This window comes from Paralichthys olivaceus, chromosome 12, assembly GCF_024713975.1.
Source record: "Paralichthys olivaceus isolate ysfri-2021 chromosome 12, ASM2471397v2, whole genome shotgun sequence".
NCBI classification, from domain to species: domain Eukaryota; kingdom Metazoa; phylum Chordata; class Actinopteri; order Pleuronectiformes; family Paralichthyidae; genus Paralichthys; species Paralichthys olivaceus.
This window is the reverse complement of record NC_091104.1, coordinates 12,876,713-12,948,801: the sequence shown is the minus strand read 5'-3', so window position 1 is coordinate 12,948,801 and position 72,089 is coordinate 12,876,713. Positions and strand designations below refer to the sequence as shown.

The 72,089-nt window shown below is 39.6% G+C and overlaps 1 long non-coding RNA gene across 5 annotated transcripts; it reads left to right on the top strand.

Annotated features, from left to right (window-relative positions):
* Nucleotides 1–15,906: 15,906 nt before the first annotated feature.
* On the top strand, nt 15,907–31,639 carry LOC109628028 (uncharacterized). Of its 5 annotated transcripts, none has more exons than XR_011244747.1 (4): nt 15,907–16,130; nt 16,222–16,384; nt 31,307–31,351; nt 31,465–31,639. It is a non-coding gene; the product is annotated as an uncharacterized lncRNA (long non-coding RNA). The 5 variants fall into 5 exon arrangements; XR_011244746.1 differs by having other exon boundaries at nt 31,236–31,351; XR_011244743.1 differs by lacking the exons at nt 31,307–31,351; nt 31,465–31,639 and adding exons at nt 17,552–17,605; nt 17,718–17,937.
* Nucleotides 31,640–72,089: the final 40,450 nt, after the last annotated feature.

The following is a 72,089-nucleotide window of genomic DNA, read 5'->3' as shown; positions in this document are numbered from 1 at the left end:
TTATGCGTGTGTGGGCATTGTATCAATGTCATATGGCATTTCTCATTTTAACTGAGTCAGACTAAGGCGAATCATGGCTTATCTTCCTGATTAAGGCGTAAAGAAAAACTGCCAAGACACCCCATACTTTCTGTGTTGGTCTCATCCCCCTCTCTCTGTGCTTGAGACTCAAATGCCCCCCCCCCCCTTAAAAGCAGAGCCCACTAAAGATCAGGCAGGAGGCCAATGCGACGCCTGTCTCCCTGTGTTAAGGGCGGATGTCGTTACTCCAGCAAACAGATGGAGAAATCACTGTGACGGCTCCAAAAATGACATTTTTGGAAATGCTGTTGCAGTAGCTCGCCCTCTAATCACAGCATCTGAGACAGATTGAAAAAGACCATGAGTGTCTGAAACTGCTCTTGCAGGCCCAGCCTTTTATGGGCTCCAGCAATTATAGAAAACCTCCTCCTCCTCCTCTTCTTCCTAAAACTGGCTGGTGTTTTAGTGTTTGGCTCCAGATTGGGAGTGCTCATCTATGTGGGAGCCATAAAGTGGTCTCCTACAAATGGAAGAGATTTTAAGTCGAATAGAAATTTGAAATCTCCAAACTTTTTGAGTCGGGAAGTATAAAATATTTTAATGCTACTGTAACTGTTGTGCATACTTTTCCATTTTAAACAGGTGGATGAAATAGTTTAGACACATTAGTGGGAGGTGTTGCTAGGTGACACGCTGCCAAAGTCGGTGGTCTAGGAATGAAGATTTTCTTCCCCTTTGCAGAGGCACTGTTTTTATATGTGTTTGATTAGTGATCATACTCTTGGCTGGCTGCAGTTTAGGTCATAGACCCCGCCTCCTCCATTTTAGTGGATGGGACACAGATCAAACTAAAAAGTACATGCTGAATACATTTAAGGCTGTTCTTATGAAACAGATGAATATTGAAGTTAGTTGTTATTAGTTTTTTGACATATAAAAATGGACTGAAACGTCATGATAGACAGCTGAGACACCGTGTCCAGGATATTTTGGCTTCATTCTTGTAAAGTAAGAGGACGTGCATTTGTGCACACTTTCAAAGTCACTGGCTGTATAATGTGTTAAATGTATACACATTAAGAGTACAATCACATGCAATCTACCATCTCACTACTGTTTACTTTATTTGTACAGCGTGCAACGCCCTCCATTAATAAGGAACACAAACTGATTCACCAGGCACCACTAAGGTTAATGAATGGAGAGCTAATTTGGTGGAAAAAGGAGAATTGATTACTCCAATCAAAACTGTACAACAGGAACGAAAAACCCAAACCGCTAATGTATGGGCAGAAATTGCAATTTAAACTTGTGTGTGTTTTTGTTTTAGTCAATACAACAAACAGTATCTCAAAACTAATGCAAAGACACTGATGAAACCACAAACATCTCATATAGGTGATGTTTTAATCCAGTTTTAATACAGAATGCGTTTGACTAATGAGAATGAGCTGATGAATATTGAAGCAGAGAGCTTTATAATCAGACTAGCAAAGCACATGAAGGTGCACAGTTTGAATATGATTTCTAATTTATTCCTGATAAAAAAAGGCTTTGGTCTGTGAGTCGAGGCAGAAGTGCCACAGATGAGCTGAATCCCTTTGAACAGTTAGTGTGGAGTTTCTCCAGTCCCTGTTGATGTCACCCTTGAATAGGAACAAATGTATTCCAAGTCTCAAAAGGCTGGCTTTGAAAAGCATAAGAAAAAGATAAAGAGCGGGAGAAAAGGATAGAGTTGGAGTTTGGTCAGCCATGAGATCTAAGAGAAAAATCAGAAACCTGTGGACTTGACTGTGAAGCAAAGGGCAGGCATCCATAAATCAATAGCTTTTATACAACAACTGCCACAATAATTGAATGTAAGTTATTACTTGTCCACACAGACTGGCCTCTACACTTGGATTAATAGTTTTCATTCTTCTCCTCAGAATTGCATTCTGAAAATCTATACAACTTATTTGTGCTTTTGATGCACAGTGCATGTCCCGTTGTTCTTCCCACACAGAGCGAGACTCAGAGTCGTCATCATGGGTCAATGAGCCGAGGAGCTCTTTGTCATTTTGAAACAAAAAGCCAGATACATTGTTCCAAACCTTTTTACTAATTACACTGGCACTACCAGAACAATGTCAATGTTGGTTTGACTAAATGTATTTTAGCTAATAAGTGGCAGAATGTTTCATAGATGTCCCATCCAGTAACACGGAGGAGACAGGGTTTATGGTTTATGACTTATGGTTGAAATCATTGACAACAGCTCCTCAAAAGTGAAGCCAAAGCCTCTCAATTGCCCCCTGGTGGCTGGCTGCAGTACAGGTCATATACCTGGCCTCCTCCATGTTAGCGAAGGGGACATATACCAACATAAAAAAACAAACATTACCATTTTTACCATTTTGCATGATTGACAGTTGTGTTTTTTTTCCCCGTCATGTCATTTGCCCTAGAAGTTATAGCAGAGTCAAGTGGATATAACATTGTTGGACACATTTCAGATAATATAAGTCAACAAAATGCATAACGTAGGCCAAATTATTTAAGCATTGTTGCAAAATATTTAACTTTTCTGCTCCCTCACTTACAAACAAAATTTGAATCCAAATCTTTCAAACCTAAAATGTTTGCTTTCTGATTCCTAGTGCAGAAGAAAATCCAGAATATGTATATAACTGGGGTGCAGCTCTTCTATAATGTATTATGATCTATACACTTACCTATGCAAATGAAAATACAGGCCTACTTACAACTTAACACTCCAAAAATACACAATCACACCAACACTGTTCAACAAAGGTGCTCTCCATTAGTCACAAGTGCCTTTCATAAAAACCTTTTTACATGATGTATGCTCTCTGTGTGGAGCCCTGTGACACATTTATATTTACATGAGCTGACGCGCAGACATGTCCAGGCCTTTATATCCAGTGACCTCTAAGTGTAATTGAAAAGATTTAGAATGACAGTAGAACAACTCCATTCATTCAGTCAAGCTGAAGTCATTATATCTATTTATGGACAAGAGCAGCAGCAAAATTCTGACAAGAGATGCTGCAGCGGTAAGAGACTGCTGTTGGTCTCGCAGAGTCACAAATTGAATTCAGAAATTGAGATCTGGGAAGAGAGAACGACCAATCGCAGAAACCTTTATCGACTTCACTGTAATGAGACCCCTCTGACATAAACACACACGGTACACACACGTTCACTTATGCTCACTAAACAAAGTCAAATGAGTATTTTGTGAGACGTTGCATTTTCCTCCATCGTGGCAGCGAATGTACGTCCACGCTATAGTGTCCTTGAGCAAAATAAAACCCTGCAGTTGCTGCAGATGGTCGAGCCAGCACTTGTTCTCCCTGGTGAGACAGACGTGCGCAAGGGGCTCATGGGAAAGCATGAAGAAAGCGAATCCCTCATTACACAGTGCGTAACACAGTGTGACTAACAAGCAGCTTTTCTTTTTTCTAATATAAAACAACTCTACAGTCTTGTGGCTGTGATGTATCACCCGTGCATATCTGTAACAACTAGTCAATAACATGCTAAACTGAGCATGTGGCCTATTGCATGGGAGCGAATTACTGTATGCGTGTGTGTGTGTGTGTGTGTGTGTGTGTGTGTGTGTCGGTGAAGCAAATGTGATTAGATGTACCACTGTCAGCAGACTCGCACTGTTGAGGCCATGTGGTTTTAAATATTGCTCACTTGCAATGTTTCACTCATGTTTCACCAGGGACAGGGAACCTCCAGCCTCTTGACCGTATGCAGCCCACGAACAATACATAGATACAGATAAAAATGCATTGGAAAGAATAAAGATGAATGGTACTCTAACACGTCCATCAGGATGGTCCCCTCTGGCAGTTTGATTCTCTGGTCACGGTCAGGGCAAAATCATGAGAAGGATCATGGTTACTGTCAGGAAAAGAGAAGTAGATTCAGAATGTTGAGCTTTCCAGGACAATAAAACAAACGATGAAGACGAGACCGTCTAGTTTGCAGGGATGTGCTGTGATGAAAAGGTCCAATCACGAGCTTCACTACAGCAGAAACATGTAGCTAAACTGTATAAGATAAGATTAAAGAATCCTTTATTAGTCCCCCAATGGGGAAATGTGCAATATTACATTACGTCAGTGACCACTCCACTCTTTGGTGGAGTTTTGTGTCTAACAGTTCTGTCAGACACAAGTTTTTCGTTAAATGAGCTAATGGCTAGAAATCATAGGTACGTAAAGTGATTTTTATGCCTCTGCATGGCGACAGCCATGAGACGTATTCATTACGTGTTCACTTTGTCGTCTCTCTCGTGAACACAATATCTCAAGAACACCTGGAAGGAATTTCTTTAAATTTGGTACAAATGTTCAGTTGGACTCAAGGATTTTGGTCGTCAAGGTCATAGTGACCTCACAAAACATGTTTCTGGCCTCTTAAACATGATATTTAAATTTTCACCAGTTGTCACCTGTCACCTTAGATTTAAGTTGTCAAAGGTCACAGTGACCTGATATTATTGTGAATATAATTTATGTCAGGAACATGTTGAGGCATATAACCATAGGATGATACTTCTAGTTGTATCACACTTTTCACAGATAAAAAATTGCTTTTAATCGACACAAAATACATTATTAAAAGAAGCAGAAGTTACAAAGTCCTAGAAGCAGTTCTGTGTTCAATAACCTTGTCTGGCTCGTAAAGGAATAGGGTGAACCATGGGCTCGGAGGACTTACTTTTGGATCAAACACTTGATATATTATGTATTATTATGTACGTAAATCTTGGACTGTCTGTGTAAAATGTCAATATCTCAAGGTCTTTGACAAAGGGAAATACCTTGCACTGTTTGATTATTGACTCACCATCCTGTTATAGTCGTGTAGTATAGTGCAGTGTCAATAACGTGTCCTGTAAAATAGCCACATATGTTTGAGCACTGGAGGGATCTGTGCCTCTCATTCCTCCACCAGCCTGAAGGCACCCTCCTCTTCTTTTGAATGTAAACCCATTATGACGGTAGCAGAGGGGGAATTCACTCTAAGTCCTCACAGTATATTACTTTTTCCAGTTGCTCAGGGCTGCAGGTTTTTGCTGCTTTCTCCGGGTTGTGGGAGTGTTTGCCTCACTCCAATAAGAAGCAGTTTAGTGAATTTCTAAATGTGCAGTTCTTTTTGTGGAGATCCTCACAGAGATATCGATTCAATTCTCTGATAATCTGTCAGGTCTTCAGTGCTCTTTAATTTAGATTATCTGTGAGTTTTGTCTTGAGCCGAGTCATTCTAACCACTTAAATTCCTTTTTAAGGCGGTTTTGCAGTTTTTTGAGAATTCCACCTTTAACCGGGGCTGTGGATTATACGGCTGCTCTGAAAGTATCGATCTGTTGCTGTCTGTTACTGACAGTCTGTAACTGGATTAATGGTTTTTGTAAACACAACTTTTTTTTTGGTAGTAAAAAAGTTTTTCAATGTTTTCTAAGGATGAATATTTTATTTTCAGCTATACTTTGTATTTTTAGAAAACATCTTAACAGGTCAAGTTTGGATTTAATAATTGAACAGCATATGAATTTCATGAGAGGTGGAGCTAGGAAACGCTTACGTGACAAACAGATGTCGCTTTTCTTGCAGTCTGGACCAAAGATTTGACCTTTGAGGAACATGATTAATAATGCAACACTTTATCTTTCTCAGTAGATCTTTCCTTTAACCTTATATTCATAGTCAATGGGGGTTATACTGCAGGAAGGAATATAGACCCCACGATTCCACATGGGCTCAACCTTCTCGATCATGATTTCAAACGCTCCAACAATAGAGCAAAGTGACCGATTGAAAAGCAGCTGGGAATTAATCATCTTCTTTAGAAGGAAAAACACTGAAATGACTTATCCAGTTAAAACAACACTGTGTAACTTTAACTGAGAAACACCGCCCTCTGCAGCCACACATGGTGATTACCTCTGCCAAGCAGGTTACGTTTTCATTTCGTTAGTTTGACTTCCAGCAGGACTATGCAGACATTACAGAACCAATCTCAAACCTGGAGCTATTAGCTTGCGAGATAGGGCGTGTGCGCTCTCTGAGCTCCTATATTCCTCATGATCCCTGGCTTCCTGAATTAGAGGAGTCGCTGCTGTAACAAATACACCAAACTTTGTTTAGAATTCAGATTTTTGGAAAAGTTTCTTCACTGAATATCAGCGATAAATACGGTTTTTGAATGAATTCAAAGTCTTTATAACAAACCTCTTACATTACTCGTGAAATTGCGACTACAGGATTGCTCTTGAAATTGCTCGGCCAGATTTTGAAAGTTGAAGCTGCGACAGTCAGTTCCACACTTTTAACAGGAGATTGTACCTGTGCACCAAAGTTACTTGGAACAAGAACAGGGGTTCAGAGTGAACAGTGGGAATGAAAGCACCATTCTCCGTATTCCTGGTCAGTGGACCATCAAACAAATATTGAAGCTGATGTTTTAAGGTAAGACATTTGCATAGTGTCGCTTTAATCTAGTGACCGGTTCAGTTTCTGCCAGAATTGGATTATATGAAACAACTTGGTCAACCTGCTTTTCATTCCCACGCACCAACTGACCGTCACACACACACACACACACACACACACACAGGCAAGAACAAAGACAAAACTCTGAGAAGTTCAGCTTGAATTTTGGATCATGAAAGCGAGGAGCAAAGAGGACGAGGAGAGACATTACACGATCATTACAAGAAGAGAATAAATAAGAAAACATAATAGCACAAAGAATTCCTTTTGTCAGTTCAGGAATATCGTTTCTGAAAAAAGTCCTAAATTGTTTCTGCATTCTTCCCTCATATGCGTCATTGATTTTTCTGTGTGTGCGAGGTGCTCTGCAGCTCCATTGATTATGCAGCTGGACTTTGCACAGGAGGGTAAAGAGCAGTAACTTTGCAGGCTTATCAAAGCTGAAGGACAGAAGCTATTTTGAGTATTAGTCTCTGAGGAACATTAAATAATTGCTGTGTATTGATTCCTGTTTGTGAATTTACAGGATATCGTGTGCAACTGTTAACACTGGCAATATACAGCATGTGATGTTACATCTAAAATAACTAACACTTTTAATTGGTTTCTTAAAATGATATATCCGGGTATAGAATCTAGAATCCAACTAGAACCTTACAATTGTTCATTTTCCAATGACAAAGTATTTACTATAGAGCTTTGTGAAACCAAAGCTTCCCTGCAGCCTCTTTCAGTCTGAATGGGGCTTTAAAGCTGGGATTTGAAGTCCGTTGGTATCTATTTGTGTTACTGCACAGCAGACCACTCAGCACAGCATGGAAGCCATTAAGGCTCCAGATGCAGCCGCCCACCTACGAGCGCACACACGAACCACGCGGGAGCCGCCCCGACTGATGGAGCTCATCCAGAACAAATTCCGTCTCCACGGAATCAATCTCAACCCCGCAATGTGAAATGTAAAATAAATGAATTCTCTTTCAGTTTTGAGGAGGCCGTTTTGTGTGAAATCACCTGTGATGAGACAGATATTGAGTCTATAGACTTCAGGGACAAATTTCAAATAAATATACTATATTTGAGTTAAAGTTTATGCAGACTCACAAATGCCAGAATAAAATCCCTGCACATACAACATCTGGTGTGGTATGCAGTGTCTATGGCCCTTGTGTTAACAGTCTTGATATTTCTGGGATAAACAAACACAAATTTGCATTCATCTCCTCCTACAACTCAACATATTCACACGCTTGGGAATAAAATGCTCTGAGCAAGATATGGAACCGCTCTTAAGAAATCTGTCAATGCAGGAATCCCCTTGAGTGTGCTGGTTATCCACGGCTGCAAGAGCAAGCTGCAGCGCAGACAATCCAACTCTTTTCTTATACTCCTGCTCACTGGGGTCATAACAAACCGCAGAAAATACTTAAATATAATAACTATATTCATAACTTCAGGCCATCTGTTTGCTTTCTGAGCAGCTGATATCTGTGTCCACTGGCTGGGATGGAGGCCTCAGATGTTTCTGTGTTGTCATTCGTCCATATCGTCCGTATGCTGAGTATTAAGAGTCAGGCTTCTGGAAAGAAGCTTAATCCCCCCCCCACAAAAAAAAGCTCAACACCATGCGAAGCGTGTAATTTGCAGAACATATCAAGTGTGAGCTGGATCTCGGGAAGATTGTCGATTTGGGTTGTTGAAAAGACATCATCACAACACACCACTTTTCTCTGTCCATTGCAGCTCTTCTTTTCAGCCTCTGTTGAAAACACTTGGTTTAAACTCCTGTCTCTTTAAGGCCCTCCTCCTGATAATGTCCAGTTTGCTCTGATTGGTCAACCATTTCTAGCATGCGTAGGAAATGTTGGTCTGTGATCTCACTTTACCTGGCTTTGTTTAGGGGCGTGCCAGACTAGCCACTATGGATTCATTTTGCAAATGTAATGCTTAGTGATGTCATGTGACATCATGATACCCAGAAGTAGTGGGCGGACTACTGACGGTGCGTTTCAGTAAACTTCAGGATCAGGGTTTTCTGTGGGGGAGAGGAGCTCCCTTTACTGTGGACTCTGCTTTTTAACTCTGCAGAAATTTTACAACAGCAAAAAACCTACCTAACACACAAGAAGAAAGAAAAATTAAAAAGGTCTCCTTTAACAAATGAGCTCTTTGCCCACTTTCTCAATTATATTTATGAGCCTGTTGACTGTTTTCCAGAGGATGTGACGTTGCAGGACGCTCACTCCTGACTGGCTTGCCTCAATGCCACTCTTCTGCCTACAGCGCCAAACGTTAGTTTAGAAATGGAGTCAACAAATGTCAACAAACGATGACTCAACACACATCAGCGCACAACACAGACTCCAACATAAATTCTGTTTGAGCATGAAATATGGCCAAACAGTTCCGTTATCGATGTCATGAGAAAACACGAGGGTCTGCTGAACAATCACGTGTACGAACATGTGCACATGTTCAGAATGCTGGCTGCAGTTCACTTTACAGCCACTAGTGCCATTGAAAACAAGAGCATTCTGGACGATAGTACATTTCAACTTATTTTCAGCAGAATCCATAGCAGTCAGTGAAATACATCAGTATTCAAACACGATATATGATTTTAATTAGATCAGATACCGAGGCTCCAGAGGAGAGGAGACACATTTCATTAACAAACCAAATAAAGCAGCCAGAGCTTTTTCGCTGGACTTCTGCAGTTTAATGAGAAGAGTTTAACTGACCTCAGGCTGCAGAAAATCTGTTTTTTAATATTCTTAAATGTCTGTTCACTGGATAAAATTTGTCAAGGAATCTTAGAAGGTATACATACAGAGGCAGAGAGTGAGAAAGGAAGATGGAAGCATGCAGAAACCACAGACAGATGATCCTCTTTAATGAGGATTTCAAGCTGGTGCGTTCAAGAGCGGCAGAGCACCTGTTCAAGCTGGAGATGGTTGGAAAAGTATGCTTTCCTCGTATGTGACAAATGGGAAGATGATATTCACAAGAACAGATAGTGAAGAGTGAAGGAGCTTTACCAAAATGGTAAATTGATCGTGATAAGCAGTAATGAAACTCAGTGAGTGGTGCAGTCAGTATTGATTTCCTCTCTTGTAACATGGCGTACGGAGTCGTCTCCAGTCATATCTAAGCCTCTCCTTGACAATCATTGATGATTGTACCAGAGAATAAGAAGTGTCTCTATCGCCAGTGTAGTCACAGGGGACCCTCTGCTTTCCCCATGTTCTCACCAGCTCCATTAATCAATTCTTGGATAAGCACACGACTAGTCTTGCAACAGCGTTCGAGCTCTGCTACTTTGCCTCCACCTTACTCCCCTTATTTACGTCTGTTTTTCTCCGGTTTTATTGCATGCTTTTCTTCACTGTTACTTTTTAATGATTAAACTTTGAGAAAAAAAGGATGCTGTTTAACACTCGGGTAATTTTGCTGCACAACTTTGTGAAACCACGCAGACAGAGCCCAAATAATGGAGCTGCTCTTTTGATCATTTTCTATTAAAGCAAGGACAGCGCAGGACTTTAGACAGACCTGAGGATAAGCCACGATTATCCACAGAATTGTTGTTCTTGTTTTCAAAGCACTGGTGGGTTAACAGAAAGAGCCCAGCAGGCTGTTGTTTAATGAATGATCTTCTGGCTTGTACCTGGCATTAAAGAAAACACATCACACTGCTACTGTCCAACTAAGTGCCTGTTTTCTGAAAATATAACCTGGAGTTAATGTCTTGAAATAGAAAGAAATGTGGTACTGCTTTCAGACAAAGTGCACTTTGTTTGTATGTTGTTCTATACAGTCTATGGTTGTAACTAATGGCTTCTGATAATGCTCAACAAATGATTGACTAATGATTTAGAGATTCATTATAGCAGTTAAATGGAACAACATCTGGGTTTCCAGGCTTGGAAAAATCCTCATTTAATCCTTGTTTAACGATATGACTCCATTTAATAATGATGATTTTTGTAGTAAATTATTCAGCATATAGGTTTTTGAAATTTTAAATAAGCCATGCAGTGTGCAATTCTAAATGTAAATGAATTTGTATAAATAAATGATTTTCTTTAACCTCTGCAGCTCACATCCAATGGGAGATGTCTCACCAGTAAAATGTTCAGAAACTAATATTGTTTGACGCTAATTGAGGTTGAGCAGTCTGACAAAACCTACTTTTATTAATGCTTTATTGTAAAAGTATTGACAAATAGTTAATTAACCATAAGAAATCAGTGGGTACAGATTCAACACACTATCCTTCTTACAAGTGGTTGGCTGCCTTTAATTTAATAGTCAGAAATGCATCTTGATTGCATCATTCAGAGTTGTGGCTGGTTGTCAGGTCAGTTATTCAATATACAGATACAATATCTGAACCACTGTTGGAGGGATAGTCTTTACAGACAGGTGCAGATAGTCCTGTCTGCCCCACAGTAAATTGAAATCACTGACTTTTTATTTACACAAAAAAAAGAAAATTGTTGACTCAGCTTAAGACAGTTCATATGATTGGTAAGTTTGTTTGAATTAACAAAGTTATATTAGCAAAGGTAATACATTTAATATTAAAACAACTTAATTTTTTTAATGTAGCATATATGCCAAACATCATCGTGAACATGTATACCAACAGCTTACCTATATTAGCATTTAGCTCAAAAAATACAGTAGACTGCAGCCTCTGCTGATGTGTGGACTGTCAGTCAGTGGTGATCTTCTGCCATTGATAATGGTGTACTGTGGCTTTAATGGAGCTGAAATATTTTCTTTATTAATAAAAATCTGCTTTTAATGATCATTTTATTGTTTTCATTTGACATGATTTTTTCAAGTATTAAAAACTGTTAAATCCTGTTGCTGAAAGAAATGTCTATTCTGTGGGTGGCATTACATCTGCACTGAATACCATCAAAACTTAAATGCTCTGAAGCGAGACAATAACCCTGAACTGCCCTGCAGGAAAATCCAGAGCTCTCTGAACCAATCTGCAGTGGATGAGTGGAGGGCAATGAGTGCATTTGAAGAATGCCATTTTATACATTAAGTTGAAAGTTTGAATAGCTTTTATATTATGCCGTGCTTTGTTTTAGTGAAGCAGCATTATTTTCCTGCTTTATAAATGTGACTAAGGTATAATGTCTTCTTAATGTCTTATCTTTTATATTTGTGATTATTCTATACGTATTTAAAGCACTTTTAAATATCTTGTTTTTGTTGCCTTTTCAATGCAACGTTAATGTCTTCTTTAATGTATTTTTATGCCTGTGTGAAGCACTTTAAATTAACTTGTGTCTAGATGGTGCTATATAAATAAATCTGCCTTGCTTTGCCTTCAGAGAGGGCAATTGCATTTTTACCCCTTCATTGTACAAGGTGTTATCAGAAGATCCTCTCTTGTTCATCATGAAGAGCACATCTTCAGTTCCTTCCATTCTGGCTAAACCTGATCAATTCTGGAAATTGTCTCGCTATGAACTAAACTTGGCAAAAAAATGAATTATATCTTGTAAACCCAGGAGAAAGAGTTTTCACAATGGATTTGGCATTAAATTCAATCCAACCCTGCTAATTAATTAGTGTAGAATAGAACCGGTAAAACTATATCAATGTTACGTGATAAATTGTATTGAAGGTTCATTTTCTGGCATATGTACGGTAAAACACAAGCTGAATTATTTCCTTGAGAAGGTCCAATTATAAAACATGCAGACTGTATCACCCCTCCTCTCGTTTCTCCATGGGGACAAGACGAAACAATCACAGAGCCATGTATGAATGCTTAGCTCAGTCTGAATTTATTCATAATGCTCCCCTGGAAATGCCTGGGAATAAATCACATTCTTTCCCAGAGATCTTTCTCGTTTCACCCCCATCCCTCTCCATTTCTCTGGAGGAGCAGGAAGAGCTCACAGAGAGAGAGAGAGAGAAGTGCAGGAGAGAGAAAATGAGAGAACTCATTGTGCTGGGGGGTGGAATAAGTTATTGAACTCAAAGTACAATAAGTTTGCACAGAGATTCATTAGCAAGAAGATGGTGTATTACTTTGCTTTGAGTTAATGACATGCAATGTTTTTAATCATCACATGGAAGAGGACAGTCATTCCTGTGGAAATGGAAGAAGTATTGAAATCTGCAGAAAAGTCTTAAAAGATTGATACCACTGTCAATATTTAAAACTTGAAGCTGTGTAGCCAACACATTATATTTTGTTTATCAAAGAATTGTAAAACAACAATTTGACTTTTTGTCAGGGTGTCATGAGTCAGTTTGATTCTTAGCACCACTGCTGCTTGTCTTGGTTCCGGCCAAGAATGAATCCAACACATAAAAGTATCTTCATGACTTTGTTGTACATAGAGCCAGTGTAGCTGTTTCCTGCTGTTTCTAGTCTCTACACTGAAGCGAAGCTAACCAGCTGCCAACTGTATTTATTCACATCAGAGGGGTATTGATCTTCTTACCTAACTCACAGCAAGTAAGCCCACAGTGTTTATCTTTAAAATTGTGACTATAGCCATGACAAACATAAATTATTATTTGTCTTTATAATATATTATATTCTATATTATTCTGCAATTTCCCTGTTGCAGTTGTTTGAGATGAAGTTCATCCACCCATTATCTATATTGCTTATCCTTTGAAGATCACAGGGGGAAGCTGGAGCCAATCCCAGCTGACATTTGGCGAAAGGCAGCTTACACGACAGGTTGTTGTCTATCACCCAGCCGACATTAAGCTGTTTTCAGACAAGGGCTACCAAAATTGTCCAGAACATTTGGTTTTCTGCATATGTGAAAGGTCGCCTTTCACATATGCACAATGCATCAGAAGATTGTCAGATACTCACAAACAGCTTATTTTTTTAATTTCAGTGCATATCTGAAAGCAGCTATACAGAGACAAACAACCATTCACACTCGTATTCACACCTGCAAGCTGTTCCACCAAGCTAGTCACAAATTAACCCAATATATATGTCTCTGGACTGTGGGAGGAAGCCGGAGTGTCTGGAGAATACCCACACAGGCACAGGGTCATTAAACTATATGAGTCTTTTTCATTAGGGTATGTATAGCCGTAGGGAATTTTGGAACCTTTTTAAAGCTTTATCTCAGAATAAACCTTTTAGTAACTCTGTCTGGGGAGGCTCAGAGGTTCAGAGGTTGCCTGGTTGACTCATGCTAAGCCCCCATCTCCATGACCCATCGGTGTCCTTTGGTATATACCTCCAATAGCCAAGTAGGAGGAATCAGAAATACATCATTAAGTCTGTTGAAACCCATGTGTGTGACTGTCTCATCTGTCCGGGGTCATGTTGTGTCCAATTACCACAAAGGGACAGAGAGCAGGCTGGGAATTGAAACACAGATCGTGGGTGACAGACAGATAGAAATGGAAACTCAAAAAGAGACATTACAGGTTTTCAGTACGCCGAGAGCAGCAGATAATCAGCTACATGTCAATGTGTGACCTGTTACCTGTATGATACTTAGAATTCCCAGTGTCTTTCCCATTTACTCTCTGTCTGAAATCCACTCTCTTGTCCGTATCAAGGCCCACTCGCTGTGTGAGCAGAATCAAAATAGAATCTGAGAACAACACAGGATGTAAATCTTTAAAACCTGGGAACACCCATCGAAAAGCGAAGAGAACACAATTAAAAAGAGCATTTATTCAATTTATTCCAACACTTGTCAGTCAGATGTGAGTGATTTGTTTATCCCTCCTTTCTAATGCATCATGTCAGTATATCAGAGGGCTTCTCTTGCTGCTGCCTGTCTTTTCTAGATGGATCTCCTGTGAGACTATGATGCTCGACTCTAACAAGCACAAAGGCAGAAACAGTATACCAGCCCGAAGCTCCCTGTAGGCCAATGGCGCCTGAGGTCAGAAACAAAGAAAACAGCCTTGGAAAAGACAACGGTACAGGCGCGTCAGCTGACTGAGTCATTGAATAATATATCTGAGATCATGCAGGCAAAGATACTTTGAACACACTTGTATATGTTTTGTCTGAAACGTAAGTTTAATGTAGCTGTTGGCTAAACCCCGTCCCTGAGCAGTGATTGTTAAATCACAGATTAGTGACAGTAACTATGAACAGCGGGCCTGTGAAGCTTTCACCATATGTTCAAATGGTTTACATGGGGATGATTAACAGGCACTGTATTTTAAAAAGCACACACTATCACACAAAGTTGTACATCCTGTTATAGCCACTGTAGCCCTGGTGCTTCTATATCAGGGTTTAGACTAAAGTTGGCTGAATCTATCATGATCTTTGTTGGGTTGGAAGAAATTTACACTCTTGAGTGTTACATTTGCTTGACTAGTCTAATGTTAAAAATCCATATATGGTATAAATCAGACTGTTGCTTGTGGAGGTATCCAAACAGGATTACACCAGAATAACATAGATAGTCTATTTCCTGCTACCTGCTTATTAAAAAGAAAAAATACTGTGACCTTCCTTTATATGCCAACATCATTTTTCAAACTAAACTTCTTCATGTATTCATATAAATCTCGGGTTACTCTGTTTAACATTATCTTAGATTTGAATTGGTTATATAAATATTTATTTCATTATTGAAAACAATCAGCACATAAACTGTAAGTCACCTAAATATTATTTGATAGTTTTATATATTATAATTTATATCTAAGTTTTTTATTTACAACACTTGCTTTTAGTTCCCACCTGCCCATGGGGGGCATTATTAAGACAAGAGAAACTGTAAGTGTTACCTGCAGTCCCGAAAATAGCCTAAAATAAGGGTTACGATTTGACCAGGGTCAAAGACAACCTGGATCAGAGGTATTAGCAAAACAGAGAACCCATAAACCTAAACATTATGTTATTCTTACACACATGGTGATTATTTCTGTGCTTCTCTTTGTCTTGGCGATTTAATGTTTTTCATGTTGAGAGAAAAACAAAGCCCATGAGTGTGTTGACTGGAGCACTGACTTTGTTGAACTGAAACACAACTGAGTGGTGGATATTACTCATGATACCCAGCTTCATGACCCAGAAGAGCTGCTGCTGTAACAAGTACACCAAACTCTGTCTTTAAACTTTCCTCGCTTAATTGTTTTAAAAAATATATATTTTAAAAGATCTACAATCTGTTATTAATCATTTGTCTTGAACTTGCTGGCTCTGATTCTGGCAATTTAGGTGTCACATCCTGTCCTTTAGGTCATGTTTTTATCATTTCTATAATTCAGTCTTGGTCTCTCCCCATGTTTGATTACCTGCTTCGCCCTCATGTGTTTCACCTGTGTCTCATTATCAGCCCGCCCCTCAGAGTATTTAATCTCAATGTTTCTTTTGTCTGTTGCCAGTTCGTCTTGCTCCTCAGTGACTAGGACACCAGCACTCTACTCCTCTGGGTATGATCTGATTCTTTGTGTTTTTGGACCAGTCTTACTCTGTACTGAGCCTTGGACTGATTATCCCTCTGTCTCGAGTCGTACATTTGAATCCTTTGTTTGTGCCTTGCTGATGGATATGAAAGTTACATAGAGCAAGAACAAGTCAGTGCACCATCGATCTAATTTTAAAGCTGCCATTTTAAGGTAAAAAAGTTGCCTTAAGAAAACACATGGGGAAGCTGAACAGTGCAACAAGTGTGATTATTATCCAACTCATCTCTTTTGAATATTTCAGGATTTAACCAATGCAGCTGTGGCAGCTGAAGCAGAAACAGAGGGTCAGGAAGGGACAGCAGCTAATGAAGAGAGAGATATGGGAGAGGAGGAGGAGGAAGAGGAGGAAGAGGACAGCTGCCAACATGATGCTTTGGGAGAGCCGGCTCGGGCAGAAGTAGAAGGTAAGACTGACAGCGAACGTGGAAATAGAGCTATAGATTGGATGTTATATGGATGGTTCCGAATATTCATTGAAACCTCTCAAAGTTTGTGAATTCGAGAAAAAAAAGAAAATAGATAAGTCAAGGAAAGTGCTTGAATGTATACATTTAATGCAAAAATAATAATCTCACATCTGTGCAACCCCTTTGAGTTGGTTCAGTCCAACCACTCACTGCCACAGCATCATTTTGCCATCAATCCACTCTGCAGCCTTTTTGCAAATATCCCATTTAGCTTAAATGCAGCCATTAGCTGAAAACAAGACACTGGAAAAGTTCTGAAAAGACCAGGTGTTGCATGACCCTGCCTGGTCTACTAGCTATAAAAGACACATTATCCTCTGTCTGAAACTCTTGTTTTAACTCTTGCCTTTTTAAGGCTCTGCAGTCAGCTCTGATTGGCCGGCTGGCTCACTCTTGATTGGTCAGCCGCTTCCATTATTCTTACATCCTACATGTGTAGGATGTAAGAATAATGTATATGTGCTTTCAACCAGCTGCTAGGTGTGCATTATGCAAATGTGTGGTATAGTGGTGACATCAGAATGATGCAGAGATATTGACTTGACTGTGAGGTGCTGAGTGTTCTCTGTGGAGGAGAGGAGCTCCCTTTACTGCAGCGTTTGTGCTTTTTAACTTTGCAGACCTTTGACATACATGAAAAAAACTTTACAAAACACAAGAGGAAAACTGAAAAGCATATGTCATCTTAACTGCAAGCAGTCCACAAGAGAATAACGCAGCGACCATAACAAAGTGCTGACTAGGAAACACTAAGAATAAACTCCCACCCCTGGGAGCTCAGTTAGCAGAGAGTTACTTGTAAGTCAACAGCTCCACTCAACTTTCCCCGAACAACCCATCAGACGCGTCCCTGCCTCGAATAAAAAATCATCCTGAAACTTCTTCCTCTCTCCGTAAGGAGGAATTTTGGAGGCACACTGACTCACCACCTTTGCTTTTACTGTAACTTTGAAATGAAAGTTCCTCATCTCGCGTCGTCCGATGGAACTATTGATGTTTATCTTTTGCTTTTTCTTCACTTCGGTGTCAAAGACCCCTGAAGACATCAAATGCTGGTGAAAGAGGTAGAAGTGGGAGATAAATATTGAGACATTGTGTGTGTAGGGAGGGAGCATGGTGCTCTGGGCATCAGATGAGACTTTAATCATCAGCTGTGAGGTCAGGAATGCATGGAGGGCCTTGAATACATCTATTGTTCAGCTCTGGCGCATCTGAGTTGCAGGTAATCGCAATATCGTCTTTGGTTTTATTTCTCATTGTTTTCTCTCAGCCCTCTGAAAACCACTGACTGTACAAACATTGGAGCGCTGATGACTGACGGCTCCAAATCGCACACGCCGCTCGCTCACACACCGTTTCTGCAGAAAGAAACACATCTTTTGTTCTTTCACAGCCCTTAAACGTTCAGCCCTCAGTCGACTCTGCAAAGTGATTTCCCCCCCGATGTTCTCATCATCATCAGCTTTTGAATAAAATCCTAAACTACAATAATAAAGTGCTGCACTTGTTACTTGACAGTACTTGGTGGAGATGAGCTCCATTTACAGATGTAATCCACTGTCAGTTTAAAAGAGCAAAAATTCCTCTTGCTGAGAAAAAGAATAGATCTTTTCTTCTGTCTGATGTGAGACAACTGGAATGAGGGAAGAGGAGCAGAAAACTGATGTAGCGTTTCCAGTGTTTGGCACTGTTGAATTTACTCACATCTCTGGACTGGAGAGAAAGAAGTGAGATAAAAGTGAGTGTGTCATCACATTGTTTTGCTGAGGGTGATTGGAGCAGAACTGTTATGCAGTGGTGAGCCATGCTTCCTCCCAGCCAACAAGTTTGATCTGGGTTTGAAACTTTCTGTTTAGAGTTTGCATGTTCTCACTGTGCCGGCTCGGGAGGGACCACAGCATGTGTGCTTCTTTGTGAACTCCGCAGAAAAAGTTGAGCAAAATGTCTGGACAAGCTGATTTATTCAGCGTCCAGGAGATTTCAGGTGAATGTTTGCACTTCATGTTTATACCCTGTGATAAACTTGCCAACTGTCAAGTGTTTGGAAAACAAGCTGCAACCATTTTTATGGTGCTATTTCTTCTGCCATTGTTGGCAAAACCTAATATTTCCTTAATATTCATGGGATAAGAAGTGTGGTATTTCTCTTATTTTGAGATTGGCAATGGAGTCTTGCAATGTAACTGATTATTTATCATTGACCGTGGATGTTCATTTCACATCACATTTTGACTGACTCACGCTCAGTATTCTGTGGAAGCCCAGTTAAAATACTTTTAAATGTATCCCCTAACTTAAAGAGCTAATATGAATAAGCTTTTAATACATGGAGCTGAGGCAGAGTGAGAGTTCTTCAAGAGTTGAAATGTTTTTCATAGACGAGTGAGAAGAAATTAATTTGGCATTTGTAATTAAGTCGATATTAAAATGCATTAAGGAAGCATCTACTGTTTATTAAAAAAATCAATACTGTTAATTAAAAAAATCAATAACACATAGACCTGTCGCTACAGTCACATACAGTTATTTATTCTGTTGGTTGGACGAGCTCATGTGCTGCAATGCTCTTGTGATGAAACATATTTATTCGAGCTGTAGACAAGACGAGAGAGGAGGAAGAGAGCAGAAGATAAAAGGAGAGAATAACAAATTCAGACATTAATCATGACAGCTGATTGTGGTCTGCAGCGCCAACATCTCAAATTGCTTCTGTTTCTGACGTTCTCATTAGCAGCACTCTCCTCGTTTTTTGTGCGTCCTTCGCTCTCGCCGTCTTCCTCTGTCCCTCCCGCTTGTTTGGTATGTGACTTGATTTGGAAAGCAACAGTGACAGGGAGCTTGATTTATCACTTTCTTCCAAGAGAAAAACTACTCGCCCCAAAATACAATAAAACACTGTCAGTGACGCTGTAGTTAAAAGGCAATTACACTCGCTCCAGGTTCTCCATCGACATAGATGAAACTCGAGCACTAACGCTTTGATAGTTTTCAACCACACACACAACAAATCCTATCGCCTGACAAGACTGCAGCTAAGTGTAAGTGACATCAAGGCTTGAGCTCATGTAAAGAAAACCAAAGGTGTTTCCGTCTCATGTTAGAGAAAACATCATAGAGATTTGATGTTTGAAGAGAAAAGATTTTAGGAAATTAAAAAAAGTACACAATCATGTTGAAAGAAAAAAATTTAACTTATCGAAAGGAAATGTGTTTTCAGTTGTTGCAAGAATTGCTTAGACATTAACTGTTAAACTGAGAAACCAAGAAAAACACAAGCTGTGAGAAGACCTTAAAGCAACCCTCTGAAGGCTCGTGTCCTGAATGTGGATATAATTGTAAATGCAGCCTCGAGCGTGATTGAGCGCACATCAACGCAACCAACACAATTTTCCTACTGGTGACGAGCGGCGCGGTACAATCTGGATGCAGCACAGCACAAAAAGGAAAAACGAGGTAAATGCATCATTAGCAGGATGAGGAGAGAATCCACAGGCTGGTGACCTTGAATAAGGACAAATCACATCACCTGTAAAAGCCTCTGACACTTGGAAGAGCCAGGAGGAGAATCCAGGGACCGATTCCACAGAGACGATGTGCAAAGAATGCAAATGGTGGCAGCAAGTCTCGATAATTATTGTCCTTGGGACTGTTATATTGTCAATAAATGATTATATCAAGGTTCACTTTTTACATTCAATCCAGTTTTGGTTTCACTTTGTAATTTTGGAAGCCTGTGACATGTACGTCCTGTCATCATCACCTATAGGCGGGCTGTGTCTACCTTGACATTGATTGGTTTGTAGCACAGCGTGCCTCTGACGGAGGAAATTGATGAAACTATTTCTTTTCATGGTATTACTACTACTACTACTAAGAAATTACATGTGAAACCATGAAATACACAAGCTGTGTCTATACTATTTTTTTCCACAGATTAACTTTGTACCCAGGTTTGAGAAATGATGCAGTAGATGGCTTGTACTGTATATTGAAGCCTGACTGAGATACATGGACACCTGCTGTGAATCACTTAACTTTTACATTTACGCTCTGTGCTGCAGCTCCTCCTACAAGGAGCACGACTGCAGGAAACATACATCCTATCTGTTTAAATGATGGAGGAAGTGACAGATAGTAATTCAGCTCTCTCCATCACCACTGCCAGAGGGAAAGGTGACCATGAGGTTGAATTTAAACCACATCTATACATCACAGTCAACACATGAGCTGCTTTTAGATATGTAGGTCCAGACGTTTTCCTGGAATTTATCGGAGGGACTGTATGTGAGAATGTAAATGTCAGAGTCAGTTGCTCTCGTCATTTTCTATAACCTTTCCTGCCTGCCCCCCCCCAGTAAAATGTCCCGTGGGCTTGTTGATACATACAAGTAGAAGATGCAGACGAGGACGTCAACTTGGAAAGAGGAGATTCAAGAACTTCTTGCGAAAAGTTCAGATGGTGACTTCCCCAGCAGAATTAATCATATTTATTTTAGTCTGGAAATGGCTGTTCTTTCTACCTCAGAAATCTAATAAGTGGGAAGGTGCAAGATAAAGGCACAGTCACACACATACAAATGTAGCAGTGGAAAACCGTCTCCTGCTCACTTCCATTCTGTGTGAGAGAGTGGGCGGATTAAATGAAGCACATGTAGCGTGCACAGAGATCAACTTTGGTGAACTTTGACTGGTGGCTTTAGGGCTTCATCAGATAAAAACTAAATTTTTGTGGTTGACCCACCTCTACTGTCACATCCTGCACTGCCCACACTTCACAAGCGATGTTGCATAAATCGTGATTAATTCCTCTGCTTTTGTGTGACTCTGCCCTGAAGCAACACTTCTTCAAAAATGTCTCCGAGAAGAGTGAAAATTTTGAGCTGCAAAGTTGACTCACTATCCATCCACTGTTTTAATCAGCCTGGCAACCAGTTGCAACTTTCTTAAACTTTATTCGAGCCTTTCAAAAAAATAAAAAGAGAGGGAGAAAATGTGAGCTTGACGTGAATAAAAAATCAGCGCCTCCCTGTCTAATTAGCTTGCATGGCTGAGATTCTTCCTGTTTGCTAAGCTCCCTTACAGCCTGGAGGCTCATGAAACATCATGAAATGAGCGTGTCTCAAAAATGTAAAATCATATTCTCTGCGTGAGAAAGGTAGAGGGATGTTTCCGCAGCATGAAAGCAAGGACACAACAGGAAACAGTGTTGCAAGAAGTACATGTTCCTACATTTGCCAGAACATTTCAGAAGCTATGCATTTTAAGAATACAGCTTCGTGTGTGTGTGTGAGAACCATAATAACCTTGGTTAAATGCGTATCGTGTGAGATGGGCTCAATCAACAGGATATCATTCATTCAAATAGTCTGAGCCTTCAGGTGTTTTCACACCAGTGGGGCCGAGCTGAGTAATTGTTGGAGCGGGGGTGCCAATTAGACCTGCAGTGTGAAAGAGCCTGAGCGTGTTTGATAACCTCATATGAAATTCACATCATAGAAACACAGAGGAAGGATACAAAAACATTATCAGCATAAAGCATCTGCGATGGGATAATCCATAGGTTGGTACTGTATAATGAGCTGTTGGCGCACAGTGTCTGAATGGAATGTAATTATTGTCGCTGCTGGGAGAAAACTTACACGGGGAAAACAACCTCGTTTTAATTCCCAGTTAAACTGAGGAATCCATATTTCGGTGCCTAGTAAATGATTGAAGTTGCAGAATCATGAATTTATGACTTTTTCCAGGAAGTCCAGGATTCTTTGTTTCTCTGTCTGTGGCTCACATATCTGAAGGATAGGGCTGAAGGAAGTGCGATGTGACTTTGGTGCAATTTCTACATGTGATACTGTGAATATTAATAAACTCTAAGGAAACAGTGCCTTGCAATGTGTGCAGCAGTGGGGGACGGGGCAGCGTCTTCTTCTTCCTCCTCAGATTAACCACAGGAAACAAGGTTTTCGTGATCAGAAAAAGTTTGCAATACTAACTACTGGCATATTCCAGAAATCTCTGTCTGTTTGTGGCTTTTCAGTATCTCACGAACTGTTCATCTTGTTGGCTTCACACTTGGCATGTGTATTGTTCAAAGTTCATGGAGATGCAGTGTCAAATGTTGTGCTATTTGGGCTCGTGGTACATTCAACATTGAATAAACAGGCGACAAGTGCTCTGTGACTGGGACTCATCAACGTGAGAGATGTTTTCAATCAAAACAACAGATCGTTCAATAACGGCAATGTTGGTGAACGGCTCTTTGTGCAGAGACAATGGCTTCAGATTGCCTTTTCTTACTGTGGCAGTTTTATAGTTTTAGAAAAAAAGCTGCAACTTATTACCACAGACCCGGTGTACAGGTGTAGAACGGGCACTGCATTAAATTATACAAAATATCAAAATCCTTTTTTCTCATCTAGTACATTACAGCTCTGAAGTCATCGGACTGTAACTGATGGGGTCAAAATATCAGCATCTGGCGTCTACACGTAATTTGATGGCAGAGAAGTAAATGTTTATCTTGCTGTTAAGCTGCGTGTTGTGTTAGTTAAATGATCACAACAGCCAATTTAAATCACATTGTGCACAGCCTGCCGACAGTGCTGCTGTTTTCTTACAAATCAAATTAAATGGATCTAAATGAGTATTCACAGCATTTGCCTCTTACAATCAACATTTGCACTGGTGCTTTGGCAGAAAGCAGAAAGGGAAGAGGAGAGAGACGGACATGGATTTAATTTTAATTCAATGTACATCTTTTCAGTCCCTTAGAAAATCATTGAAGTACCCGATGAAGTGAGATTTTTTTTTTTTTTAATGAGCAAATTAAACTATTTTCACAATTTAATTATAAACACAACAAAATCTGTCATTATTTGTGATCTTTTTTGATTTAGTCTAAAAAGATAAAACTGACAGGAACTGGTCTGAACTTCACTGTATACATGCTCGCTGTTTACCAACTAGCAGCCTGTACCTGAAACAAATTAAACCATTTTCATGTTTTCACAGCTGAATTTTAATTATTTTAGAAGAACAAATTGTTCCTCGATCAGTGTATCCTAAATTATTATTTTTTCCTTGGCCCAGGCAACGGCCATGATCAGAGGTGTTGTTTTTGGCTCATTTATCTGTCCACATGATCATGCGTTCATTTGTTAGTCCCGTTTCTCCCCCAGAATTTCTTAAAATATGGCATAAACAACACTGAAGTGATGTTTTGACATTTTAATATCCAGAAGATCAAAGTTCAGCTTCACTACCACATAATGTTCTGCAAATTTAAAAAAGAAATAACTAAGGATCAGGGAGGTTGTGACTATATTTCACATTTTGGTGGATACTGACTTTGTTCCTGCCTTGAAATGTTGAACTAGAAATTCAATACATTTCTATAAAATTCCTTCAAAGTCTTCACTACATATTATTATCTGGACGGACATGGATATAAACTTCAACTTGATTACCACAAGATGGTTAACAAGGGAAAAGAATTAAGAAAACAAGTAAAATATCTCATGCATCAGAAAATATTTAGAACGAGGACTCAACTGCTGCACCTACAAAGAATAAGAGAGTGGGTACCGGTGCACAGAGGCTCCAGCAGTGTATTTTTGATGGTTTTGGTTCCATCCCTGTGGTAATTATGACCGTTTTTGGCTCTTTGAGACAAATCAGTCTTTCTTTCAATGTGAGCAAACACAACCTTTCATAGACGATGATTTTGGCAGCCCTATGAAACCCAACCCCGTCTTTATTTTGGTGTGAGGTAAAGTGAGTGGCATCCATGCAGACATCCAACACTGTTTGTTTGTGTTTTGGTGAATGTTAGCAGATGTTTGTTCCTCACATCTGTTCAGGACTTTGTTCCTTGCTTCTTGTTTTGTTGAAGTTGAGTCAGAGCCTTTATACAGACCTCAGGATGATGAAGAAGAACAGTAGCTGTTTGTTTTAGTTTCCTTCAACCTGGAACTTCATGCACACAAACATGCACAAACACATGCATACATTATTCTTCAGCTGTGTTCACACCTGCACCGCTCTCCTCTCGGTCCACGCCAAAGTAAAAAGTGATTCATTATTTTCGTTTGGCTTCAGATGGTCCAGGGCTCAGACTGTGTACAAACAAACATGGGGCAGTAAACACAGCGTCACGTACACTGAGAGATAAGTCTTAATTGGATAGTTTTGGTGACCTGTCATTCTGCGCTGCACAAACCCGCTGGGCACAGTCAAAACAAAGTCTGATTGACAGAAACTCATGATGCACTTATCTGCGCTGGAAGGATTTATTTACTGTCTGGTCTTCTGTCCTGCAGAATAAGAGCATGAGCGTCAACTGCAAATACAATATGCATCCATCATAAATAACAAAGCAGGATGGAACATGATGTGGAGAAAAGTTCAGTGAAGAGAGACGCCACATAACTTTGCTTTCATTGGATGCAACACCAAATGGCAGCAATGTGGAAAACCTCACTACTGGCCAATGTATGATGTTTTGACACTGGGGGTGGAAGTGAAGAAGCACAGACCGTAACAAGAGCAAGGAGACGAATTATGGATAAGGCAGTTTAAGGCCTTGTGTGTTCGTCTATGCGATCCTCGTTTTACAAAACATCTCCGTCCGGATGAGGTGCCACTAGGTGGCGATAAGGTGTGCATTGATGATCCTTCATATACCGGAGAAGAATATTATGAGCTTGCTCAGTGAGCTTGTTGTTTACTGGCGTGTTCTCACCACATAAAGCAATATGTGCCAAGGAAGCAGTTATATCATCATTTCCCAAACTCTGTTTTCAATCTGTACACAGAAACCAGAGTTTTAATCTTTTCAAATAGGTATTCTCTCTATATATATCTTTTCAATATATTAAAATATGACACATTTTATGAAAATCCTTCTCTACATTTGATTGCATTTTTTGTTTGATTTCCTGGCGACCCTTTGCATGATAAATCACATCAATATTCAATGTTCAAAGTGCCATTTCTTCTCCTAAAGCCCGGGACTTATGGGATAAGTCCACTCTGGTGTTTTTCACACAGAGAAATTATTATTGCAGAAGCTGCGTTTTCAAACAATAGTATTAGGCTGAATTTAAGGATCTTGATTGTACGTGTGAAGGGAGCAGAGCAGAACACTTGGGTTTCACAGATTGCATCATCCTCATGTAGGCCCTCAAAGTGTCAAGGTCTGGCTCTTAACGGCTGAAAGCTGTTCTAGGCAATCTCACTGAAATAAGGTGCATTTTAAATTTGTCTTAATTCCTCAGAAGTTTAAGAGAAGACAGAGCTTTTATCTGACAGCAGCGTTGGTGTGACAGCGGCGCCGCACAGCCAGCTTTGAGTCATCGTGATGGCCAAATAATCAGGTAAATAAGACGCGTGGGACACAGAAGCCGTCTTTGTTCACCTCTGCAGTGACCGGCTGTTACACAAGCTTCTCTTTCGCCCACTGAAAGATCTTTACATCTTTTTAAATGACTGACGGGTCTTTGAGGTTACCGGTGACCAGGTGGGTGAAGTTGGCAGTTGTCCATTAATTCATATTAAACAGCTTGTTTATGTTTGATTGAAGTTGAGAAAGATCATGTGGGAAGCCGTGATTTGTTTCCACACACGGTTCGCCACACAGCACCGGGTCTCTTTCGGGGAATTCATTCATTCGGAAGCGTCTCCCCCGGCTTGTTTATCGAGTAATTAATTAGAGCTCCGCAGGAAGTGGTGACTGGGGTTATCATTGTTTTTCTTGTTTGAGGCATCACATCCTCGCGTAACAAAATAAATGATACGCCACAGAGAATCATGCACTGTGAAAGGCCTGGAGGAAAGTGATAAAAGAAAAGCTCTCACCCCCCTCCCTCTGCAACACTGTGCAGAGTCATTCTGCATATTAAAAAAAAACTATATTTTATAAATGATATCTATTTTTCAGGCGATGTGATGTGTTTTTATCTAGCAGGTGAACAGGTGAGCATTGAAATCCCAAACATTTCAGTCTCACTCCTTGCTCTCTTTCTATAGTGCACAAGGTTAACTACAGTTCGTCCGTCTATCAAAGGCACACACTCAAGAGGTTCAGGCCAGGGGCACCTTTGAGGTTTGTGAAGGGGGGGAAGAGGAAAAGTGCAGACGCTCAATGTTCTATAGTTGGTTTAGTGCTAAAAGTCTTTTAAGAGCACTCACCTTGTCTTTCTCCGCAGTTGTGTAATAAGAAAACGTTTTTTTTTATCTTTGTAAAACCATCTTGTTTGACTACTAAAATGATTGAAGATATAAAATGTAATTAATATGTGTTTGTAGATAAAGAATAAAATTAACACAGAAATTGTATTAAAGTCAACTGTACAATACTGTACCTATTACTTCTAGGTCAGCTGCCTTTCTAAACCTGTTACGGGTTGTTTGTTTGGCCTGTGGTGATGCTGCATGAGGTGCAGCTTTTCTTTCTGAAACCGTAAAAGTGGCCTCCAGTAAGTGAACTATGGTAAGTGGAGACCGGCTTCAGGATCCTGAAACTGCAACACTGCAGCTGGACAAAGAGCTGTTCACCTGTTTATTCAAAGTTCAGTGAAGCTCGACTCTGAGCTTGAGTAACTTCTACAACACTGGTCAAGTGTTTATTCAAACCTTATTGATATTGAATGATTGATTTGTCCAAAGTGTGAATGAGATAAGATGAACAGTTCTTGAGATTTGCTGCTATATACAGACAGACAGCGATTTCTGGAGTTTGTAGACAAATTAGTAATTTGGAATGTGGAAACTAAAGCACTATTGTGAGACGTTTGTTTTTGAGCTCATCGTTGCCCCTTGTTGATATTGAGGGAAAACCACCACAAGAACATATTGATCTCTCTCTTTATGGTTTGGGTCAGGACTCAGGGGACAGTAACGACCCCATTTCTGCCTCAAGCACTTGGTTTAATGCTGAAGTGGGAACATCTCCAAACAATATGTCTATTTTTACCAGAGGAATGACTGTAAGGTTTTCCTCATGTGGCTGTAGTTCACAACATGTACTGTACACAGCTTGAGCTGCACAAAGAATCAACTCTCTGCAATAAAGTCACAACTAATTGTAGGAGAAAAGGACAGTTATTATAGATTTGCAGATCAGTGGCTGCTGCAGAGCTGCTGTCACCGAACATAAAAAGTGAGAGGGGTGGAGTTTGATCTGTGCTGCTGAGGGCAAGCCAAAACATTCAGGCAAAGAAATGCAGGAGCTGCTGATTAAAAATTCAAGCAAAAGCCAACTGTCATTTTAAATGGAGGAGCGGTGAGGTCTGTGGTTCTGATTTCTCCCTGGACAGATGATGTCATGTCACCTCCATCATCCAGGACGTAATGAAACCACAGGACCTCCCCTCAGTTTTATAATCAAACACATGTACAGAGGATAAATTGCGCAAATTGTCCAGATGTTAAAATCAAAATGTGATGATGGCAAAGACATTAACTGTTGTTTTCGGTTCATTTCAGTCTGAATCTTCTGAATCCACCACCTGCAGCATCTGACACATTTTTAATAAGACAGTCATCTCTTCCTTTCCTCAATGTCCACTGATCAGCAGCCACTTAATTTCCTGTTGGGTGAATACACACACACACACACACACACACACACACACACACACACACACACACACACACACACACGAAAAAGTCCTTTTCACATGCAGCATTGAATTCTACTGCGTATCTAGAGAATGCATAAAGATTGTTCAGTAAACATGAAACATCAGGAACCCTAATGTATTTACCTTTTAGATTCAAAGCTTATTGAAAACGCCTTCTCGTAAAGTTTGCATGTCATGTTTTGCATGTTTCAACAAATATATATTCTAACTAAAAGCATTATAAACATTATTGAAATCAAAAAGAAGACATTTAGGGACATATTACTGTTTTCAGTTGGCGGAAATATTTTATTTAAACTGACGATGCTGGCACTAACCTGATCTGAACTGACACTAAAGATGATTTGTAATATCTTTTCCAAGAATTTTGACAGACACACAAGTATTAGCCACTCAAAAAAGAACAGATAAAAAGTACGTAGTGCTTATATAATTACCAGAATCAATTGTAGTTGAAATTCACATGACATCGTTCATATCATGAGTTAAATGAAATATTCTTCAACATTGTATCTGACCAAACTGAGCATTTCCGACACGGTGAATAGAAGCACTGCAGCGTAATGTATATACAATAATATACAATAATGTTTTTTTAATTACATATAAAAAAATACAAATTGTTCCTTTATCTTTGGATTCAAGTTGTAAATGAGTATTTTTCACTTGACCATGTTTTAAAAATAAAATCAATCAGTCAATCGATAGCAAAGAACAATCAGTGTTAATGGGACTTCATTGTTCAGGACAGTTTGTCATCCTTGCCTGAGTGTCAGCACAACAAAGGAAGATCCTAATGGAGGAACCCAACCCCCATCAACACCCATGCATAATTCCCTGGGGGGGGGGATAACCCCATCTCACATCACCCACATAGTTTAATTAACCAATTTAACCCGGACCAATCACAATCACTGAAGGGTTAAAACGTCTCTCACACGTCTGTGTTAAAAATGTTGGAACATTCCTGTATATGTGTATAAAATGTTAAATAACTCTACCCAGTGTATAGAAATACACACACACACTGTAGACCAGGAATTCTTCTGCAAAACAAAAGTGGATGGATTGTAAAACTAATAAAATATAATTGAATTCAAGTTGACCCTGATCCAGTTTTCAGTTGCCTGAGGGCATGCATGTTTTGATCTACACAGTAGGAGGCTTTACTTTGTGCTTTCACTCGTTAAATAAAATATGGAGAGACAGGAAATGGGCCGTTGAGATTTTATGCTCGGCTTAAAGTAATAAAAATGTTATTGACTTGATCCTAGAGTGGGGCAGCCCGTCCATTACTGTACAGATCTGACTGGACCTGAGTGGAATTTTGGTCATGCAGTGGAATTCATGGCCTTGGTACTGCTTGTTGTAGTTTATTCACTATCCAGCTACTTTAATGACTGCCAGGCCAGATATCCAATACAGTCCAGTACAATCCTTATTCCATATAACTTTGCTATTTGAAATATGTTTATATCAAGAATGAAATTTGTTGTTTCACAGGTTATAAATATTTCATGATGTAGAAAAAAGAGCCTGGGGAGCAGAAAATATGAAAAAGACAGAATACAGACAGAGCTTCTTCAGCAGCTGCAACTTATTCATTACGTCACATTCGTGTTTCACTATTCCAAACCACTCAAGTGTTTTTTAAACAGAATGTACAATTCTGTTTTTTTTGCCTACTTGACTTTTAAAGCTTTGGTTGGATTTACTCACTAAGATCTGTATAAATAATTTCTGGTCGGCTCAAGACAAGCCCTAAAAAAAGAAAAGAAATCTGCCTGCCTTCACACATGGACGGGCTGTTGTCAACTGTCCAAATGTTAATTGACCAAATAGCTTGAATCAGAGTCATTCCACACATTTTTTGATGCTCAGAAAAACGTATTTTTCAGCTACTCCTTGTCCTACGACTATATACTGGAAAATGTTTCTTGAGCGAGTGCAATAAACTGCAATACCCCATGCTGCCACTAAACCAGAATCCCCTCCTCTCTTCTCCCATGCTCTCATCCTGCCAGCGTGGTTGGCATCTATACATCATTAGACCCGCTTGTCAGATGGTTGAGCTGTTTCAGATAGTCCCTCCCCAGACACCGTTCCAATGTCAGGATTGATGGGAGCTGACAGTTTTCAATAACTGTCTGAAACCATCAGTCCGTCAAGCTTACGCTGTGATTGGCTGAATGCCTCTTAGAGAAGGTGAATGGAAAGTGAGGGTTTCAACTTTTATGTCAAGCTTTGATTTTTTTTTTGGTTATACATACAAAAAACAATCCAGCAGTGGGTGTCAAAGTGGGGCAGCATGCAGGAGGCAAGACATACTGTATGAGTTCAGCTGCAGAAATCACATGTTTTTGTTTACAGCACATCAACACCAGTTTCAGTCTCCAACGCAGGTTTGAGACGCCAACTACACACCCACTCGCTCGCCCAGTCTTGAATTCTGCGGACAGTGTCCTGCTCCAATCTCACTGGACGTTTTGAGGGGCCTTGCAGGAAAAACTCCGGAGAATGTCCAGAGCAACTGAGTCTGACATTTGCGTTCTCACATGCAACCCCTCCGGAAAATATCATGCGGCTCTCTAGAGTTTGGTGCATGTCTGGAAGCAGCATCAGTGTGTGAACAAGTGAATGCAACACTATGAATACCTCAGAGGAAAGCCTGTCCAACTCTCTCCCCACATTTGTTCATTTACTGTCGACTTTTCACCCTGACTTCAAATGTCGCCCTTTGGAACAACTGTAAACACGTCGTCCCTCAAATGGGGTCAGCAGCACGTTGAGTAAGCTGCTTCGTTTCAACCGCATCTCGACCTTTACAACAAGAAGCAGCAACTTCTCACATGTTTTTCCCCCCTGGATTTTGCCTGTCAGGCTATATATAGGCCTGTAGTTTGTGCAGCTTGTTGTAGCTGTTGGCAGCCTGAGAGGAACATTTGCAGACATTACACAGAACAGAAAAAAACACCCTGAGCCTTCTCGGCATATTTATTAGGAATTATAACGGTAGTGGAATGCTAATACGCATAATTATTTTGAGCAGAGAGGCAAATCTAATATCATTAAGGCTTGTGTCTTAAATAAACCTTATAAACTTCATCTTTTTTTTGTCTATTCTAACAATCTTGCACTTTTCTTAACAGTGTTACAACGTGCTCCACAAGGAAGAAGTAACAGCGGGGAAGTAGATTAAATACAATTTTTGTCCATTCAGGGGAGAGGTGGCGCCTGGCTGGAAGATGGAGGCAGGACATAACATGTAATTGAAATCACATGTTTTTGACCGGTGCTGGACCTTATCACCAAAAGCTCTTGGATCTCATTTACTTTCTAATTTGACATCTTCGTTGGTTTTGTCTACTTTTGTATAAGTTTGTTTCAGTTTCGTGTCCGTCTGTGTCAGAAGATTCATCAACACGTCCACTGGCTTGCTGGGAATTTTGACATCAACCACTCCAGAAAATTGAAGGTTTGAAAGCCTCCTAATCATCTTCTGATAGCACATCGTTCATAGTATTTGGATTCTTTGCAGAACAATTAAAAATAAATAGACAGGTGTTTTTCTTGGTCCAGGTGTAGTTTATTATCTTGTTTGTCATGAGTCATTTAGGCCTTCAGTCCTTCTCTCAGGTCTAATATATTTGAAGCTGCTGCTGATTGCTCTGCTCATGCCCACAAAACTTAATGACATATTGAGACAGTGTGATTCGGTGAATCAGTCACAGTGTCTTATTGGCAGTACAGATCTTCAGCTGTGCATGACAAACCTGCCACAGAAAATAACTAATGCTCACTGGAGGCCTGGACTTCCTTTACATCCCTCATACTCAATAACAGCAGGTTCCACTGACTGTCGGATTTTCTCAAAATGAATTGAGCCTGGTGTAATATTTCTAAAGATTGCTGGATTTATTATATGTTACAGTGGTCGGTGGAGAGATATAAATCTTTAAATGTCACCACTGAATTAAGCGGCACCACAACAATCACATGCCTGTTGAAATTTTTCATACGTGACCTAGAATCTACTGGAGGATGCTGCATGAGACTCTGAAGCTCTTTTCATACAGAGATCTACCTTTACCTTTACCTTTACCTTTGCATGTTCGCCCTGAACCACACCAGCTGGCATTACGTACACATTTAGATGCAGATGTTCCAGAATCCAAGACCAAACAACATCCTGACTCTTTTACACAGACATCAATCAGCTCCGTGACAACCTCCACTGCCGTATTAAGGTTGAACAACATTGCCCCCCTCCATTCCTTGTTTGTACATTGTTTGTACATTTCATGAGGCGGTGTAACTCTACCTACACATTCATTAATGGAGAGAAGATTGAGATTGTTGAGGCTACCATACATTCATATTGTTTATGAGGTGTTTTGAACTATTTATCATGCAAAAAGTTGCTATTTTAGGATCTTTAATAATTTTCTGATTTTCATAGACTAACAAAAAAAGACAAATTAATCAGTAATGACCTTAGTTGCAGCTTTAATCAAAACATTCAGTTAGTGTAAGTCCAGTGTTGTGATATGATAAGTGCCACATCCTGAATATCTGTTTATTCTGACAAAAACAACCAAATAACGAAATCCTAGTACACATAGTTTTAAGCTGTAATTATAACTTAATTATTACAAATCTATACCAGAACTGTGTTACACATATTTAATGTATAATAATAGTAATTTTTAAGTTTTCTATTGTAAAAACAAATTACACACATTCAGAGTACAGAATAGAATAGAATGGAAAGCCTTTATTTTATTGGATGATTAAAAAAACATAAGAGTCCTGCTTAGGGCATAAAAGTTTCATATATAGAGTTGCTGAAAAACAAATGAAAGTTTCATAGTCAGCATCGCACGATCCCCAGTAATTACAGCACAGTTGGGTAAAATAAAATATAGTTTCAGAAAAAGCGGACTGGTGTGTGTGTAAATGAAAATCTAGTTATTTCTGTTCATGGTGACATTTGTTTGTCTAACAGCCGGCTTCCCTCTCATTCCTGCCGCCATGTTCTATTCTCAGTTGCTGATCCTATTGGTGTGCGAGCAGAGCAGAGCTCATTTGTCAGTGGGCAGCTCTCTCTGTTAGGGATGCATATCGTTAGCTGGGGATGACAGGGCCTTGTTTCACAGCTGAACAGGCCTCTCGGCATGGGATCCAACCCTTGATTAAAAAGTAAAAAGAAAATACCCAATGGAAATCTAACAAATGATGAATAGCCATGCTTACAGGGAGTTGACAGCATTTGAGGTGGGGGGGTGCCAAGAAACCTGTGAAAGATGCCATAAATGTGCTGGATGGCTGGAAAAAAACAAACAAACGCATGAACACATTCATTTACTCATATCCTATATGGTTACACGCATGAACACAGGCATGCACAAGACACATTTGTCTTTGTTTTTGGTAGATTATAAATGAAGCTCTTAGCCATTGTTTCTCCGCTCATCTTGGCAGGAATGAACTGCTATAATCGACAGCGTTTCAAGCCTGTAGTTGATGCAAATATTTTCCTCGTCCAATTTGGTTTGGCTTCTGCTTTTGGAAAACATTTCACACATTCCTGCTGGAGCTCAGGGAAATAATAGCTTTTTCTTTTTGGGATCGGCTTAAATCACCTCCACGTTTCCAACTTGGCTCAGCTGCATTGAGAGCGGAGTGGATTCACAGCGAGGCTTCTCCTCTTCCTACATATTTCATGAGGAGGGTGTTGTGAGTTCTACTTTGACTGGGAGGAAAATCCAGCATCAGCATTATTGCTGACACTGGTCTGAAGTCATACACTAAACCAAAGCTTTGGATCAGACCTGGTTTTATGGTCTGTCCCATCACAAGTGTACTAGAGGAGTGAATGCATTGATGATGTATTTGAGATCTGATCACGCAGACCACATCTATGTCACCAACATAAATATCTGCACTTCCTGTACCTGTTTCAGTGTAAAAGCACTTACATTATTTATTTTTCAATAAACACGTGATATTTCAATGAGTAATCAAGTTAAATAATCATGGTTGAAATATCGACCAAAATTAGTTGCCATAATCGAGCAGCCCTAGTCTGGGCCACCTTCTTTTAGCCGTGTATACAAATCCATCCTGAGCCACATTGAAGCAACGTCGACTCAGCCTTTCCCTGACCTGGCACACAGCTTCATAATGAATCTGAAGCATTTGTACACCTCTGTGTTTCCCATACTTTGATTAATTTGTGGCCACCAAAACAGTATTAACACTTACCACCACATATTGATTCCCCATTTGTGTTTTAAATAAATCAAATCTTTTTTTCATGGTAAAGCTACATGCATCGATTTGCTCAGCCCCTCCTGCCTCCGCTCTCTCCCTCTCTCTATCGCTCGGACTTGCTTGCAAGGTCACAACCTATCCCATCAAGACAGGCATTTACTGGAGTAATTACATCTCCAGCAAAATAATTACTATGGTAACTGAATAAAACATCAGAAATGACGTTATCAAATCAGTTAGTGCACAGAAGAATATTCACAAAATGATTAGAGGTTCTACTTACATCGACACACTGAAATTCAGAAAGTGGTGGATGTCAATGGAGAAGGAGAAAAGGCATTTCAATTTAAATTCACCTCCCAGAGAGAAAAATTCTTCCTCTTCTACACCTCCCACTGCAGCTGAGAAAACACATTTGCATAGCATATCTCCCCCACACGCCACCTCTATCCCATGCAGGGTGGCATATCTGTGCTTCTTAGAGGTTTGACCATGCTGACACAGCCCTGCGACCCGCTCCACTTGTCTGTATAATAGGGGTGTCACCCCACTGGCAGCTTTACTGCTGAAGTCGATTATGAAGTATTGTTCCAGTACAGTTTTCTTAATCTGCAAGTGCCTGTTAGCATTTCGCTGGAATAAGATGGCACACGTATTCAGTCGCGTGAGACAGACTGACAGACAAAGAGGTGAGGAGACAGACACTCAGACAGATGTATAGCTGTGGTGAGAAATTGTCTGATTTAAATGCAAATGATTGTACTGTGAGGAAAACATTAAAATTCATATTCATTTTGACCTGCTGCTGTCAAAGAGACACCAAACCATATGTTTACTGTACTTGTTATCTACTCACAGGCTGACGAGTAAATATCAGAGGTGAGAAGTGTGTGTGTGTGTGTGTGTGTGTGTGTCAAAGAAAGAAAGAGAGATAGACTGAGCAGTCTCTTTTCAGTGCATTCATCAGCCTGACTTAATCTACTTCTGCATCCTTTCCTTTTCATTATTTTGGGGAGGCTGCTTTGTTTCTCTCCTGCCGGCTCCCCTCCTCGCTCTGAATTAAAAGCAGCCTGACACTGTCAGTAAAAGCTGCACTGTTTTTCTTACCCAATGCACCTGCCAGCTGAAGTGTTTTCTATTTCATCAACATGTCATTCAGAGACACAACCCCTCCCGTCCTCCTCCATCACCTCTCCATCACTTTCCCTCTCATTGGTGTGATGTGCAGGTGTTTTTTCAGAGGAGTGACAGGATAGATCCTGGTTCAGAACAAAAGCAGTGTCCCAGGGTAGGCCAACAAGTAACTCCATTAGTGGGACAAGCCCCTGACAAAAGGGGGTCAGCCCTGCAGAGACATTAAAATTCTGACTTTGTGAAAACTGTGAACGCTGAAAGCGTACTCAGGAATATGGAAATGAGCCTGCTCCGTCTCTGTACCTGTCAAACTTTATGTTGCCACTTGAAGTCTTGACACAGACCAATGTTTGCACTAAAAGTTTAAGCAGCATTTTTAAAAAGTCTCCTACAAGTGATTTGTTGAGGTATAAATGTTCCCAAAAGGTGGTTCTTTGATATTCTGTAATTTCATGGAAAGATTATGAAACATGAAGCCTCCAGGCCCAGATATGTGAAATGCCCCCCACTGTCTTTCTTGGTTTCATTGTGGTTATTTTGCGTCCAAAATGTAATCAGGTTGTGAACCTAAAGTGACCCGTGTGGTAGATGGTTAATGTGGCCCAAATGACACAAAACAAATCCAGGCCACCTTTGGTTGATACATGGAGTATTGCGATGGCCTAAATCTTCAAACAGGAGGGTACCACCTAAGTGCCATCGTGCCAAGTGGAATGTGGGCTGGATGGTAGTGTTCTGTGTGGGCCAAAAAAATGTGTTATGTGGGTATTGGGTCTTTGTTGTTCCACATCTCTTTGCAGTTGTTTTGTGTCTCTTTACAATCACTTGAAGTAATTTAATTGACTTTCTAACAAAAAATTAAAAAAATTAAAGACCAGAAGGCCCCTGGCTCCTTTGGCCCTCGGTTATGTCTGGCAGGTTCGGTTGATTTATCCAGTTATGTGTTTCTGCTCTGCACACGACTGCAGACATCCAAAGTTTTATTTCTTGTCATAAAAATAATGAAAGAAGAGAAATTTAACAGCCTGAGGATTAATTGTCAGTTTGAGAAACACCAGCTCTAAAGTTCTCTTCTTGCCATGAGGGACAGGCCAACATGAACAAAAGACAGCTTAGTAATAACATATCATATTAAACTTCAGGCATCTTTCCCATCTTTCCAGCTTTTCATTTTGGGAAAGCTTTGACAATTTTAACACAGTGGTTGCACATACCTCCCCATCAGACCAATCAGTAACTGATCAAGCTGCTGAAGCCGTGGACTCTTTGTTCTTCTTTTTATTTGTCAAATTTTTGACGTATCAAAACCAACCAACCTCTTATATTTCCTATGACACTGCTGCATCTTAACTCTTTCTGCTGCATTTGACTTCTTCACCTCATCAGCAGTAACCAGAGAGCGATAATGAGTTCAGATTTCAATATGTGATGACTGTCCGTTTTTGTACGTAAGTTATCATCACATCTTTGAGAAGTGTTGACCTGAATCATAAAAATTAATTAAGTAATTAAGAGGCAATTATCTCTGCATGTAAAATAATAATTCACCATTTCAGCGTTCACACGTTTTTGCTCTCAGGTATAGAATTGGGTCCAAGTGTCTGTATATTAAATATATGTGGTCATTTTCCTTTAATCGCCCCCATGAAGCAGTTTATAACATAATATTAATACTTACTATATAATTCACTAGAGTGAATGTAGTTCTAAGCAACTGCAAGGATATTTGGAAGTGTTTTTCAGGAGCTGTAGCTTCTAATAAGACATGAGTTTTTTTAATATTATCACAACTGTGTTATATTGTCATTTATCTGTTTACAGTTACATTAAAGCATTTTATAAGTCATTTATTAAATGATATAACTCAATACATATTTAAATGTATTATATAAATGCTTAACAATGCTAAAATAATAACTGGTAGATAATGATTCATCTCCCAGAACCTCTAAAGCTCAGTGGTTAAAACATTGCATCTTGTTGAATTCGAAAAAACCTGAGACTGATACTTAAGTTGTGGAATCCTCTATGGCCATTTTAAACACTGATTTTCATTCATTTTCACAGTAAGAACTTGTCTTTGTGGAGCACATTGTATCTGACATGGACTGAAGCTGACCACGGCTGCTGTTAAATGTAGAGGAGGAATCTCCACTCCTTTTAAATAATACATCGTTAAACACTCTGCTGAGGAGTCAGCGCTGTCATAGAAAACTGCTAAATCAGCCGTTTTTAGAGAGAAGCTTTCAGTGGAGTCTTTCTCTAGATTCTTCCATTCAAGACAGCACGAGAAGAAGGACAGATTGATTTTTCTCATTGTAATGATCCGTGTCCTTGGTGAGGTGTGTCCTCTGCTGCAGAGAAAGAGAACAGGTCTTTCACTGCAAATACCGTTTCATTTATCAGCGCGATGAGGCTGACACAGTGATTAGGCATCAATGGCTACTGGTAATATGGTCCTCAGGAGTAACTCACTCAAGGCTAATTTCTGCTTGATTAATTTTTCTAGGAATCATTAGGTTACATGCCAACAGCCTCCACAATCTCTTAAATACCACAGGGGGCAACATGCAAAATACAGAACATTCATTTGGCCTACTTTTGAGATGATGTTGCTGCATGGGTTATGTTCATGTATGTTTTTTCTAATTTAAGAAGTCAAATCAAAGAGGTCAGAAATCAAAGGATACGGGACATTGACTTCAGAGATCAGACTTTTCCTCAGCAGACATTTTGAAGAAAAACTAAGCAAAACATTTGGGAAAGGATCATTGGTCAGAGATTGAAAAAGTTTTTCATCTTTAGCTTTGAGTTGCCGAAACATAATTAAACAAAACAAAGACATTAGCAACTTTGTGTGGCTAATGCTAATACTTTTTTTTGTTGCTTTATTGTGTCTCTATAGTTAAAGGTTCAGTCAGTCAATTTAGTGAAGTCTAGTCTTCCTGCTCTCCTGTCAGCATGGTTACCGGCCTACATGTTTATTTCAAGTCAGCCACGGAGTTGAGCGAGTTGAGGTTTCCCCCCCGGAGCATCTCCTCCACCTCTTCAGCTGCTCCATATTTATTCCTCATGCAGACTCCTGGTCCCCCTCTGGCTATCACTGATCTTTACTTACTCCAACCACTTGCTATCTGAACTCTTCAAAAACCTACAACCTACAAGTTTCCATACAACCTGTGATCGCTGCCTGCTCGCTGGCATTAGAGCCTGGTCATGTGATCTTCTTAGCCTCAATGTCTTTGGGTTCACTAATAAGACATGGTTTTAACTGACAGGAGAGTTGTGTTTATACTATTAGAACCACTTCACTGTATCGGCCCCCAACAAACAAGATATTAGCTCTGTGTTGCACATAGTCTCTAAAACTATTCAGCAGAGAGTGAATTTACATCAACAGAAGCAGATGTGAAATATTACCACAAAATTATGATTTCTATTGAGGCAGGCTTGATGACAACACATAAATCAATGGATGTATTACGAGATAATCGGGTGCATGACTACGGGTCAGCATCTGTTCTGCTGTGTGAAAGCAATCATACAGAGCAATTTGACATGGGAATTAGTCGGTTTTTCTTTTCTTCGCCTAATTTGTTCATTTCTCAGTTTGTCATGAGACAGAAGATTTGCTGAGTCGCTGATCAATATGCACAAGCTCATTTTCCCTCTGCATTAAAATGTGATGAGTACATGAATTAGTTTTACCTCTGTGCAGTCTGGACTGACATCAACGTCTCGCTGATGACCCTCTGCTCTCTTTATTATGCTTTTACACTGAACCTCTGTCAGACAACACTGAAAGATTTATCCCTTGTTTTCTGGCTGCTATTGATCTGGAAAAAAAAACAATGTTAATGTTATGTTGTCCAAATGGATAACATATCACAGCAATTATTGAATGGATTACCTTGAAAGTTTAAACCAGCTTTCATGGTCACCAGAGGATAAATCCTCATGGCTTTTGTGATCCATTCACAGCACCATGAGGTTGATATTTGGGGTTTTGAGAGACTTGTAATAATAATTACTTGATAGATTGTTGGGGTTGGATAGAATTATTCATGACCCCCAGAGGATGAATGCGAAGGATTTGATTGGCATATCTGAGGATCCCCTTGTTTTTCATACATTATACATAAGGTGTGTTGTAGGTCAGTGTTATCGAAATATAAATTGATTGACATGAACTTTTATCAGACATTCATGATATAACACTGATATTCATGGTTCCCACAGCAGCACGGAAACGTTTTACACCAGAAACTTGACAAATCCAAGCCTCAGATGTTTTAATTTTCTATTTGGTATACAGACTATCTTAGTTATTGTAAACATGGTAACAAACATGTGCCTACTCAAAAACAAACACTTTGTAGGTGAACGTGTCAGTCTGTTTACGCTACTTTGCTATGAGAGAATAATGAAACATATATTAAGCAGGTGTGAATGATGCATGTGTAATTTACATGGAAAGCAAAATACTTTCGAGACCATTATGTTAGTGAGTCTGTGAGAATGAAAGCAAAGTGGGTTTCCATTGGCTGATTCATTTGCTTTCCTTTAGTTACGCTAGTTTAATCAATCAGACAGAAACATTTGGAAGGTGGAGGAGCCAACACAGCGGTGAAACTGCTTAATCTGTATTCATTATACAGCTTCTCTTGACTGTGACATATCTGTTTAGTTATGCACAAAATTACCCTGATCATTAGATAGACATAAGAAACAGGAAAAGGCTCCAGCTGATAATAGCTAAGATTCATTATTGTTTGGGTTTGCATTAAAATAATGAAGCCAATATGAGCCAAGCTACAATAGCAAGGTTACAGTGTAAGTACAGTTCAAATCTTTTTCCCCAGAAAGAAGTAATCAAAGTTTTCTTTCAAACTGCAGCAACCACTCTATTTTTCCATATGAAAGGTTCACTTTTATAAAGAGATTTAAAATGAGATTTGTGAAAAAGTTTGAGGCTGTGATCATTCAGCCTTTCAGGACAAACTTCAATCCAACCTCAAACTGAGGCGAGGGCAAATTTATATTAAAATCAGCAACCGAAAAAGTATCAACTCAGTCACGATCTCTTTTAAATTGGACTGGAATATTTCGTTTTACATAGTTTAAAAGAAGACGTATGCAAGATAGGTTTAAATAAAAGTTTAGCAGTGAGGATAAGGCTCAGATGTGGCTGAGTCAGTGTGCTAATGGATTCCTCTACTCTAATATCAAAGTTTGTTTATGTGGTGCCTTCAATGTACGTTACATTAGGTTAAGAAATGCGCACATATTTTAAAGGGAATAAATAGAAAAAAAGAATTGAGTTGCAGGGTTGCTAAATTCCCCCAGGCACAATCTAAAGATAAAATGTAAGAACGTGTCCAGTAAAATAAGAAAAGTACGTCAATAAAGTACCGTTGTTATGCACAAAACATCAGACATGGCCTGAGGTGTTAATGCATCACACACGTGTCCAGCATGTCTCTGGGACATGAACAGATCAGATAAACCCTGAAACCTTCCAGTTTGTCATTTACAGGAAGTAAATACAGCTGGTATCAGTATCAGCTAATTGAATCGAAGTTTTAAAGGTTTGTTAAACTGATTGGTATCAGCAGGAAGCGCATATAAAACTATGGTAAGCCCTGAGGGGAAAACATGTATAATTCAGCTCCTTCCTCCACTGCTTAAAGCAAAACTTTGTCACACTCTACCCAGGTGACTTTTTTTAAACACTAGTCAAGGTTGTTATACTTCAATTCATTGTGCTGATATTTAGTTCGGTAACTTTTAAGGTGAAAAAGCAGGAGAAGGTGAAAGTTTTAGTCAGTGTGGGACTGAATATAATCCAGCTGAACACATGTGGTGTTACAGCACTGGACAAAAAAATTGCTCAGACTCTAAAGCCGGCAGCTCTTTCACTTGTGGCGTTGTAAATAGGTCAAGGTAGACGTTGCCTGTGGGAGCTATGAACCCAGAGGAATAACAAGCGTACAGCTTCACTTGTGTTACGTGTAACAGATGGTATGAAATGAGAACTCAGGGGCAACTGACCTTTGAGCCTTTTGCCCACTTTCATGACATTGGTAGCTGTCAGCCCTCAAGTACTTACAAGAGCATCCAAAGCTAAATAAAAGAGCTAAGACCATAGAGAAAACAGAGGTTTACACACTGTTATGCTCTAAAGCTATATGAGTTGCATATTAGCTCAAGGATGTGACATTTCGATCCATGTGTCCTAGTTTCTTCCAACATGTTTCGCACATGCACACTATATATGTGCCCTGAATCACACAATACACCTTAATTGTCTTCCCATCTCCTCAGGTGGCTTTGCATTGACTTACCAGGCCAAGTCTTTCCACAGTTATTTTGAGAGAGTCCTTGTTTTTGAAGGACTAAATTATTACAAGTGTTCATCCTTGGTTTGAAAGACCTCAGATATGTGGTATGTTTGGGTTACTGTCCACCCTCCATAATCCACCTACCACCAAATACAGCCCCCAAAGTCTGGTGAAAGAAATAATGTGTGCATTGTCTGTTCACACTATAGAGACCGACATTTTATGTAGCTTTCAAGTAAATGCCAAGAAATGATATGTCACATGTGAGGATTTCTTGACACAGAACCCTCCCTTCAAAGTTGCATGAGCTAAAAGTGTTAAAGGGATATTAAGATTAGATCAGTAAAGTTTGAGAGACTTGCAAAGAAAAAGAAAACTGATGCAGTAAAGGCCACAAACTTTTAAATCTACCTCTGAAATATAACAAACTTGAGACAAAAAGATTGGATATAAAATTGAATTGACATAAAGGAAAATCAATAGATTCAATTGGACAACACCAATGTTTGATACATTTTATTTCTCATTTTTCCTCCCACACACTCAGAAAAGATGTGCATTTATATTTACACTTTATGTTTATCATCTTAACTCAAGTTCAATATGTATTTGGTTGTGTTTTTATCTATAGTTATTTATTATGAAATTATTGGTAAACTGGTTTTACTCCTTTCTTTATTATCAGTATCTGGTCAGCCCCCCAAAAAGAAATTCATGCTTCTCCGCTCAGTTTGTTTTGCTGTGTAAAAACCTTAAATTGTGTTTTCATCTTCACTCTTGCACAGAGTTGATGTGAAAGTCTTATAAGTGAAAACACTTCTGGAAGCCTTCAGTATTAAGGTGGGAGATGAAATGTATTTTTATGTCTTGGTTACAGAATCCACAGCTAAAGTATTGATTGATTTAAATGTGGATGATTATTTATATTGATTTTGTTGCTATACATCTTGTCATTATAGAGACACAGAGCACTGAGTGTCAGCTCTCACACTCCAATAACTTATTTTTCTCCAGAGGCTAACACTTACAAATCCTGTGTGTGACAGCTTAATACAGCTGTGTCCTCCAACACGGAGATTTACACAAAGGAGATTTATGTAAATCTGTCACATACAAGTCTGTAAAGGGAGGAAGAAGAATAACTGGAGAATCAGATGATTAATCCAGGAGGTAGCCACAGATTTACGTTTCAAAGCTGCTTTGGAAACATACACACACTCAACAGACATTAAGCTCTGCACCATTTAACCAAAGTTTGTAAGTGAGACAGATGAGTGACCTGGACGGTGGCAGCAGCAACCTTCATGTGATTTATTGATGTGAACGGGTGCAGAATGACTGAATTGCATTTATGAATGTTTATTTAATGTGGAGATTATTAAGCGTGTAAAGGGATTATAGATATGATGTTTATAATGTCATTTATGTGGATTGAGGTGTAAAGGAAAAAAGAAAAAAAAGACTGCCAAAAGGATATATACAGATAATTTCAAATCCTCAAAAGGGTGAAAATATGTCATAGATACACACACACACACACACACACACACACACACACACACACACACACACACAGCTCAGTGATAAGGTATTTCTGCATATATAAAAAGAACAGAGCCACATGGGCAGGATGCCTGACAGAACATTCATTGGGAGGTGTTTGATGAGCGCGCTGTCGTCAAATGTCAACAATGCTGCGTTCAGTGCTGACGTAAAAATAAACCAATAATATGAAGATGATTAGTGTGGGGATTAAAGCTTTGTGCATTACCCACCTGACTGACTCAGAGGTTGGTTTACTACTAAGCAAACACCCTGGGAAATATGTTAATGGCGGTTTTACCACACACACAGTCTATAGAGAATATGTACATATTTCTAGTGGTTTAATTAACAGTCTCCTCAGTGTTTACAGAAGCATACATTACTTCCTGAAGCTCTGCGCTTCCCAATATGTACATAGCTTCATGTTCAGGCAGTGGGTCATTAATTCAAAACTTTGTAATTTTTATAAATCCATTTACAACAATCTTTCTTTTGAGCAGCAGAATCAATCTAATCCTCATGAATGCGTTATCGCCATTTTTCTTTCCCTAATTCTCATGGATATAGCTAATCGTGAGCATGTAGGGTTTGCTCAGGTGTTGTGTAGCCTGATCTGTTAAAAATGCGTGTACAGTAGGTTTAGTATTGTCGGGTGTGGTTGAAGACTCTAAAGAATGATACTGAGTTCTCACACATGCATTGCTTCAGCACTTGAAGGAGGGGCGTGCCTGACGCTGAGTCTTGGCATAATCGTCATAACAATAACCAATCACAGTTTCTTGCTCGGGATAACGTAACAACATAGCTGGCTTTCGTGTTAATGTGCATTGTTAGTTGGTCTTGCAATGCTAATTTTGACAATTGACGTCAGGCGTTTATTTGCATTCACGTGATCACTACTGCACACAAAGCAAGAAGAGTCAAGCAACAGGATCACAATGGAGTGACACACACCTTATTTAAGGTTAATGAGCACTGTTTCGTTTAAGACTCTAAAGTGTACATATGGGTCCATTACAAAGTTGACCATGGACTGGGATTTTCTGATTATCTATCTATTATCAAATTATCTCATCGGTTTATCAGCTACTAATTTTTCTTCACCACATTTTAATCCATGATTGAAAAGATGTCCCTTTGCTTCAATCACAATGTGTCTGTGTTGTGGGCCGATCGGCTCTAATTTGATCTAGTTTGAAAAAAAACCCCACAGCTCTTTCGTCACCTCACCAGCTGGTTACAGTTTGAGGTGGGAGTGAATGTTGATCTGTCATTTTTGGAAGGTGACAGTAAAAGGTTGGAGACGATCCTCAGTCACCTTCACTTATTTTGACGTTAGCTGGAGTACACACCGATAAGCACTTCTGAGCGAAGAGGTCTGCAGAAGCTAACAGGGTGTATTTAATAAACTGGGTGTATTACCTTTGAAATGAACATTTCCTGAATAAACCAGATCACAATTAGCAGTATGACAGCTTTTAAATCACGTTCATGGTTCAGTGTTTCAGGAGATGATCTACGGGAGGTTTAACACCTGGAAGACCCTTGAGGACTTCAGATTTTTTAATTGAAGTCTTTACCTCCATGTCATCCCTCTTACTGTAGAGTGGTCCTCCCCAATCCCACCCCTGGTCTGTCAACCACAGTTAATAGTAGCTGTGACCTCATGTAGAAATATTAATCACCGCTATCACCACTGATCTTACAGGGAGCAAAGCAGCCACACAGGCAGAGAAACCCACGGAGCCATGAAAAGAGATGAGGAGGAGAGCACCATGGGTGGCTTCACACAGTTGAATGGTGACAGACATGGTGAGACAGACAGTGAGCAGGAACATGCACATGAACAACAGTATGCACAAACACACACACACTCAGGTTTGAGTGGATTGAGTTGACAGATTGCCTCCAGAGTCTTGACAAGCAAGAAAACACACTTTCCGCATGTTCCGTCTCATCACTGGGAGATTAGAGAAGGACAGGGGAACACAATCAACTGCTTTCTGACAGGGATAACAAAAACCACTGATCCCTTTCATACTTAAAATCCCAAACACATAGTGATTGATCGCGTGGAGGCTCTCTGTCTGCGGAGAAATATTTTTTTAAGAGAAAAAAATGCCAAAAAACATGGAATACAAATCACTGAGGGTGTTGACTGGTGCAGGTTACTGGGAGAAACTAGAACTACTAGGGTAGGAGGTTATGTAAGTTTGAACAAGATGGCATCCAAAACTGTCAAAAAAGTAATTTCATATTTTTTCTGTATGCGAGAACACAAATATCCGAGTCAGTTGCTTTCGACATTTTCCAGAATTCCTCCTGCCAGTCCCCCAGTAGTGGGTGTGTTGAGTTTTGAAAAGAAAGAGATGTCATATATGAGGAATGCCAAAAGAAGATGATTTGAAAACTTTTGGTGCCAAAGCTAGTATTGGATGTGCTGTTAACAAAAACGTATGATTTTCACAGTGTGTGCTGTCCTCCTGCCGGCTGTACCTATATTTTGAACATTTTCCTGTTGTGATGAAGTAAAGATGGCAAATCAGGATGACAGGTCCAGAACAGACAGATGGTCAAATCACAGGCAGCAGATCATGGACAGGTTTACACAACAGGGGCTGGGACAGGATACAGGACCCCCAGGTTCAGGTTCAGGTAAAGGAAGATGTGGTTTTAATGCAATGGCAAACAGCAATGAAGTATATGATTATTTCAGAAGCATGTACACGGAGGGGCAGCGGCTATATGCTTCACAAAGACTGGTTCATGTGATACTCATGCAGATGTACAGATATGACTCTAATTATTATCCTCATGGCAACAGCGTTTGCTTCCTGCTGCTACCTCCAACACCACAACCTCCTTCTTATAAGGTATCTTGTATTTCTGATTTAGGGTTCATGTATGTTTATGAAGGGAGATTAGCTCCACTGTGTTAAACTGTATACATATTTACTATAAATGATAAGTTCATGAACTGTCAAATACTGGGTGGTTATTTAGGAGAAATGAGGGTTGGTTGGCAGGTGAGGATCAGGGAGATGTAAAACGTAAATGAACTGCATTTACATCAACTTTTTGTAGTCTTATTGACCCATACACAATGAGGTTTCTATCATGTGTCATTCACACACGGCTGGCTCAGCCGCCAGGGGCAATTTCTGTGTAATGCACAAGGACATTTCGGGGTTCAGGTCGAACAACCTACCTTCTGGGTTAATGGACGATCAGCTCTACCTCCTGAGCCACAGCCGCCCACAGGCAGGTGGAAAGGCAAAAACGTCAGAGAGCATGTGGTGAGCAGGGAGGCACAAAGAGACAGATTGTCTTTCTAACAGAATGGCTGTGTTCACAAAGACGAGAGGCACTGAGATGATGCTATTATACAATCTCTATAGTCTTTATAATGTCAGTCAGACTTACTAAGGTTACTATAGGTTGAAATGTACAGTAGTTGACACTAAGTCAGCTGGTGCATGTTTAATTTGCACTGATATATGCCTTCGATTAAGGCGCACAAACTAAATCTTAGCTTTTGCGCAAATCTAATATTCACACACCAGAAAAATCTGCTCCAGTTTCCCCACAGATCAGCCACCGTCCTAACAACACGTCCGCAGGGACAGAAGCAAGTTGTCCTGCTGGAACTGAAAGTACAGAGGCAGAGCATCTAAGGAAGGAAATTCACACAACAGGAGCTTCTGGTCAGCGACTCATGCCTTGAGCAGTCGTCAGTATTGTAGGGAAGAGGAAAGGTACAGCCAACCGAGGCGTTAAGAGAAGCAGAGCCACAAGAGCAGTTAGCCACCTGGACACAAGCAGAGGCCGGATAAATCCTCGGCTAGTTGCCCTTGGGGAGGATTCTCTTAAGAGGAAACACCAGGAACACCACTAATGATGTTCTCTTCTGCAAGTGTAAGATAATTCACAAGGTTTTGTCTTTAAAACATGAATATTTTGCTCTGATATAAGGTTAAACTTTACAGGAATGCTACATTTCTGCTCTCAGGAAAAATGCACATCACTGTCCTGTATGTGTGAGGGATATTTCCAACATATGTGCCATAGCATATCAACACTTACTGACTGATATATGTATGCGACAATTACGGTTTGTCCTCTTCTCACTACTACACATCTCCTCACCCCACTTGATGTAAGGTATACAGCTACATGTTGTGAAGGTATGGAAATCTCTGCAGCTGTATGGGGCCATTTGTTTCCTTCTTTCCCAACTCTCCAGACATTCTGTAGAAAAGCGAAAGTGGAAATGAGGCAGCTCTCCCTCTTCAGCCAACATCCCCAGGCCCCAGGCCTGTCAGGAGAGTGAGATGGGAACAGCCACCTAGTTCTTGAATAACTACACTTGTCTCACAGAGGCTCCTACAGTTCACTGATACTGTTTTCTGGTAAGATTTAACTGTTAGATACATATTCTTAGCCTCGTTCAGTATTGGCAGGAAGACCATTTCTTTCTGCATGAATGTCAAAAATTGTAGTGTAATAATAATAATAATAGGATTGACGGATCGTTCACTTCAATTGTTATAATGCACATGTGGCGTAGAGTTGGAGGAACAAGGCTAATGAAATAAGAACAGAACTGTTGACCACATTGATATAGTTTATTCCACCTCCATCCCGCACAATGTTGTTTGAGCCTCACATCAAACCTTAAAGTCATCTGCAGAAGGCACCACCATGTTGAGCCTTTTGGCAGCAGCAGTCAAGAGTGGGAAAAGATTGCAGCTCAAATAACATATTGTATAATTCATGTAGTGTCTCTACCCTTTCACCCTGTACAGTTTAATAATACATACAGTATGCTTTTCCCACACTGTAAAAAAAAAAACACTGTACAACTACCCCTGTCAGCTGTCAGGTCAAAGACATGTAAATATATGTTAAGTGAGTGGGAATCTGTCATCTCTTTGGTCACATCATCTTTGTAATAGACCTTGGAAACCACCCGGGAAATGTTATAGTACGAAATCTACAACATAGTCCGCTCTCTTGACCAAGAATTGCATCTTTATTAATTGAATAAGCTGGTTATGTGGCTCTAGAGAGGGCAGTGTCTGTCTGTCAGTTCAGTCTGTCACTTTGTTCCACACTCTAACATTTTAACAACTATTGGATGGATTGCCATGACATTTGATACTGATACAATATAGAGGCAGAGGACAGATCCAAACGATTTTGTGCCAACATGTTGACATCAAATGAAATGTCTCGACAGTTGCCAATAAATGTAAACCCTGCCTATTCAGTGTTGTCAGATGGGACATGGACCAAACTAAAAAGCCAAAATGTTATCCTAAAGGCTTCTGTCATTTTAGGTAGCTCTAATCATACTGATGTATGTACAAGTGCTTTTTGTTTGGTAAGTTGGGCTTGAATTAGCTATTTGATGCTATAAAAACAGGGTGAATGTCATGATTTACAGCTGAGACTGACTAACGATTGATCGAGTATGTGTCCGCGAGAGCTCGACATGGTGGCTACACAGCATGTAGCTACTGTGTAGAATCTGTCTCCAAATCACGTCATCGGCGCAAGATGGTAGCATTTAAATTTGGATTATTTTGCCTCCATTTATGGATAGTGGGGATATGGTGATGCGTCATCCATCTTTATACAGTCTGTGGCCTCAGCTGTATTGCATTACAAGTCAAACGGTAAGCATTACCCATATTAGCATTTTATCGTTGTCATTTTAGGCATGTTAGCATGATGATATCACATATAGCTCAAAGTCAGTAGTTGCCAACTGATGGAGAAAGAAACTTAAGAGACATGTATAGAACAGAAAAGCTGCATATAAACTCTGAAGTTTGTCTGTTTACATAATAACTTTCCTTTAATTGGATGAGTGGCACTTGTTTTCTCTTATGAATAATGCATCGCAAAACATGAGGCTGAGGAGCAGAATATAGATGCAAACATCTTATCTTAATTGGAGAAGCACCTAGTGACCACAGATTCATTAAATAGATTCAAGCACAACACTGAGATGTTATCTGTGTGTGCACTAGGAGATTATGAAATATAGGGAGGGAAGAGTGATCTCGGTCTCCCACACATACCACCATTTTTTGCAAGGTTATCCTGCCAGGTCACATGTGCCTGAAGCTTGATGGTCCATTACTCTGACTCTAATTTAATTAGGAGCCTTAAAGACAAGCATATCTTTGAACTGCAGCTCGGATTAACTGATATATCATGAAACATTGGGCTGAGGGTTTGAGTTTTAGTCACTTTGAGAATCACCTATTGGTGGTGACAATTTAAAATGGGATAATATACAATGTCAGTAGTGTTCAAATGACTTGATTCAGAATAATTATCGTTTCCAACTCTTGGAGAACTCAGATCTGAAAGGTTTGACTTTGTCAGCTTATTTAGCATTATTAAAAAAAACAAAAAGGAAAGAAGATATGAATTTGTGACTTTAAATATTAATGTTGAAAGCCACAATTAAGATCGAAATTCCTCAATGTGTTTTTTGATAGTGCTGCAGCTCAGGTATGGTTGATGAAGCGTGATCTTCCAACATGAAATATAACATTATTCTTTTGTTTTTATTTGTGTCAAGTGTCAAGATGTCACGTTGTATTATTGGCCGGCACGATGGAGCAGTGGTTAGCATAAAGGCCCTGTGTTTGTGTGGGTTTTCTCTAGGTACTCTTGCCTCCTCCCACAAGTCCCAAATCATGCAGATTGGGGTTAGGTTAATTGGAACACTAAATTGGCGACCTGTCCATGGAGTACACCGCCTCCCACCCACTGTCAGCTGTGATTGGCTCCAGCTCCCCCGTGACGCTCAAATGATAAGCAGTTTGGATAATGTATGCTTGGAAGGATGGACATTGCATGATTTCAAATTATGTTGTGATGGTGAGATGCCAAAAAGCCACAAATCCACAATATAATTAACAAAAAATAATTGAGACCAGTTTGTGAATAATCAGTGAAATTGTGCACCTCTGTTAGCCACCTTGCTACATTTGTAGTAATCTATATGCAACATCTTTAAAACCTAAAACTATTAAAATAGTATCTCTGTGAATAAGGGGTTTGGGTAACTGAGCTCCCAAGGTATAATCCTTGCAATCTTGCGCGGATTTATGACCACTATGCAATCTCTCCATTCTGAAGTGCCTGAGGAATAAGTACCCCAAGCAGTCCTAAAGACCAGTGAATTGCCTCACCAATGAATCCACTAATCCGGTGAGATACGAGTCCACAAACACACTGACAGTTCCTTTTGATTTGTGAGAGGCAGTCAGAAAAAAGAGGAGGGGGTTGGTACTTTGAAGAACCAAGGAGGCTTTAAAGCTGCTGTAATCAACGTTTAAACATTAACGATGGAACACATGATAAATGTGAAAGGAATCGCTCATACTGACAGAAATATCCAGCCCTGTGGTTCCTCTCAGATCTATGAGGCTCAGGAATACAGCAGGCACGTTCTGAGCGTACACCTGTGTCAAGGCTGAGCTGGTGCCTCTACTACAAGAGGCTCTCTGGGAAGTGCCAGAACACAGGTTATTATGGTTAAATCAATACAATTCATCAACTCTAAATATCTTGTTAAGCTCTGAATACAATTCAATCACTGGTCCATGTGTTGCGTGCGAGGAATAAATCTCCTGTTCATGGATGAAGGTGTCTTTTGTGAAGCAAGCCAATAAAAACATTGTAGTTTAATTCTACTTCTTTAGATATTTCCGAACAGCATCCAAAGACGTGCTAGATCATAATTTTTCTCACTCAAATTAGTGTGTCTATCTATAAATGAAACTCTGTCAATACATGTCAAGTCCACATAAATATTTTTAATGCCTCTGCGACAGTGACAGGCAGTGGCCAGAGGCATGTTTTCAGTTTGTCTGTCCATCCATCCTAATCATGTGAACATTATATCTCAAAAACAACTCCAGGGAATTCCCACAAATTTGGCAAAAACATTTATTTGGACTCTTGGACGAACTGATTTGAATTTGGTGGCTGAAGGTCAAAGTTTCAGGTCATCGTAACCTCACAAAACACATTTTTGGTCTTGTAAATGCCTTCTCTTAAGAACGCCTTGAGAAAGTCTTTTCAACTTTTGCACAAATGTTCACTTCGACTCACAGATTTACTGTTGGATTTGGATGGTCAAATTTAAAAGGTCAAAGTTACGGTGGCTTCACAAAACATGTTTTTGGCCTCTTCAGCACGATACCTGAAGTCTGCCTTCAGGTAATTTCCTCAGATTTTGACCAGTTGTCCTTTGCACTTAACTTATTATATTTCAAAGGTCACAGTGACCTCATATGAGTCTGTATAATTTATCAAGACCAAAACTTCACTGGTTGGCTGAGGTATACAACAGCAGTCTCGTATTTCTAGTGTCTAAGTATTTATCTCAACATAAAGACAGACACATCAGCACAACCTTGCAGTAATTTCATTAAACTACTATGTTGCTATGTGAAAAGGTGAAACTGAATTTGCTGCCTTAGCTGTAATAGAGGTATTGTTACCTGCAAGTCAAGCAAGCAAGCAAGGGATATCTCAAATAAGATCAGGGGACGCTGGAGTGAAAGCGAACTCTTCAGGGTAGGAGGTTTCCAGCATTGCCTGCAATAATTTAACTTGGATGTGGTTTTGAAAGAGGCCATTTGCTCATACAAAGCCACAGGGTTTGTGTGCAACTTACATTTGATTTGCATGAATTCCACAGTGAATAAGATAAACAGATCTTATAGAATGAAAACCCTGAGAAAATGCTGAATGCCCCTGCAGCACAAATTTACAGTGGCTGAGGTTGACAGCAGGAGTGGTTAATAACAAACAATAAAATCAAATTTCACTCAAGGTGGTGCTGGGTGAGCTGAGAAGAGCACAACAGGACAATTTAACCAACAGCATAATTTGTATAATGGTCCCTAAATAAACAGTCTGTAACAGTGAAATCTAATTAGAGGTTATCTAATAGCCTCTGGCAGAGCTCGCTGTAGACACCACCTCAAATACTTTTCCGGAGCCTTACTGTAATTGCTGCTCAGTCAACTGTTAACATTCAATTACTGATAATGATTTTTGCTCCCATCATTGCTGAAAGAGCCCCGCGGGCCAATCAGCTATTTGTAAACTAAGAATAAAAAAGCACATAGGGTTTATTGTTCCCTGCAAACCACAGCAAATACCCAAACCTCCCAGTGAGGGACACATCTTAAAGCCAGAGCTGCACAATGAGAGCAGAAATCATCTGTATTCACCGTACCATGCTACGCAGTTCCCCAGGAGCCGATGACTTGACAGGCTCATGTATGAGTTCAGGGTCGTTCAGTCTTTTGATGTTGAAGTGACTCTCCAGTAAGGCTCACTATCAACTTCCCTCAGTGGCTTCCAGCAGAAACCATTGACCTCTTCATGAGGCCGTTAAAGGCGGGAACGAGGACACTGTACACTGACTGCCGCTGCAAGCTTGGAGGTTTCTTCCAGATTACGTGAATATTTCTTTAAAAAACCAGGAGTCTTGGTTTGACAAGCACAACTGAGATGCATTATAAGTTCCCACTGTGTCAGCTGAGTCCACTTCTAATATCATTATCAAACACAATTATTAAAAGATGTCATCAACGTGCCCGCTCGCTCACTGTGAATCTCCTGCAGCGTTCTCACATGTGCTCATTCGTTTATGTCAACCAGTCAGACAGAGGCTGACTGAATCGTTCAGACTTTTCTGACTTTTGATTTCTGTCATGGACTCAGAATTCCTTGTGTTGGAACTTTTGTAAACTTGGATGTTCAGATTTGTCTTTGTTTGCACTATGAATTCTTAGTTTTCTGTTTTATTTGGAAACTTCTCTCCTTGTGTGTCTCGCTTGCTTTACTTCCTGTCTTTGTCCTGTTTCCTGTCCTTGTGTTAATTTACCTTGTCATGTTTTTGAGTCTCACCTATGTTTTGCTGCCTGAGTTTGTAGTGATGGATTACTTAAGTTTGAGTTTTTGGGCTTCCTGAGTTTTTCAATCTTCCTTCAGAGACAGTAAATCTGTTTTGTGATGTTTTAAATTTACCTTCACCAGGTTTTGTTGCTTTGCCTGCTGTTTGGTCCTGCTTGCTGAACATGACATTGATGGATTGTTAAAATTAGAAAAGCACAATATAAATGCAGTTCATTTACCGTTTACCATTCTAAAAAACTTTCCCAATACTGGACCGTCATGTCTTACATCAGTTTCTTTATCTTTTTCTGTGTAATTCAAAAATAAAAAGTTTTTGGACATGTTTGTCTCTAGGGGCTCTCACAGATACATTTCCACTTAACATGTTTGATTTGTTTAGGCTGATGTGACAGCTGTCAATCAAACTGATGCGGACTAAACAGGCTGCAAACAAGGTAGACAAATAAATATCTGTCTGAGGGAGGGGCAGAATTATTTGCTGCTGTCACAACAATCAATTTTCTTGACTGCAGCGCTGATGACATATAATATGAAAGTCACCCAAATGAACTGTGGTGACTTACCTGTCAGACTGACTTATTTTCCTCTTGGTTTGCTTGTAAAATAACATGAAAAAAATCTTTCCTTGTCCCAGATTAAATGAATCCAACTGCTGGTGTGACCTGATTTGTTTGAAGTGAACTGAATCAGGGAGTTCTCTGATTTTCAAAGAAATTCAAGTGGGCACGTCGAGCATCTCAAAAGAAGTCATGTGGTAAATTGTAGAGATGTGGAGAAGCATGACGTTAATCATGTGAAGCACCCTGTGCATAATTCAGCTCTTGTATTGTTCGCACTCGAGAATGTGTTCTCTGTTGTCGACGGCTGAAGGAGACAGAAAGACACTGGTGTCTTTATTGTTTCTTCACACCTGCAGCTTCCCAAGATTTAAACATAGTGGCTACAATTTCAGCTTTCTGTTCAGTGCCTTCATTTGTTTTTTAATTTTTTATATATATATATGTTTTTGGGACACTGGGACATCCGATCCCTCAGACCTCATTTAGCGCTGCATCTGGGATGTATCATTCTTTTCACTGTGTGAACGCAAATGTTTCTGGACGCCCACTCAGGTGACGTCCTCTGACCCGCTCCAGTTACATGATGAACTGAAAGTAACGGACAAACTTACTCTCAGGATGGATGTAGGTTCCATGTCTGAAGAGGGCCTTGGAGAAAGAGACAGAAGTGATGCTCCAACTGTTAAACGGACCAATCAAAACTAAGCGTTATATGCAGCGTGGACAGAGGCCGAGGTTAAGACGGTGATGACAGGAGATCAAGGCCTTCTTTAAATTACTACAAATATTATTTTGAAAGAATATTTAAAAATCTCCTTCCACAAGACTTCGTTTTACAAAATAAAGCACAACATGTCAACAATGCTCAAATAAGCACGCCAGGCAGGTAGGTGGCAATAAAATCTACATCAATCAGCACTTTGGTGGGAAAGGAAGGAAAAATCTGTTTTAGCAGCTGAAAGCGCAGTTTGCATGCCCAAACACAGAGGAGACTATTAGTGCGGACAGAGTGTAATAAACTACGGAATCTGGGACATTATTTTATTTTACACTTTAATGAGCAATAGCAGACATTTGGAGGTAAAATCCTCCCTTCATTAGTAAACACAAGTTTACCGTTTTCTCAAATTTCCTCCAGAGCATGAGCCATGAGAGACTTGAAATGATTAATGTGGTGATGAGTAGATTCAGCAGCATCTTCCTGTCTTCTTCCTATTTGCAGTTAATCTCACCTCTGGCCGAGGACGAATGCTTTTATAGACATAAGTGGATAATGTGTTTAGAGAGCAGGGGAAGATCATCAGCTTTCAAATTGAGAAACTTCAGGGGCAATTTCCATCATTTAAGACTCTGCTGCATCTTGTAATTCATAGGTGGTAATAGGTGGACTGGGTAGCGGCTGCAGAGTCAGGTGTTTTGAATTGCTTTGTGAACAGAGGCTCCATCCCATTGGTTTTTTTACTGACCGTGCAAAAGAAAAAAACCAAACAGATTTATTTATTTAGTATTTTAAAACAAAATACAGCATCTTTGAAAGTCAATCAGTGCTTCAAAAGTTTTATCACAGCTTTTAAAAGTCTAATCTCATTATCATAATCTGCATCGCTGTTGTCGGCTTCACCTCTGGGGCTCAGAAGCATTCTTGTGACAATACCAGGGACATGAAACAGGAAGGTTTTATTTCTTCCTCCCTCATCTCAGCTGGGACATTAAGGTCTGTCACATCTCTCAATTGAACGAGGCAGCAGTCTTCTCCGCCCTCCTGCAGCTGCAGCTCCTGCAGCCGCAGCTCCTAACAGAGCAAACTGGATGGGAGTCTAATTGCTTCTGCAAGCAGCAAACGCCAATCTCCACCACATTTCCCCGTCTCTGGAGGAAACATCCTAACTGACTTTAACACGCTGAGCCCAAAAGTAACAGCTCTGTCACACCTGTGCTCCAGCTCTGTGCTGAGGGGACAGCGGGACTCAGGAGACGGGAAATTGGAGACAAAAGGGGAGGAGAAAGAACTCCTCCAAGTTTCCTCTTTTTCTTTCAGCCCTCAGTGAAAGAATCTTGAAGAGATCTTTGATCAAAAAAGAGGTGGAGGTTGGTAGATTTCCACAAAGGAATAGATCCAACACATGACAAGATCATAGTGAAGAAAAATACCTCCAATTCTAAACAGCCTTGGTCCCTGATGTTTCCCCCTCTTGGTTTGGTTCGTTGGTCTCACATTGGCTTGTACCATCAAACCTCTTTTGTTACATTTTAGTTTCTCTGTCTCTGATGTAAACCTTAATTTTTTTATCAAACTCACCATTTTCTCCAGCATAGCCAGTAATCTGCAATTTACTGTATGTCTTGTTAAATTTTAAAATATTTACCCTGAAAGTTGATTTTCTATATTTTGTCGAATTCTTAAAATAAATGAATAATAAACAGATGATTTTTTTTTTTGAAGTGAGATTTATTGCAGGTCTTACAATCACATTAGATTTTATTCATTTAATCGAGGTGTACAAGGTAAATTGGTAATTGCACATTTTATTTTTTCCCTTTTATTTGATAGTTAAGCTAGTTTAAGAATGACTTCTGTGTTTCCTTGGTTGTGCTGAGCTTTTGTGACCACGATTTACAACCTGCTCTATCTGGCAAAACAATGCAGTCATACAGCAATTTCACAATTTGCAAATTCTTTTGATCTTGTAAGTTTTTTTACATTTCATCACCTATATCATTTTATTGATGATGACCAGGAGGAGGTGGTGTAAATTGTTGTTGAATCATTGGAAACAAACTAACTCACCTGAAAGGGAGGGTGAGAGGTGGAAGCAGCTCAATAATCCCAAGAATCAAATCCTAGCTCGGCCTGCTGTCCTGACACACCCCTGCCGACAAGCAGAGGGTGTCATAGTTATAGATGAGCCCTGAATGGATAACCTTTTAATCTCACTGAATTAGTGATCAGGCTCACAGAGCGAAAGTGCACAGGTAGCCAGTCAGCCTGTGGCGGAGGACAGTGTCTCCCACAACCACTCACACTGAAAACTGGATGCACGGAGGAAGAGGGTGGGAACATAAGGATGATAAATGTGTTGGGGGATAGAAGTGATGTGAGGAGGTAAAGAGAATGACATATACTGAGGAATGAATATAAATTGGTGTCAGTGTATAACTACAATTACCTCCCTGTGGTTGTATGCATTTGCCAACCAGTGCAGTTTTATTCTACATAGAATATATTGCAGACTCCTTTGAGGTCACTGTGACCTTTGACAGCAGAAATCTTATTATTTAATGTTTGATTCCAGGTGAAAACCTGAATTGAAGAAATGACCTAAAAGCAAACTTGAGATGTTCAAGAAGCCAAAAACATATTTTGTCACTGTGACCTTGACCTTTGTCAAATCAAATCTAACCAGTTTATTGGTGAGTGAACATTTCTGCCAGATGTGAAAGGATTCTCTTCTTCCATAAGATCATTAGTTCATTAGGCACATGACATCTTTTTTTCTACTTTGCTTTTCAGCTGCGGCTCTTTGGAGGCTCTGTCAGTTGATGAAATGCTTTCCTTCAGACTGAAATATTTTAACATGTGTATTTTAAATGTAATTAAACAAATCCCATCACAGCATGCAATGCAGCACAAACATCAGATTGTGGATAGTTAAATTGCATCTGGCTAAACTGTAAAATTAAATTACCAGTTTTTCGACCTTTATTGAGTCTTTCACGGTTGAATAACAAAACTTAACAAATTATGTCATTGTGCTGTGAACCTCGTGGCACAGAGTCCGAATTTTCAGACAGCCCTGCTCATGGTCCAACATTAAGAATCATGTTTATCCCTGGCATACAGTCTATGACTGAGCTGGTTCACTGATGTGATGTGACACCTGAAGTCTGCTCCAGTGAGTCTCAGCGTGCAGGTAGAGAGGTCACGATGTGGAGAAGAAGTAATATAACAAACACAAAGGATGAAAAAAAGTGGTACCAATGAGAGTGTAGTGAAGGAGAGGGAAGACGGAGAACAAAGACAATAATAGTTAAAGAGGGCGACAGATGAAAGAAACAAGCTTCCAGATGAAAGCTGAAACCTTTTTTCATTTTCTCTGTGTGTTAGTCAAATGTCAGCTGTGATGTGAGGGACTGAAAATTCATAGTAATAACACTTATAAAAACAGTATTTTGAATCTCAATCCAATTTTTCCTACTTGTGTAAATGTTCCGAATAAAAAGACATGTTAAGGAACAAAGCATTTACTTGCACTCATAAAGTGTTGTTGACAACTATAGAATTACTGCCCTGAAGTTGTATCAGTCATCAGTCTGTTATATTTTATCCAGACTCATGAGGTCACCATGACCTTTGTCCACTGGAGAGTAATCAGTTTAGTCCGAGTAAATTTAAAGAAATTCTCTGAAGACAGACGTCAGATAAGATGTTCAAGAAGCCACAAACATGTTTTGTGAAGCAACCATGACCTTTGACCACCAAAATCTGATCAGTTCATCCTTGAGTCCAAATAAACGTGTACTTAATTTAAAAAAAAGCACTCTTGAGATGTTATTCACATGAGACGGACGAACAGACAACCCAAAAATATTATTCCTCCAGCCACAGGCTGTTGCAGAAACAAAGGCTCAGAAATAGTATTTGAGTCTTTGCAAATCCCAAGTTTGATCATATTATGATTGAGTTGACGTACAGATGGAGAAGATTCCCTCTCAGGGACTGAAAAATTAACAAAAGCCTTCAGAGTGAAATCCACTAACAGCCACATGTCAATGTTCAGGCATTGGTGAAACCTTAATCTCCACCTTGGCTCATGTCAGACTGGTGGATGAACTGCTGCATCATCTCATGCACACTAAACTATCACTAATTTAACAAATGACATGGACTCATGCCAGATCATGGGTTGGACTTTGCCAAACTAGGACCAGCACCAACCTAATTTTGTGGAGTCTGGCTCTCCCTCTATTAATAACATCTGTGAATTCAGTTTCTAAAAATAGTAATTCTGCATACAAATGTGTAAATTAAAGATTGATGAGGATGGATATTTTAGCTGCGGTGCTTGTTTAGGTGGAAAATAGAAAGTTGTATCTACAGTAATCACCACAAATCTTTTTCTACAGTATGGAAAGGAAAATGTAAGTGTCATAACTCTTAACTCCAGTCACAAACAATATTTGGTGGAGCCAAGAACAGACTGTTTGCTGAAACAGATACTCACTGAGCCTGAACACCAACTCCTGATTTGTAATTTGCATGAAGTCAGTGAGTGAAATCTTGCAGCGGGTGATGGAATACATTAAAAATGAAGTGTTAAAATCCTGGCTGTTGAAACGGTTGCACACTTTCAGGGCTCTGTTCTAAATGTAACTTTCTATTGCACATGTTTGCACCGATTTTTGATCCTGATGCAACATTGAGCTCCTGCTTCAACTAAATATCAAAACCAGTCAAAGCTTTTATTATTAGCATGAAGCTGAGTGAGTTGTTTCTCCCATTGACTGTATATAAAGATGGATGACATGACTGCTCCCCAAAAGTGAAGCCAAATCACCTGGATCGCCCCCTGGTGGTTGCAGTATAGGTCATGAACCCCACCATCTCCATGTTAGCAGATAGGACAAACTATTTTTTTAGGTAGTTCTTCTCAGGCTGATGTTCAAGTGTTCATTTTTATGACAATTTTAGTTTTAATTAGTTATTTGATTTTATAAAGATGGGGTGAAATGTTATGATTGTCTTGCGATTGGTTGAGAACATATATCTATGATACTTTCATATCATGTCTCCAGAACCTGACTTCTAATTTGCAGACTCTGGATCCAAATGACGTCACCTGTGCAAGGTTGGCTTCATTTTTTGATAGTGGGAGGAAGCATCTTTATAAACAATCTATAGCATCTCCCTGTTTTCACTATATGCTAAGCTCATTGACTGCTGCTAGTAACTTTAACACACTTACAATTCTACATATATCTTACTTTCCTTTTTATTTAAAATGTCAATTTCTCACTTCTCCGCAGCGTAGTGCTCCCTTAAGAAAAATGCTGTTTGCTAATCCTTTAAGGCGTCTGTCAATCTGTCACTTACCAATGCATTTTATCTTTCTCATGCTTTCTGTCTATCTTTCTGCTGATTCTAAATCAGAGGGAATACACCCGGGTAGCATCATGATTAATTCTTCCACCCCTGCTGTTAGCTGCCTGCTGAGCCAACAGCATATTACCAGGGAGTTACTGAATATACTCACTCATTCACATCCAGAGAATTCAAAGCCCCTGTGTCTCTCTATGAGACAGTGTGGACAGTGGAATCATTTTTTCCTGGGCTGTGTGGAAAACCAAATACTTTTAACACACATCGGATCAGTAATGATGGCCCCAGCTTTGCACACTGTCTTTATCCGAACATAGACATTTTAAAAATAACTCTGCTGACTGGAGGATAAAGCCCTTCTGAAGTAGCTTTGGGCAGAATCAGCGTGTAGTGTGATGCAATGGCCTGGCAATTTAATCAGACTTCACACTGTCATGAAAGACACACTAATATTAGAATTTCAGAACTGTGATGTCTGTCGATATGTGGTAGATAACAATTTACACAAGCACAATGTGTGGCTTGTTCATACAGCACAGAGGATACAGTACAGCAGTACATACATGTGAAGCTGATAAATTATTAAGCTTGTGTGTTTGACACAAAGAACAGAAAGGATCACTAAAGATGGAAATGTATTCTTTTTTCCTCTGGGCCTTTATATTCTGGGTTTATATTTATCCATGAATATGTTTATGCATCACACACTTAAATTATGAGTGAAGATTTCCAGTTTTATTTCATGTTATTATTTTCATGAGATTCTGTTTCAGTTGAGAAAATCTGGTTTTATGTATGTATGTGTATATACAGTATACATATACACATATATATAAATATAGTAACAGTATTACAAATTAAAAAGAGAGACTTATAAAAAGATAAGAATAATAAGAACAATAAGATGAAATTAATTGAATAAAGTGAGATTAAATAAATGAGATAGAGAATAATGCTTCATTAAATAATGAAAACAAGACTGAAATAAAATCGCTTATAGAGTTTGACAGAGTAAATGTAAAAGCAGGGGCACAGTCCATACATCAGTTAAAGTGTTGTTGTTGCTGCCTCCTGTATAAAGAACAGGGGAGAGAAACAGTGTGTGGGTGAGGGTCAATGCTCGGCTCTGACAATCCGTCTTGTTTTTCATGCTGTTCATCAAACTCCTGCCGACACCTTTAAATGTGCATATAACAGCTGTCTTCATTCATCTCTCCACCTGCAGCAACTCCCCTTGAACTTAACGCCCAAGTCACACACACAGCCGAGTTTCAAACTGCCACGTATTCACACACCTGGCAGCCTAGGGTCACCTATTTATTCTTATTCCCCAAATACAGGAAGAGTTTTAATATACTCACAAAAATAAAACATCCTTTACGCATCTGTTTTTTTTCCTCCTAATTATGATTAAATCAATTATTGGAATAGACACTGAGAAAGTTCAGCTTAAAAAAAAACACCTGTTTTCTAATTTCAAACAAAAGAAAATAAGTTTAATTGTTGGTTCCGATGATCTCGGTACGATCAGCGTCCATGTTAAAAGTTCAAACCAAAACACACACACACACACATAGATATTATAACATTGTGACTTGTTTTATTTCCTTGTGTTTCCAGTTTCTTGCAGCCTGAACGATGTACAGAAGACTGCAACAATATCACGGTAAGAAATCCCCTAACAATGTCCCATGCCACAAGCTTTCTGTCAAAGGCTTTGTAATTTCAGAGGTTTGGTTGAAACCTAGAATGTCTATCAAGCATCATGTGTTTCTTGGGGTGTGGGTGGTGTATGTTTGGTTTGCTTTTGTGCCCCCCCACCGGTTCCCTTTACCTGGCCTGGGTCCCTCAAAATCCCTTGAAACACTCCTGCTCTCATGCTGCGTATCAGTGCAGTGCTCTGATGAGCAGAGAAAGCTGAGAAAAGTGTTCCAGGCCAGTAACGACGAGACGCTCTGTAATTTTGCCTGGATGAGGTTTCACAGAGGAGCTGAAGAAGCACTGCTCGTTGCAAAAAGCACTTGTGTATCACCATTAGTGATGAAAGTCACGTGACACCGTCTTCAAATTGGATCCATGGTTACGCCTCAGAGCTAAACTGACCATGTCAGGAGGTTGCATGCTGCAGGCCGGGGGTAGTGAAGCGTACGGTGTGTGTGTGTGTGTGTGTGTGTGTGTGTGCTCTTGGACCTCTATCTTTCTTAGAAGCAACTTGAGCTTTATACATTCATAATGAGGATATTTTAACTGGTCTATTCTTCTTATGAAGGCTATTTCAGGGTTAAGACACACACACACACACACACACACACACACACACATGTCAGCTGCTCTTTAACAGCCTGCAGTGAACATTATATTATGCTGCCGCAGCAGGAAAGTGTGGCTGTGTTCTGGTTTTGCGTGAATCCCGCAAATGTGTCAAACTCATCGAAGCCTTTTTTATCTCACAGAGAAGCAATGTGGTGAAAATGAAGAGAGGCTATTGAATGTTTTGCTAATTTGAGCTCACGCAGGTTATGAGCTGGTTCTGTTAATGAAAACAGGAAGGTAAAGCTTTTTAATTTGGCTAAACCAATGAATATTTGTACAGGCTGTTAATGCAACAATACAGTAGAATGAAAGGCGAATGTAAGAAAGCATCTATGTTGACCATAAACTTTATTCCTATAGTATTAAAATCTACCGTATCTATTATAAACACATACTGTATATAAAGATGGATGACATGTCTCCACTTATTTCCACTTCCCAGAAATAAAACAAAAACAATCAATCTTCTCCACTCAATGTGGATATTTGCCTCTGTAAAAATATGTTATGTGGGAGATTATAGGCTTTCCCGACGGCAGTTAAAATAGAAACACCTTCAGTGGGCTGAATTTTGAATAGATAAGTCTTAAAAGGAAACAAACTTTTATAAATTATGTCCTTCTGACCATGTGGCCAGTCTGTCTACTTATCAGTGAAAAAAGAATGTGTTCTAATGAGGAAGGATGGGAGTTAATGATAAGAGGAAGTTTCAGGTTAATGTTAAAAGTGATAATTATATTGGCAGCAGTGAATCTTTGTATAGTTTTCTTTACACTGAAATGACAAACAATACAATCCTATCCAGTCTGACGATGTATTTCTGACTCTTCCTGACATAAAATAGCAGGCACCAAGTAAAATAGGTGTCTTTGTACATCTACATACATCAAACAGTTTCTATTTAACACTGCTACTTCAAGTGCAGATTAGCATAAAGATTCTCAACACTTATTAGCATAGTAAACAAATGACAGTGTTTCCAGCCACAGAAAAAAAGGTTTACTGGCTTAGTGAAACGACATTCTCCCTGAGCACTAGAATTTATGTTCTGTTTTAATGACAGTCATTATTTTCCTAATTAATAAAACATTTTAATGAGAATACATGAAGTATTGGAGTCACCTGGCAAATCTGTCCATTTGTTGAGTCTTAGTTCACAATGTGTGTTCAGATATTCAGGTTCCCAGTTTGACCAGGATGGATCCTAACAAGAATTCTCAGTGGTGCTAACGTCTATCCCTTGTCTGCTCAGCATTTAAAGGTCGGTCCGCATGGTGGGATTTGAACCGACAGATCTCGGGCAGCCACTGTAAGGATTAATGAGCTGATCCTGATTCCATCATTTCCACTACACAACAAACCGGTAAGGATAAGGAGCCACACTTGAATTAATGTCCAAGTGTAGTGTTTGTGTGTGTGGGGGGGGTTCAAGTGTGCATATGTAAGGGTATCTGACTGAGTGTACTCACCAGTGCTAACTGTATCCGACAGGTGAGTCATGTGGCATCCTGGGGCAAACAGACAGAAAGCATCCTCCTGGGATTTAGAGTCATGCATAAGTTAAACAGGAGAGTTTCAGAACACAGTTTCAGTGTCTGTCTCTCTGTGTGTGTGTGTGTGTGTGTGTGTGTGTGTGTGTGTGTGTGTGTGTGTGTGTGTGTGTTCTGTATATATATGGATGTGTGTATAGATTAAAAAACAATCATTACTTTTGAAAGAGATTAGTTACTGGGACTGTTACAGTTAGAATCCATTTGGTGAAGGATAACTCATTAGTGGCTTTGCATTAGAAACAGGTCCTCTGCGGTCAGATAGAGCCCCAACTCCTCTTACTGCAGATATATTGATGTCGGGACACTGCAGTTGCACTTGAACATCACTCTGGCTATTTCTTCATGGTGTCTAAAATAAAACAGATTGTAATTCGAGAAATCACCAGTGTTGAACAAATTCTGCTGATTTGTTCATTTAATTAACTGAGCTGATGAGACCTTTAGTCAGCGATAAGATGCACTGAGCTATATATACTGGCAATTATTGGCAAAAGGAACAAGGAGGGGCCCTATCTCGCCATTTTAAAGAAAGTGAAAAACAAGTTCCTGGATCCGTCTGTTTATTTGGATCCACCCTAAAATGTAATAAGTTTGTCAGTGGGTCCTGCCCCACCCCTCCACAGAGTTTTAATGGAGATAGGTGTGGTGCTTTTTGTGTTATCTTGCTAACTAACAAACAGTCAATCTAACGGATGACAAACTCCTTGGCGGAGGTAGCAATAAAATAGGGAGATGTTAATCAAACCATTTTGTATACTGGAAAGGGAAGCAAAATTGGACTATGGACAACTAGGACCTTTTTTATTAGCAAAGAACTATTAACTATTTATTTTACTATTATTACACTATTTAACTTGGCTGTGGTGTTTATCACACTACACAGCTGACACTGTGTGTGGCAGCTGCAAGACAATCTCTGTAAAAGGGTTGAATAGGACGGATCTTGTTATTATATCCTGTCAGTCCAGTCTTTTCACTGTCGCCATAAAAACAAATTTTTTTACTGTTGGAGCAGTGGAACGATTCCACACAGATGCACAGTTACCTTTCCTGTAATTTCCTGTCTCTGTTGGCTTCTCTGACCGGGATATTGTTCTGTAAGTGACAAAGGCAACAGTGTCTGAACCACGGTTTGCATTCTCCGGCTTTTCTCATCCTGGCAACATGTCCTCTCATTGTTGGGTCCTGCCTCCGTATCACTACGAGTCATTGTCGGAGCCAGAGCTCATTCTCAAACTCAGGCAGCAGCTGGCAAACATGAATGTTCAGCAGATAATAAGATTCTGCACAGTGTCTGACTTTCTCAAAAAAAAACAAGTCCAAGTGTCGCTATGTATTACTTGGTGCACTTAAATCATTGGGTTCTGTGCTTGAACAACTTAGATCTTCCATCCCATCATCATTACAGACTGTATATAAAGATGGATGGATACCATGGTCACCTTATAACCTCTGATCGCTTTTCGCACAGAATGGTGACATTGGTATCAGGATTATTTTGGCTTCATTTCTAGATGGTGGGGGGGAAGAGGAGACGTGTTGTTCATCTTATAAACTAAAGTCTATGGTTGTGAGGTCAACCAGGTAAGGGGCTGCGTGATGCAGTACAACCACCTTATTTGTGAAGGCCAAAATGAGACAGTGTGGTTTACAGAGGATTGGCGTCACCAGCTTGTCCCAACCTTATTGCTGTTGCCTAGCAACAGAGCTGCAGTTGGACATGTTGAAAAGGTTTTAATGCCCCTTGGTTTTTTAGCACGTAAACCGTCAACTGTTTGGTTGATTTGAAGCATGATGCTCTATAATTGTATGTCTTGTCACTCTGTAATATCTCTTTGAAAAAAAGTTTGTCACTGAAGCGCAATGAATCCTGGGATAGGTTGAACTGGGAAGGATCCACCCGTTGGAACCTTCATTGTCTGGGATGAAAGGACACATTTGTTTCATCTGCTGCTACAGCATCAGGAGATGGTTCTTCCCCCACCTCCTTTAACCCGCGCTCTTTCCTTTTAGATCCAGGGCTATTCAGAAACCACTTGGAGCCGTAGACTTGGATGTCAGGGCCTGGAGAAGCCTATGGGTTGAGATACTCATGAGGGTCTTCACCGAGGACATGTTTCACACCATGCTGTGCATAAATATTTAATCATTAACATTAATATCAAAACAACCCCAAGGCCATGACTGTATAATAACTGTTATATGTATAATAACTGCCGTAAAAGTCCAGGGTGTGAAGAGGAAAGAAGGCATGAAAAGACACCCAGGATATCACTGAAGGTCTTCAAACTTTAGCCTTCACGTCTGAGTCTGAATCGACAATTTGGATTGTAAACAAAATCTTCAGACGTCAGTGGCATGATTTCATACATTTGACTAGATATTCACTCCAGGGATGAAATGTTATGAATCAATAAGATGGGATTGCCATTCTCAGAGCTTCTCTGTTCATGGATCAGCATAATTACTAACTACTATAACTTACAAGTCTTCAATACAGTATAAGAGAAAAAAGTTATCAGGATGTGTCTGTTTCAGACTCACTCTTAGTAAGTGGGTGTGTTTGTTTATTGGTATAATGGTATACTAAGATGATAATGAGAATAATGTGTTGCAGTACCACATTTATTCACAGCAATATTCACAATTATGGTAATTTTTCATGACAGAAAATGCATTTTCCCAGTTTCTATATCCTCTATATATTCTATAATAAACACTAGCTGCAACATCACATATTGAACCGTCAACATAAAGACAAGGCATCTCCACTTCCTCTCAGTGTCTCCACTTTCCCTCAATATATAGAATTAAGCCACAATATTTCATCTCATGCATTTGGAGCCAGAGTCTGCACAGAAGCCATTGGGGGGGTGGAGCCACATTATCAAGGTTGCTCCAAATCACAGGCTTGAGCAATCGTGAATCAATCTCCCCTGTCAATCATGATGTTTCAGCCTGTTTCATTTATTCAAATAACTAATGAAAACCAAGCTTACAGAGGACATGAGCTCTTGAACAATCTAAATCTCTGAGAAAAAAATGTATTTGGTATATACTTTGATTTCTAAGTGCAGCCCATGTCCCATCGACTAACATGGAGGAGGTGGGATTTACAGCCTATACTGCAACCAACCACCAGAGGGAGATCGAGATTTAACTGTTGGGGAAAAGTCATGTTGTCCATCTTTATACACAGTCTATGTATACAACATTAGATTCAACAAACACTAATATATTGTGAGTTTTATTGTAGTTGGAGGTTATTCCAGAAGGTGCCGTGGCAGGAACTGTCCTCAGGGATATTTAAATCAGTCTTGGGAGCTGCAATTCACCTGTTACCTGTAATATTTTGATGAGGAGTCGACCTTTTGACCCAGAGGTGACAAGTGGAAAACTCAGTTAAAAATGCACAGGATTTATCTGTCGGGACTCAGATGAATAATCAATGCAGAAATCATTCTCATTATGTGAGAGAGATACAATATTCAAGATCATTTATTGATCCTTGTATGTAAAGCAAATGTCCATGTTCTTGTGTTAGTAGCTTGTCTTGAGGGTTATATGCCTTTGCCTTGTAGATATGATAACAGAGCACTCGATCCGTGCTTTACAAACTGGGAGGGGCTGAAAGTTGGATCTTTTAAGTGTTTAAATTTGAGAGGCAATAAAGATATCTGGTTCCTTCTCAGTGAATGTCCAGGAGACTGTAATGTATGATACAAACTCCTCCTGCTGCATCCATCACTACAGGGATATACGGCATATTAAATAAAGATAGGATTTATAAGGGCAACTGTAACAGCTCACAAGTCACTGAGAAGCACCTTCGGATCTATTGATTTCAGTAGGAGTAATAAAATGTGACAGCAGCAAAGTAGACTCTGAAGTAAAGTGAGATATTTACAGTCTTCATACTGTGGGTGGTATGTGGCGGAAATCATGGTCATTTTTGTGGGCTTTTTTTAATGGGCTTTTTTTAAAATAAAATACAACATCTTAAAAAAAACAGAACAACTATAACAATTTTGTGAGAACCCCCTTAAAGTTTTACTATCGGTTATATGAGACTGCAATGATACCAAGGTTGGAAACATCATAATAAAACCCAGTGCCACTGGTTTTCTGTCAAAAGCTTCCTCTAGAGGCAGGGCCATGGGAAGAGGCTTTAAGTTGGGGTTGGGATTTTTCTGCTTTGTTCAGCCTGGGGTTAAGAATAGGCTATAGGCAGCTTCATATTTTCATACACATCATTTTTATTTAACGAGTTTCAGTGAAAACCTTTTTCTGTACAAATTCTGTCCATGCCACATTCTAAAGCAACAGGCTGATATGATATGAATATGAATCAAAGCCAGTCTTGCAACTGCCAGACGGTGACCCCAGCCAAAACATAGTTAATCAGGTTGAAAAGGCTGTCACACGCAGCGGACAAGAACACATCCACTTATGCATAATACTCCAACTGCCCCATTTACACACCACACAACAACATAGCCAAATACATTTTTACAGACAAAGTATCAGAGTGAAACTACTAGTTAATGATAATGTGAAAGTGCTCTGTGACAGGTCATGATTAAGCAAACACTTTACCTTGAGCTAGGTGCTTCATTTATACAGTATCACTCCAAATGTGGCCTGGGGCTCAGTGGTTGCGGAAATAAAGTCACTGAATCCCCAAATTAGTTTCTGTGCTATTGGGAGCTACTTATAATAATTATTCAGTATTTAAGTATTTCACAAAACTTCCCACGGCAATCATTATTGAAGTAAATGATATTAGGAAAAGTAATTAAAAAATGTCTAAATACAAAAAATTTGTTTTTACATCTTCTGTGATGTTTCCAACAGGGGGTGCTGCATCCTCTGGACCCCTACTTCTCATAGCACTGTTTAGAGTTTGGTGGAAGACTAGAACGTCTATTTTATGTCTGGGGCCTCGGTTTGGTTTTGATGTAAGACCCCTGGGTCCTTTTTGGTTCCTTGAAATACTCCTGCCAACAACATCCACCCTTTGCTTACAACCATAGATCCTTCGTCAATGTCCTCTCCGTCTTTATCTCCCATCTCCTCACCTGTCATTTCTTCACTGTCAGCTTGATATTAAGAACACAAAATAAATGTTCTTTAAGAGAGAACAAGATGGAATGCTTTTTATTGTAATGTTGACCTTAAAAAGGTTTGAGTTTAGTTTTGATTCTATCACAAACTATAGAGGCTGAGACACAAAGAAAGAGAGAGACTGCGCAGAGTGATATTGCAAATAGGGCTGAATCCACCAGAGAGTTTTAAGTGAACCAGATTTTCTCAGACAGATAGTGAGTCCAGAGGGTTAGTGTGGCTGAGCTGCTGTCTGAGTGTGGCAGACGAACTCAGATAACGCAGGTGATCCTGATCAGAGTAGATTCCAGGGTTCTTGGGCGAGAACAAAAAAAAGAAATAACAAGCTTTTCCAAAATCTTGAGATTAGGCCAAATCTGGCCAAGGCGTTAATACCACAGGGTATTCAATGATCTGGCAGAGGAGTAGTGGTTGAGCTGGTCATTAAATACTGAAGTAAAAATAAGTTACAGATGAAGCCACAGCCAGACAGCAGCAAGCATTGATTATCTTTAAAAGAACATATTCTGTTCATATTCTCTTTTACATGTTACAGGATTAAGATAAATCTGAAAATGATGTTAACATAGCAGTGTCCTATTCAGACTATTGTCTTGACCAGGTTCATATCATATTATTGGCGTCTGTGAAAACGTGTCAGAGAATCCCAGCAGGTCCAGAAACAGAGTATCTGGTGGGCCGAGCAGAGAAGAAGAAGACAGAGTAGATGGTGGTATTACAGCTCGATGTCGGTTGCCACCCGCCAATAAACTGAGCAGTAGAAGATACAGAAGAAACAAGTCCCTCATTGACTCATTAATGAACCATTAGCTAAAACATTTACTGTCGGAAAAACAAACTTTTCACCCTTCATTTAGAAAGCAGCATTTCAAAGGGCTGGCCCACTAATAAGTCTTCACTGTGTTTCATCCCCATGTGTTTGTTCTCCCTTTTCCCAGAACACAGTTGATGGGATCAAAGACAAAACTGTCCATTTAAAGCCCAGCAGTTTTTATTTCCACTTAAAAGCTGTGTGTGTGTGTGTGTGTGTGTGTGTGTGTGTGTGTCTGTGTGTGGGTCTATGTGTGGGTCAGTGTGTGTACTGTACATGTGTGTGCAAGAAATGTGTGCTATGTCTTCATTCGCATTTCCTCCACTTGAAGAACTTTACTAATTAGCTTTCAAGGAGCGGGTATTGATTCAATTAAAGATAAAAATATACAGGATGAGGGAGAGAACCAGGAGCAAGAATCTAAGTTTTTAATGAACTAACACGACTGCTCTTTCTGTGAATTACTAGGAGTCTTGTAAAATAATTTGAAGACACTTTGTTCTTTTTTAAAAGTGGAGCTTTTCAGGGATTCCTCTGGGGTGTGATTCTCCGCAGCTCATTCTCCTCAATCTGTGTGCACATAGCACGACTTAACAATTATAAATTGAAATTTGCGAGCAGTTGATACATCGATTCTTTCCATGTCTCTGTGATGCTTTTCAGAATACAGCAGAATAATCAGACTTTTTCATTACCGCCGCCAAGAGGTTATGTTTGTTGTTATGCAAAAACTACTGGAGGGATTACCACGGAACTTGGTGGAAGGACACGGTGTGAGTGAGGAGAAAGCATTTTGGTGCAGGTTTGGATCAGGGGGCAGATCTTAATGAAAACGAACCCAACTTATTCTTAGGACAAGTATTTGTGAGTGTGTCCAATTCCGATTTAAATTGAGTTTCATTAGGATTGTGTTGGCCCTTGGTGGAGGTTTGCAGTTTACTGAGTGTCATTCTAGTTTTTTAAGGTGCTTTTTGCTTTTTAGGATGAGGTGGGTTAATGGATAGAAACTTTTTTCAAATATCACCATGACTTCAGGACGTTTGCATCAGACTTTTTTACCATAACATCAAGCTTTCCGGGGCAATTTATGATTTTAACTGACACTGTTAAGAAAGACTTGTTGGATAGCAAACTATTGTTGGAACAATTAATAAAAATCTTATTTGGTAAAACAAATGTATTGAGTAAAGTGAAATAAAAGTTAGATTAACAACAAAATAAATTAACTTCAACTTTAATAATCTGTGTGTTAGTAAATGAAGTATTTTTTTTAAGCTGATCTAACAACTTTTTTCCCCATGATCTTTCCCTAACTCTTACCGAGAGCTAGAGCGTGTCTTCCACTAATCAGAAAGTCGGCGGTTCGATCACCATTCTGCATGCCGAAGTGTCCTGATACTGAACCCCAAATTACCACTGACGGCAGTGAGTGATGTCAACAACCGTTATGGATAGGTGAGTTGATAAAACTGGAATTTATCCTTTGTGTGAGCCCAGAAAAGAAAAACTTGCCTACCACATAAAAGACGAAAATTGTCCTAAACTGGACAATTGTTTGTTCAAGAATCCTCTTCCTTTCGGAGTAAACAGAGTTCTGCGTATTTCTTTTACAGCTTATATTTCTTGGTGTGGGAAAAACTTATGCTTTTGCTTTCTGGATGACATATTTGATTTCTACCATATAGACTCAAATTCAGCTAAGTTCATGGTTTCTCTGGTCCCTAGTCCCTAGTCTATTTAAAGCTTTTCTATTACTACAGAAGGAGCTTATATGATGAAAGACAGTAACAATATTCACTTACCTAGATTTCTTTTGAAATGAATTGAATCAATCTTATTTGTGATTTTGCTTTACAGCATTTTCAGAGTCAAACTAGTGAATAAAATGTATTCTGCATTGCAGCACATAGGACGTCAACAATGTACTATAGAGTTATGTGTGTGGACAAGGCTTTAGACCCCCTTGCATTTTTTATGAAACCAGTGCACACTGCACAAGATTCTGAGGATTCACAGTGAAGGAATATATTCTTACAGATTTGTGCTGGAGGAGACGTTTAATTTGTCACTTTCTTTTCATCGGCCTAAATTAGCTTTGACATGGTGAAAAGTAATGCATGACTTTTTGTTTCTTCTGTAAGAATCCAATGTGAATCCAAGAAGATCAGTCATTCTCTTTGAAGGGACAAACCAGGAAATTTGTCTAAAAGAAAACAGACACATGGCATTGGTGTGATTTAATTGAACTTTTACAAAATTGACGTCCTAATGATGCAGAATGTCTTTTCAGGGGTC